The sequence below is a fragment of the Caretta caretta genome, chromosome 5 (genome assembly GCF_965140235.1).
Source record: "Caretta caretta isolate rCarCar2 chromosome 5, rCarCar1.hap1, whole genome shotgun sequence".
Classification (NCBI taxonomy): domain Eukaryota; kingdom Metazoa; phylum Chordata; order Testudines; family Cheloniidae; genus Caretta; species Caretta caretta.
The window spans coordinates 64,084,568-64,156,656 of NC_134210.1; the positions used below are offsets into that span (position 1 = coordinate 64,084,568).

The 72,089-nt window shown below is 42.3% G+C and overlaps 1 long non-coding RNA gene across 1 annotated transcript; it reads left to right on the forward strand.

The window, feature by feature from the left end:
- The first annotated feature begins 35,082 nt into the window (after positions 1-35,082).
- Positions 35,083-58,659, forward strand: LOC142072012 (uncharacterized). Its single transcript, XR_012668296.1, has 2 exons — positions 35,083-35,286; positions 57,536-58,659. It is a non-coding gene; the product is annotated as an uncharacterized LOC142072012 (long non-coding RNA).
- The last annotated feature ends 13,430 nt before the right edge of the window (positions 58,660-72,089 follow it).

Here is a 72,089-nt window from a genome sequence, read left to right on the forward strand (position 1 = left end):
TCCCACTGCTGTAAACCTAATGAGTAGTCTTGGAACTGTTCTTCAACAAATGCGGGATAGTTTTGATGAACATGAAATTCAGGGAGCTTCAAGGACTGCTAACCATGACTATAAGTCAGCCAAACACTGCAGAAGAAATGCGACGATGAAACTGCCCACTTATTCAGTGACAAGAAGGCTTTCAGAGTTAATACCATCATCACAATCATTGACAAACTGAAGCGTTCATTAGAACATTGGATCGAGGCTTACGAAAATATTGACAAAACCTTTAGTGTACTGCCAAATTTTTCGCCTAACATTTCAAGTTCCAAAGTCAGTGAAGGTATCAAACGTTTGTGTCAGATGTATCCAGATGATCTCCCAGTACATTTTACTAAAGAATTTCTTCAATTTGTTGAATTCACATCACTCTCAGATATATAGAGAAAAGATGACAAAAGCAAATCTATTTGGATGTACCGCGTTATCACTGAATCCAGTGTAATAGAATGTTTCCCAAATGTTGAAACTGCCTTATGGCTGTATTTGTCACTAATGATCACTAATTGTAGTGAAGAATGTTCCTTATCTCTTCTAACAAGGGTCAAAAATATCCTCCTATCCACTATGACTCAAGAGTATCTCAGTGCTTTGTCCATCTTGAGCATTGAGAATGCAATTGTCTTTGAATTACAATGACATCATTCATGACTTAGCCACAGCTAAAACGAGGGAAAAAAATTGTTTGAATAATTGAGTGTAGTGAGAGTCTAATAAAGTTGTTAATTTTACATAAATAATATGTAAATATGTAGATAAATGTTTGATGACTTAATAATTTTTTAAAAAATATGTAATTCATACTTAGGCCCTTCCATCCTATTAGCCTTCGGCCCCTCATAACTTAATCCGGCCCTGCGGGCAAGGGGGGCCGGGCTCCTTGGCCCCGCTCTGGCTTCTGGCTTGGCTGGGGGCAGAGCCTCCAGGGAAGAGATGGGGCCTTGGGGAAGAGGCGGGGCCTCAGGGGAGGATGGTAGGGCTTCGGGGTTGGGAGGGTGGGACCCCTGCCTCTCCTACTTTTGGGAAGGCTCTGATGCCCTTGCCCTTGAGTCTCAAATCTATCCCCCAATTTTTTTCACTGACTTTCACAGCAGCTCTTCTGAAACACTGCTTCAGCTGGTGCAAAGAATTTTGGAGTGCATTTGGGAACTGAAGCTGCCTGCTGCAGAAACAGGGAATGGGAGGGCTGGTGGGTAGAATGTGTGGGAATGGAGCAGACCAGAGAGCAATACGAGTGATAAGGAGTCAAACTGTCTTTACCTAAGAAGTTATCAGTCCATCTACAGCTTATGCTTCTCTGAATTTGAGTGTAACAGATCTCTTTTCAATTTAAGCAATAGAGGTTCTCTTGGTATACAGAGTGTACAACAGCCTACAGAGTAGGTAATGAGTACAGCTACCATTACTATGACAGCCAGATTTTCAAGTGCTCAACACTCTCAAGTGGGCTAGATTTGCATAAGAGCTTAGCCCCCATTCAGGCACCTAAATAACGGCCAAATTTTCAGAGTTGCTCAGCACCTGTAAACATAAGGCAAAATTTTTCCAAAGATCTCACTATATAGGGTGCTAACTCTTTTGAAAAGCTGGTCAAAGTGTCCCATCACTAATTAGTTTTTTTATAATAAATCAATACTTCTAGATGAATTCCATTTTAATTTAGCATAACTAATTCATTATAGCGTGCTGTGCTACCAGCTTTTCATTAACGAGGCATTGTTTAAATATGAAAATATTGTAAAAATTTAGTTGTGTTATATTTAATTTGAAGATTATTTCAATGCTTTTAATTTAAGTATCCATTTTAAAGATGGATTTCTTTGAGGGTGCTCAGATCTTTGGTTTTGGTTTGGGTCTGTCTTCACCTTTCAAAGGCAGCACTGTTTCTTGAAACATATGATTCAGAAACTTAGAGGATGTAGAAGAAAATGTGATTTTCTCATTAAATAAATATGTTTAGGGCGAAAGCAGTGTAATGGCCACCTTAGAAATTATTTTACAGTGTTTGGAAGGAGTGAAGCAAGGAACAAGATGGGAAGGGAGATGAGGAAGGGAATTGTGGAGGAGCAATAATGTGCTGGAAGGGGCTTTCAGGACCTCTGCGTTAAAATCTGCCATTGTATTGGGCAGGAAAAAAGACTTGTTTGTCTTTCCTGATTTTGATGGCATTAATGTGGGATAATGCTAAATCAACTGTACCAGAAACTATTTATTATTAGGGCTCACAAATATACTATTAAATATACACTTTTGTCTTTGAAATGCACAAAATAGTATCAACGGCAGTTCTCAAAGTTCAAGGGCCAGGATAACTCATCAACCATCCTCTGATCCACCAAAAGTATGTTCTTCATCCACACTCCTTGCCACAGCATAGCTCCTGTAAACAAATAGGACACATAGTGTTCCACATTTTCAATTTTTACTGATTTTTTTTCACTGATAACTCACCAGTTTTTTTTTAATAAAGGAGTTGAGTTTTTAATGATTTACATGTATTTATCAATCCACTCAATATTTTTTTCGGGTACCTTTTTTTGTTATACACTAATGCTTTATGGTTTGTGTCCTGTAGCTCTGAGATTGAAGCAATTCTGCAGTGTAAAAGACAGAACCCACGCATGGTGCAGGTTGGAAAATCAACCAATGTTAATATCATGCTATGATTGGGTCACAAGGAGATGCTGCCCACCTATTTCTTTGTGGCCATTTAGCATGGCGCTGAATTTAAACAATCTGTCCTCCACAGATAAAGATAAGGTAAACATGAGCAAAACCGCAAATCTGTGCCTGAATACCAACAAGAAAATCAGTCCTTAGAAATTTTCAAGAAAATTAAATACAAGAGTGAAGAGGATGTATTTCGCTGCCAGTACTGCAGCCAGGGCCAGCCTTAGGGAAAATGGCACCGTGGGTGAACTTGCATTTTGGTGTCCCTGATTGCCCCTGGCCACCATGGGCTCCCTTCTACCCATCACTACCATCTGGCATCCTTAAAATAAATGAATCTTGGGAGGAAAAGAAAATCTAACAACTGCTTTAACTTCCTTTCCTTTTTTTGTACCTTTAATAAAAGGTTAAAATGATTGTTTTTATGCTGTGCCTGCTATGGGATTAAGCAGGCTGAGGTCTCTATACCAAACTCTGAACTTGTTTAACACTGTTTAATATTGGTCAAAGACAGGATCATGTTAACATCTTTGACTCTTGGGGCACATTTTTATTCCATCAAAATTAATACAACACACCTTGGCAGCATTTTCAAATCAAAGTATTTTGGTTTTCAGGCATTCTGTTTTTCAAACCCCTACCCCACCAAAAAATATATTTTTTTTCCACAGAATGATGGCACTTCTTCCAATAAATATTTCATCTTGTTAAAAATCCAGTTTTCCATAAACAGTTTTTCTACAGCTCTAAAATGTACACAGTACAGTACAACCTGATAAAGGCTGATTAGGGAGGTGGAGAATAGTGATAATACTGACCGGCTAAGAATTATGCATATCCTATTTGTTACACTATTGCTTGTTTGTCTCATTTACCTGTTAAGTCTTCTAGGTCACAAGTTCTTTGGCACAGCACCTGATACATGGCTGTGGTCTTGAGATGCTCCTGAAGTATATATGTTAGAAAAGGCAAAGTATTGTAGTCAGTATTTTGATATATCCATTGTAGGAGGATGGAATCTGTAAAGTGTAATGTAAAAATGAGTTACCAAATCATGCTCACCGTAGCTGGAGGCTCTTGGTAATACACATGTAACCCCCAATGCTGCCAGAGGCATGGGCCTGTCTTCAGACCTGTGACCCTTGGAGCTGCTGCCAGTATGCAGTGCCTTCTTCTGTTCCTACCCACACACAGATCAGGCAGTAGCTTAAAGTTTGATATTATTTGCTACTTGGAGAGGTAGTAATAACTATGAAGTACTTTATACATCCATGTGTAATCTACATCTGTAAAAGTGATGAGGTGGTTCCGCCCCACGCACCCACCCATTGTTCTTCCTAACCAGGGAGTAAGTGCTTTGAGCAGGGGGTTGGACTCGATGACCTCCTGAGGTCCCTTCCAAAGCTGATATTCTATTCTGTGATTCTAAGTGGCACTAGTAGGGCTGAGTAGCATCCTGCAGTATGCAAATGAATTACTTCAATATAGGGAAGTGAGCTCCATGAGAAGTATAGGACAGCACACCTGAAGGCTGTGCCTGGAGAGACGATTGATTTATACATACTGTTGAACAGATGGGATGCATCTTCTTCTATGAACTATAGTAATGAATGAGAGAAGTGGAGATCAGAATCATGTTTGGTTTATTTATAGTAGTCAGTGACCAGAAGGAGATGTCATACCATGGTGAAGTGACAACATCACCCAGGTCAAAATAAGTTTTTCACAACCAATAGAAATCAGATCAAATGAGAAAAAAAATCTGTGTCTGTTGTAATGGAATTAGACTATTATTCATTCCATAGATAGTTATACATTTGAAACTAATGAAGTGTATTTACATGCACTAGCATGTTTTAAGTTATGTAATGAATTGTTATAGTATTTCAATTATCCACCATTCATGCCATCCCAAGTGATCAAAAATCATAAGTGAGCCCCCACAAAACTCTGAAGACTCTTTGGCTTAAAAATTATCAGATGTTCCTAAAATAATGTACTTTTCATTTGGCTTCTGGTTCTTGAGTTTTCTAGACGGACTTGGGTCACTGTGATGTGTGTTGGATTTGAACCCAACACTGGAAAGCAAGCAATTAAAAGAGTTGCTCTGGGCCCAGGAGGCTCTGCCCCATTGGACCTACACACACTGGAGGATGGGAACAGAGGAGCTCAGTGGCAGGCAGACAGTGAAGGTGCGTTGTCCCACATTCAGAGTTTGTGGGAAGCAGTGCTTGCTGCTTGAGGTCTGGCTACAAGCGTCTGACTAAGTCTACAGAGAAGGGACCTGTGACTCTCTCTGGTTAGAAACTGATTTAGTCTTTGCTTTACCCTGTGGGAAGGGAAGGGGACTGGTAGGAAATGATCCAGGTTGGTAGCTGCATAATACCACAGGGTGCAGGACTTAGCTGCCTACCATTAGGCCTGGGCTCCCCTACCAACTCCGATACAGGGACAGCTACAGAGGCCTATCGCTGACATGGGGAACCTAGTTTGGGTGGGGGGAGATGACTGTAAAGATAAAAGGGGTGGAGCTGTTAATCTAAACCCATGGCGGGGGGGAACCTGAGGTATGTCTACACTGCAATTAAAAACCCACAGCTGGTCTATGCCAGCTGACTTGGGCTTGCAAGGCTCAGGTTAATGGGTGTTTAATTGCAGTATAGTCACTCGGGCTGCAGACCTTGCTCTGTGATGCTCTCACCTCTCAGGGTCCTAGATCCCAGGCTCTAGCCCAAGCCCGAACATCTACACTGCAATTAAACAGTTCCTTAGCCTGAGCACGGTAAACCTGAGTCAGCTGGCATGGGCCAGCATTGGGTTTTTAATTGCAGTGAAGACATATCCCCTGAGGCCTCCTGCTTAATCCTGAAGGCTCCCTCATTGTTGGACTCTCTCTATACATACCTGGAAAGGGACAGACTTGAATATGTCACCTGTCCAGAGGGCAGAGTCACAAGAAAGACAGAGCAATAGAAAGGGGGATGTGCAGGAGGAAAACAACCTACCAGTGGTGAGTGTCCCCCTTAGTCACATTTTGAAACTTTTCTCCACAACCAAGGGGGCTAGAAGTGTGTGTGTATGTATTGGGGGGGGGGGGGGAAGGGGAGTTATTTTTTTAAGCCAAAATTCTCACCATGTCACATACCTTTAAGAAACATGAAATAAGGCAGACTCCCAATTAAAATCACAACTGTTGGTAACTGTGTTCCTGAAAATAGAAAGTTTGTCCCAATTTGGTGCCAAGTTTAAAAAAAGACCTACACTTTTCTAGATCTGCCTGAGGCTTAAACAATAACCATTAATGAGCTATGCACATAGGTCCTCCACTCATGCAGAAGATGAACCCCTATGTGTGTTAATTAAGAGTTGCCAGTGTAAGAGTTGCAGGATCAAATTGCAGAAGTTACTGATTTTTATAAAAGCTACAATTAAGCAGTAATTGGGCAAGTATCTAAGCAGCAATTAACTTCTGACTCACTAGAGTAACTTCATTCTTATAATTAAGAATAATAAAAGTAAATAGTCATCGTGATCAGGTGGCTCCCCCTCACTGGCAGAAAAGGGGTTAAAAGCAACCCTAGGGAGGCAGCCAATTAGAGAAGGGCTGAAGGGAACAGTCAGTCAGGGCCAAGCAGGCCCATATGAAAAGGGAGCTGCAAGGTAAAGGAGGGCAATTCTCTGCTGGGAGCCCAGGGAGGAAGGACTTTGTCTCTGGAGGGCTGAGAGAACTGCCAGCACCCTAGATAGAGCAATGCTGCTAGCAGGAGCCAGGAGAGTGAGAGACCGCTCCTGGCTGGCTGCTGGGGTTTGCAGGTGGAGGCCCTGACGCAAGGGCAAAGAGGATGCTAGGGACATGAGGAAGTGGCCGGACAATTCACTGCAGTAGCCACTAGGGGAAGTGGCTGAACAGTGGACTGCAGGTCCCCTGGAAGGGGGGAGCACAGAGTGCGGTACGGCTGGAGGGCTGTGTCGCTGAAGTGTACGCTGTGGTCCTTGAAGAGACGTGTGTCCTAGAGCAGCAGTGATGGTGGTGAGGCACCACCCAAAGAGGGCGCACAAACACGCAGAGCTAATTTCCAAGACAGCCAGCAGGAGGAACCACAGTGGTGAAGCGCATCCCTATGACAGATACTCTAACTATAAGCTTTACAGGTATAAGGATCTGATCTCATATCTCTTTTCATATGTGAACAGATGTACCCCTGATTATTTGCTCAGGATTTTAAAGTTTCATAAGAAACAATCATTTTTTTGCAAGTGGAATTGACAGAGGGCACTTGCTGCATCAGGGCTTGCTGCATTAAGATTATTTTTAAAGGTATTTGAGTGAGAAAACAGAATCTGAAAGCAGAGAGAGGAAGCTTACACACTTAAGTGCAAAGGGGGACTGAAAAACCTGGAAACTAAGTTGTGCTCCTTAGTTTTAATCTTTTTCTAATTCCCATTAAACAGAAGCTGAGTAAGATGAATGGAAAGGGTGGTCTTTGCTTGACCCATAGTAGTTGAAATGAACATGTTTGTAAATACTCTTTGTGTGTATAATTTACTCATGTAGGGAAGTAAATCAAATTTTTATTCTGAGCGATTTAGGAAATTGACCATTTATCCAGTGAATAAACAATATGGGTTGTAAAAAGAAAAGGAGTACTTGTGGCACCTTAGAGACTAACCAATTTATTTGAGCATAAGCTTTCGTGAGCTACAGCTCACTTCATCAGATGCATACTGTGGAAAGTGTAGAAGATCTTTTTATACACACAAAGCATGAAAAAATATCACAAAAGCTTATGCTCAAATAAATTGGTTAGTCTCTAAGGTGCCAAAAGTACTCCTTTTCTTTTTGCGAATACAGACTAATACGGCTGTTACTCTGAAACCTGTCATTATGCAAGGCACTGCATTTAGCCATATGGAGTGGAAATCTATCAACTGCATGAAAAAACTTGTACAGATACAGACAGAGGTATTTTTTCATGCTTTGTGTGTATAAAAAGATCTTCTACACTTTCCACAGTATGCATCTGATGAAGTGAGCTGTAGCTCATGAAAGCTTATGCTCAAATAAATTGGTTAGTCTCTAAGGTGCCACAAGTACTCCTTTTCTTTTTGCGAATACAGACTAACACGGCTGTTATTCCGAAACCTGTCAATATGGATTGTGGCATTTCAATGGCTTGTTGCCATATTTAGTTCTCAGATATTTAGTGACGAGTGTCAGGTTACGGGGATAGCAGCACCTCTGACCCATTCTGGTTTCTTAGAGGATACACCTAGTATCACCTCTCTCTTGGGGTGGAATCCATGTGATTCCAGTCCCACACTCTCAGATTGGCCCTTGGGCTACATTTCCTTGTGGTCAACTAATTACATCTGCAGACCTGACTGTCTTCAACACCTGCAGTTCTGTTCCCTCTGGGAATAATGACAGTAGTATCCAGTGACCAGACTGCATACTTAAAGGGAAGTATTATTTATGGAACAAAAGCATTTAAGAGGAAGCAGATCTTAAAACAATGAACAGCTCTATATGAATGCCTGCTTTTCCCTAAGGCTTACTGCTCCCTGGATCTGGAAAGGTCCAGCTCCTTTAGACTACTTCTGCAGAGCCTGTCTTTACCAGCTTGTTCCTCTGGACAGTCCCTGGCAATTGACCACTTCCCACTACTCTTTCCCTCCCGAACAAGATTTTTTAACTACCTGTAGCCCTCTGATCTGTTAATTCCCAGCACTGAGAAAACAGCCGTGCCACTTTGGCCTGGGCCTGGAAATAGACCATTGTCCTGTAACTGTCTCCACGCCAATGTTTGCTAGGAAATTGTTTATCTACAATTATTGTGGTGTTTCCCTGTTTATTTTTCCCCACAGCCCCCTATTAAGCCAGATCAATGGATTCCTACAGACATAACCAATATATGATAACTTTACTTCACTGACCGGGTAACATACAGAGCTTTATACAATTACTTCTCAGAATTCTTACATTATTACATATCAGCTCCATGACTATCACAATAGGTGCTGTAGAGATCACAGGGGTGACATTATTGTGCACTCCACCCCCAATTTTGTGGAAATAAGCAAGATTACTTTAATGGTGTAATAACAGAAAAAGACGACGTGATGTGAAATTTCTTCAATTGCTACATTTTAACTTCCATAAGATAGCTCTAGAAGCTTTATTAGCTATGTACTTGTCACAGCATGATGAGAAAATATCATCCCCCACAGAAGCTATTTTGATAGCGACTTTTGTGGTTATGGGCTCTGCTACAGCATGTGACCATTTCTGATGCTGAGAAATAAATGACTTATTTGGAATATAGGAAGAATACTTGGTGCTGAATGGGAAGGCATTTGTCTTCAAGGGCTGTTTTTAACCCTTAATGTAGCAAACTTTTCTGGTGAAAATTCAGATATTCCACTAGTTGATCAACAATTTGTCTGCTGGGCGGGTGGTTTTCTCCTTCTGCATCTTCTGGAAGTTTTCTGAGAACAACTGTTTCTAGGGACAAACTAGCATGGCTTTTTCAGCGAAAAAGCAAGGAATTGATGAATTCCTTTCACCTCCTAGTGAGAATGTGGCTGTGACAATGATAGTAGGTGGACAGGAAGGTAAGGAGGCTTGGTGAGGAACAGGCCAGAGAAGGCAGCCCCCAATCTAGGAAGAACTAGTGAGAAGCCCAAAACGAAGACAAAGTTATTAGTTCTCTATTTTTATATCACTGTAATATGACAAGATGGGGCAGTTTATGCTTATTAAGCAGGTCCTGTAATGATTACATATTCAAGGTGTTTTTTGTTTTTTGTCAGCTGCCAATCAAAGAACTGCAAGCAGCAATGTAAGTGTTGCCTGGAATTTCCTGCCTCTTCATGTATTGTGCAATATCTTATTTAATCAAGTACTATTTGAAATCAAAGTGATGAATTGCCTTTTACACTTACAGCATATCTTATTAGAGTTGCATCCAAGAAAAATCTTTATTCATTTTCTGTGAACAACCAATGTGAAATAGCTGTGTTTATATTAACTGATAATATAGAGTAGGCTGGCACTTACAAAGAAGCCAGAGATCATTGTAGTATAATATTACAAACTAATGGAATTACAAAAAAGAGTTGAACTAGTTGTTGAGTAATACTTGGTTTCCCTTCAATCCTACAGTAATAAACATTCATACTGTCTCTCCCTAGTCCACTGAGCACTACTTATATAGATTTAAAATATTAATAAATTTGTACCAGGTTTAAGTGAATTTTAGTGCAAAATCCACAGAGCAGCTTTATTATTTCACAGGAATATTTTGGTTCCTGGATTAATATTTAAAAATATGGCTGGATTACATTTGAAAAGTTAAGATGCTTGTTGAGAATTTTAGTAATAGGGTCTGGCCTTATGTTCATCTAATTCTAGGCTCTAGTCCCCCATCTGACAGCCATAACCTCTATAGCAGGACTAAGCTATCACACATAGAAAGGCCAATACAAAACTTTGTTGGTGTTGTGCATGGAGTTAAAAGATGAAAGGGAATGTTCAGGGGGACACTACTCCTTCACTGTTAACAGTAGAGGGAGAGTTCCTTTTTCTCCCTGGCTTGGGAAACTAGAACTCTCCCTGCTCTTTGGCTAGTGCTGTAGGGACTCTGTTCACCAGAAGAAGGATTCTAAAAAGAGAGTAGCAGGAACTCATGCTGAACGAAAAGTTTCTGTGGCTCTTGTTCTTTCCACAAGAAGATGAAACAGCAAAAACACTTGACAGAGGAATGAGCTGGGAATCTCCCATCCTCATCTTCTCTAATGGTATGTCTACACTACAAAATTAGGTTGATTTTGTAGAAGTCGATTTTTAGAAATCAATTTTATACAGTCGACTGTGTATGTTCCCACTAAACACATTAAGTTGGTAGAGTGTGTCCTCAATATCATGGCTAGAATTGACTTACGGAGCAGTGCACTGTGGGTAGCTATCCCACAGTTCCCGCAGTCTCTGCTGCCCATTGGAATTTTGGGTTAAGCTCCCAATGCCTGATGGGCAAAAACATTGTCGAGGGTGGTTTGGGGTACATGTCATCAGTCGCACCTCCGTCCCTCCCTCCGTGAAAGCAATGGCAGACAATTGTTTTGCGCCTTTTTTCTGGGGTTACCCATGCAGATGCCATAGCATAGCAAGCATGGAGCCTCCTCAGCTCACTGCTGCTGTTGTGAGCATTGTAAACACCTCGCGCATTATCCTGGAGTATGTGCAGAACTGGGCTAAGAGACATCAGCACGAGGACGATTGTGATGAGGACATGGACACAGACATTCCTGAAAGCACAGTGTTGCAGGTATGGGATGATTCACAGTGGCTGCGAAACTTTTGCATCCATAAGGCCACTTTCCTTGAACTTTGTGGGTTGCTTTCCCCCATCCTGAAGCACAGGAATGCCAAGATGAGAGCTGCCCTGACAGTTGAGAAGCGAGTGGCGATAGCCCTGTGGAAGCTTGCTACGCCTGACTGTTACTGGTCAGTTGGGAATCAATTTGAAGTAGGCAAGTCTACTGTGGGGACTGGTGTGATCTAAGTAGCCAATGCAGTCACTGATGTTCTGCTATCAAGGGTAGTGACTCTGGGAAATGTGCAGGTCATACTGGATGCCTTTGCTGCAATGGGGATCCCTAATTGTGGTGGGGCAATAGACGGAACACATATCCCTATCTTGGCACAAGACCACCTTGCCAACCAGTACATAAACTGCAAGGGGTACTTCTCAATGGTGCTGCAAGCACTGCTGGGTCACAAGGGACATTTCACCGACATCAGCATGGGATGGCCGGGAAAGGTGCATGACGCTTGCATCTTTAGGAACTCCGAGCTGTTCAACCAGTTGCAAGAAGGGACTTACTTCCCAGACCAGAAAATTTCCATTGCGGATGTTGAAATGCCAGTAGTTATCCTTGGGGACCCAGCCTACCCCTTTCTCCCATGGCTCATGAAGCGTTACACAGGCAGCCTGGACAGTAGTAAGGAGCAGTTCAACTATAGGCTGAGCAAGTGCAGAATGGTGGTAGAATGTGCGTTTGGACGTTTAAAAGCTCACTGGCACTTTGCTGACTAGGTTTGCTGACTAGGTTAGACCTCAGCGCAACCAACATTCCCATTATTATTCCGGCTTGCTGTGTGCTCCATATCTGTGAGAGTAAGGGGGAGACGTTTATGGCAGGGTGGAGGTTGAGGCAAATCTCCTGGCCGTCGATTTTGAGGAGCCAGACACTAGGGTGATTTTGAAGAGCACAGGTAGGTGCGCTGCATATCAGAGAAGCTTTGGAAACCAGTTTTATGACTGGCCAGGCTACGGTGTGACAGTTGTGTGTGTTTCTCCTTGGCAAACCCGCTCCCTTTGTTGATTTTAATTCCCTGTTAGCCAACCACTCTCCCCCCTTTGATCACAGCGGGCAAAGGAAATAAAGTAACTATTGTTTTGAAACCATGCATTCTTTCTTTATTCATTAAAAAAAAAAGTGAGATAACTGACAAGGTAGCCCGGAGGGGCGGGGTGGAGTGGGGTGCAGGAGGAGGGAAGGACAAGGCCACATTTGCTTATTGTAGCCACACTACAAATCAAAACTGTTTGAATGACAGCCTTCTGTTGCTTGGGCCATTCTCTGGAGTGGAGTGGCTGGGTGCGCGGAGCCTCCCCACCCGGCGTTCTTGGGTGTCTGGGTGAGGAGGATATGGAACTTGGGGAGGAGGGCAGGCGGTTATACAATGGATGCAGCGGGGGTCTGTGCACTTGTTGGCTTTCCTGCAGCTCCAACACATGCTTAATCATGTCCGTTTGCTCCCCCATTAGCCTCAGCATCGCCTCCTGCCTCTGCTCTTCGCGCTCACTTAATGCTTCTGCCACTGAATGCCTCCATGAACTAAACTGTGCCCTATTAGTGCGGGAGGACTGCATGAGCTCAGAAAACATGTCAGCAAGAGCATGTTTTTTTTGCCTTCTAATCTGCGATAACCTCAGGGACGTAGATGATAGGGGGAGCATAGAAACATTTGCACCTGGGGGGAGATAAAAAGGGAGAGTAAAATTTAAGATGATACATTTCTGAGAACACTTCTGAGAACAATGAATCAAGTGAATCAAACAATTCACAGCAGACAGCACATGTGGTTTAGGTACAAGGTCGCATTTTGTCTTTTATATTGAGTGCCTGCTGGTATGATGACACATCACACACAGCTGGGCAACAGAATTCGGTTTCCAGGGAGGCCATGGTAAGCCTTTTGGTATGCAGGGTTGGCTTCTTACGCCTTCATGACATGTGGGAATGGTTTCAAATTGCAGCACCGTCCTTTCCCATAGCAAGCAATGCCAGTTGGGTTTCACATTTAAAAGGAAGGGCTGTGGTTTTCGGGTGGATGTGCAGCACATACCTCCCTCCACCCCACTGCGTGGCTATTCTCTGGGATGATCCCTTCACCCCTACCTGCACTGCATGGTTATTCTCTGGGATGAGCCCTTTTAGCCAAGCACAAACAACCCAGCATGAATCATAGAATCATAGAATCATAGAATATAAGGGTTGGAAGGGACCCCAGAAGGTCATCTAGTCCAACCCCCTGCTCGAAGCAGGACCAATTCCCAGTTAAATCATCCCAGCCAGGGCTTTGTCAAGCCTGACCTTAAAAACCTCTAAGGAAGGAGATTCTACCACCTCCCTAGGTAACGCATTCCAGTGTTTCACCACCCTCTTAGTGAAAAAGTTTTTCCTAATATCCAATCTAAACCTCCCCCACTGCAGCTTGAGACCATTACTCCTCGTTCTGTCATCTGCTACCATTGAGAACAGTCTAGAGCCATCCTCTTTGGAACCCCCTTTCAGGTAGTTGAAAGCAGCTATCAAATCCCCCCTCATTCTTCTCTTCTGCAGGCTAAACAATCCCAGCTCCCTCAGCCTCTCGTCATAACTCATGTGTTCCAGACCCCTAATCATTTTTGTTGCCCTTCGCTGGACTCTCTCCAATTTATCCACATCCTTCTTGAAGTGTGGGGCCCAAAACTGGACACAGTACTCCAGATGAGGCCTCACCAATGTCGAATAGAGGGGAACGATCACGTCCCTCGATCTGCTCGCTATGCCCCTACTTATACATCCCAAAATGCCATTGGCCTTCTTGGCAACAAGGGCACACTGCTGACTCATATCCAGCTTCTCGTCCACTGTCACCCCTAGGTCCTTTTCCGCAGAACTGCTGCCTAGCCATTCGGTCCCTAGTCTGTAGCTGTGCATTGGGTTCTTCCGTCCTAAGTGCAGGACCCTGCACTTATCCTTATTGAACCTCATCAGATTTCTTTTGGCCCAATCCTCCAATTTGTCTAGGTCCTTCTGTATTCTATCCCTCCCCTCCAGCGTATCTACCACTCCTCCCAGTTTAGTATCATCCGCAAATTTGCTGAGAGTGCAATCCACACCATCCTCCAGATCATTTATGAAGATATTGAACAAAACCGGCCCCAGGACCGACCCTTGGGGCACTCCACTTGATACCGGCTGCCAACTAGACATGGAGCCATTGATCACTACCCGTTGAGCCCGACAATCTAGCCAGCTTTCTACCCACCTTGTAGTGCATTCATCCAGCCCATACTTCCTTAACTTGCTGACAAGAATACTGTGGGAGACCGTGTCAAAAGCTTTGCTAAAGTCAAGAAACAATACATCCACTGCTTTCCCTTCATCCACAGAACCAGTAATCTCATCATAGAAGGCGATTAGATTAGTCAGGCATGACCTTCCCTTGGTGAATCCATGCTGGCTGTTCCTGATCACTTTCCTCTCATGCAAGTGCTTCAGGATTGATTCTTTGAGGACCTGCTCCATGATTTTTCCAGGGACTGAAGTGAGGCTGACTGGCCTGTAGTTCCCAGGATCCTCCTTCTTCCCTTTTTTAAAGATTGGCACTACATTAGCCTTTTTCCAGTCATCCGGGACTTCCCCGGTTCGCCACGAGTTTTCAAAGATAATGGCCAATGGCTCTGCAATCACAGCCGCCAGTTCCTTCAGCACTCTCGGATGCAACTCGTCCGGCCCCATGGACTTGTGCACGTCCAGCTTTTCTAAATAGTCCCTAACCACCTCTATCTCCACAGAGGGCTGGCCATCTCTTCCCCATTTTGTGATGCCCAGCGTAGCAGTCTGGGAGCTGACCTTGTTAGTGAAAACAGAAGCAAAAAAAGCATTGAGTACATTAGCTTTTTCCACATCCTCTGTCACTAGGTTGCCTCCCTCATTCAGTAAGGGGCCCACACTTTCCTTGGCTTTCTTCTTGTTGCCAACATACCTGAAGAAACCCTTCTTGTTACTCTTGACATCTCTGGCTAGCTGCAGCTCCAGGTGCGATTTGGCCCTCATGATAACATTCCTACATGCCCGAGCAATATTTTTATACTCTTCCCTGGTCATATGTCCAACCTTCCACTTCTTGTAAGCTTCTTTTTTATGTTTAAGATCCGCTAAGATTTCACCATTAAGCCAAGCTGGTCGCCTGCCATATTTACTATTCTTTCGACTCATCGGGATGGTTTGTCCCTGTAACCTCAACAGGGATTCCTTGAAATACAGCCAGCTCTCCTGGACTCCTTTCCCCTTCAAGTTAGTCCCCCAGGGGATCCTGGCCATCCGTTCCCTGAGGGAGTCGAAGTCTGCTTTCCTGAAGTCCAGGGTCCGTATTGTGCTGCTTACCTTTCTTCCCTGTGTCAGGATCCTGAACTCAACCAACTCATGGTCACTGCCTCCCAGATTCCCATCCACTTTTGCTTCCCCCACTAATTCTACCCGGTTTGTGAGCAGCAGGTCAAGAAAAGCGCCCCCCCTAGTTGGCTCCTCTAGCACTTGCGCCAGGAAATTGTCCCCTACGCTTTCCAAAAACTTCCTGGATTGTCTATGCACCGCTGTATTGCTCTCCCAGCAGATATCAGGAAAATTAAAGTCACCCATGAGAATCAGGGCATGCGATCCAGTAGCTTCCGTGAGCTGCTGGAAGAAAGCCTCATCTACCTCATCCCCCTGTTCCGGTGGTCTATAGCAGACTCCCACCACTACATCACTCTTGTTGCACACACTTCTAAACTTAATCCAGAGACACTCAGGTTTTTCTGCAGTTTTGTACCGGAGCTCTGAGCAGTCATACTGCTCCCTTACATACAGTGCTACTCCCCCACCTTTTCTGCCCTGCCTGTCCTTCCTGAACAGTTTATAACCATCCATAACAGTACTCCAGTCATGTGAGTTATCCCACCAAGTCTCTGTTATTCCGATCACGTCATAGTTCTTTGACATCACCAGGACCTCCAGTTCTCCCTGCTTGTTTCCAAGGCTTTTTGCATTTGTATATAAGCACTTGAGATAACCTGTTGATCGCCCCTCATTCCCAGTATGAGGCAGGAGCCCTCCCCTCACAGACATTCCTGCCTGTGCTTCCTCCCGGTATCCCGCTTTCCCACTTACCTCAGGGCTTTGGTCTCCTTCCCCCGGTGAACCTAGTTTAAAGCCCTCCTCACTAGGTTAGCCAGCCTGCTCGCGAAGATGCTCTTCCCTCTCTTCGTTAAGTGGAGCCCGTCTCTGCCTAGCACTCCTTCTTGGAACACCATCCCATGGTCGAAGAATCCAAAGCCTTCTCTCCGACACCACCTGTGTAGCCATTCGTTGACTTCCACGATTCGACGCTCCCTACCTAGGCCTTTTCCTTCCACGGGGAGGATGGATGAGAACACCACTTGCGCCTCCAACTCCTTTATCCTTCTTCCTAGAGCCACATAGTCCGCAGTGATCTGCTCAAGGTCATTCTTGGCAGTATCATTGGTGCCCACGTGGAGAAGCAGGAAGGGGTAGCGATCCGAGGGCTTGATGAGTCTCGGCAGTCTCTCCGTCACATTGCGAATCTTAGCCCCCGGCAAGCAGCAGACTTCTCGGTTTTCCCGGTCAGGGCGGCAGATAGATGACTCAGTCCCCCGGAGGAGAGAGTCCCCGACTACCACCACCCGCCTTCTCCTCTTGGGAGTGGTGGTCGTGGAACTCCCAACCTCAGGACAGCGCATCTCATGCCTTCCAACCAGCGGAGTCTCCTTCTGCTTTCTCGCCCCAGACATATCATCTGGTCCACTCTCCGCAACGATACCTGTGGAGAGAACATGAAAGCGGTTAGTTACCTGTGTCTGTGTTACTGGAACCCGGACATTCCGCTTACCTCTTCTGGAGGTCACATGTTGCCAAGCTTCTTCACTGGCCTCTTGGCTCCTCTGTGCAATGAACGGGGTCCTTTTACTGTTCCCTTACAAAAATTCCCCTATTTCAACCAGGCGACTATGAATGATATCACTCTCCTGAGCCTAACACAGAAAGATAAAGACTGAATGTTGCTTGAATGCGACCAAAACCCAGTACCATTCGCTGCCATACTTTGTGCTGCAATGATTCCAGACTACTTGCTACTGGCTTTTCCAGTAGCTGTACTGGCTGCGAATGCATCCCAATTCTTCAGGGCAAATCAAACATTAAACACGATTGCTTTTAAACCCTGTGCCACGTGAAAGTCAAGGAGCTCAGACAAGCCTACCAAAAGACAAAAGAGGCAAATGGTCACTCCGGGTCAGAGCCCCATACATGCCGCTTCTGTGATCAGCTGCATGGAATTCTAGGGGGGGATCCTACCACTACCCCACCACTGTCTGTGGACACCTGCAAGGGGGGAGTCTCTCGCAACAGGGAGGAGGATTTTGTGGATGAGGAAGAGGAGGAGGAGGAGAATGTGCAGCAGGCAAGCAGTGAATCCGTTCTCCCTGGCAGCCAGGACCTTTTCATCACCCTGGAGCCAATACCCTCCCAAGGCAGGATCCCCAACCCTGAAGCCAGAGAAGGCAGCTCTGGTGTAGTTACAAATGTGCACTCACCACATTGATTTGGTAGACGCATTCATTTTAAAATTGACCTAATGCGGCTAAATTCAACCTAACCCCATTGTGTAGACGAGGGCTCAGAAGATCTGTTCCCTCCTCCCTGCCATACACTATCTCCCTCTCCTTTACAATGGAGAAAAAGAAGACAACTCCTAACTCCTGCTCATGGGTCCCTCTCTCATATGGGAGGAAAGGCAGAATAATAATTTTGCAGAAAATCAGGTTTCAAAAACTCTCCGGGACAGCCCATCCTCTTTATAAATCTTCTCTTAAATCAGTTCAGACTCTCTGTATACACACTGGGATTTATCAGAATAGGGTGAGGACACCAAGAAGCTGTCACATACATGTGTTCTTACACTAACTCCTGTTTGGCACACTATGGGCTTCCTTCTGGATGTGACCTCTCTTACAGTACATTTATTTTCTTGGTCCCACTTTTTTCCACTATGTGTATCCTGTCAACACATGACATAAAACCCATCAGGACCTCCAAGACTGAGTTCCCCTCATACTTTCTCTACTTTAACTAAAGTAAACTCAGAATATTGGTGCAGCTTTGCCGCCCACAATGCTGTTCATTAATTTACCTATACTTGCTGTGTAGTATATAGTGAAGAGTGCAAATTTATTCTGTATTTTTAGTACACAAATCTGTGCCACTCAACTGAAAATTTGGAGGCAACATAATATTTTATATTAATATAAACTATCAAACAAATACAATAGATAATAAGCTGATTATTTGCATCTTAATCCATTACACTTTTTATTTTTAAAAAGTTACCTCAAGATGTAGTGAAATTTCCAATATGCCACACCCAAATGCTGCAGAAAGTAGGAGGCCTTCTGACAAGTTATAGTTTTCTTAAGTACTCCCTACCCTGTGCAGGAGTGGTGTTATTTTTATATTGCAGTAGAACCCAGAGTCTCCAGTCAAGACTCAGGCTCCATTCTACTAGGTGCTATTCAAACCCGTTTAAATGAACAGCTCCAGGTAATTAGCCCTCAAGCATTGGTTGAGGAGATCTTCGGACCATTATCCAATTTTTTTTTAAATGTAACTGTGCTCCTCTTGGGGTTATCAGCAAGGACAACCTGGGGTTTATGGCTCTAAAAGCATAAGCTCTTGCCTGCATGCTCAAACTTTAATCTTTAGTCTCTAGCCTCTACAGGGGTAGGGTTGGGGGTCAGCAGGAAGAGAAGACAGTCAGTGTATGTTACACTTGTAAGGCTGGAGAAGTTCTAGAGGAAATGGAAGAAATTTAATATGATGCCAATATTGTAAAAGGTAAGCAAAATACCCCTTGCAAAATAATGCAATGGCTATTACAAAACTCTTAACTAAAGATGAAAATGTAGTTAATTCCAGTGAAGGTGGTCATATGGAAAAACAAGTGTTCTTAAACTAGCACAGCTTTTGATGAGATTACAAGTTTGGCTGACAAATGTAACAGATTTAATATTTTGATTTTTGTTAGATTATTGAGTTAGTACTGTATGACACCTTATTTAAAAAAATATAGTCTAGACAAAATCAATATCACATCTTGCAAGGATTGAAGCCTGGTTAACTGATAGCTCTCAAAACAATTTAATATGGCATCAGTGAGTGGGAGAAACTTTTTTCCCTCCCTCTGGGATCTGTTCTCAGCCCAACACAATTCAGTGTGTTGAAAATAGGCTCTACTTCAGCCACAAGTTATTGGAATTAAGGCAGGAACTACTGGGTGAAATTCTATGGCCTATGTTATCTAGGGAGTCAGAGTAGATTATCCTAGTTATCCCTCATGGCCCTAAAGTCTCTGAGGCAGATGGCCCTGTCACAAACTGTTTACAAAGTGATCTAAGACAAACCCACTTTTTCTGTCTTAAAAAAATACTCAGAAGGAATAGGGGAGGAAGGAAAGGGTAACAGTGTTTTGAGAGACCTGGGTTCAAGTCCCTGCTTGGTCACAGACTTTATGTATGACCATAGCAAGTCACTGAATCGCACTCTACCTCAATTCCCCATCTGTAAAATGGGGATAACAGTGGTTTCTACCTTCCAGAATGTTGTGATGAGAAATATGCTAAGCTAATAAAGACTGAAGTGCTCAGATACTACAGTGATGTGTGTGTGCGGGGGGAGCATATAAATACCTAAGATTGCCAGGGGCCGGGAGAAGGCTTCACTTTGCAAATATTTCCTTTGCCAATCTGCCTATAGTAGTTTAAAGACATTCACAGAATGACTGTCAGATCATGTTCATTCTACCAAATAATTAGCAAACATAAGAAGTGAGGTTTTATTCAATAAGAGTTTGTAAATAACTGCAGCTGGTTTACATAGATTATGCAAATGAAGGAAATGATTTTTACACTTGTTGCCAACACTTTGCAAATGTGGTAAAAAGAGCCAGAAAGAAATATTAGATGTACTCCATTTTAAGTATTTAACAAGAATTATTACAATATAGTGTGCCAGCTATAAATACTGGAGGGCTCCTTGTACTAAAATACCTGCAAGTGTATTAACATTATCTGCTTCTCAGGCGGAAATCCACCTGCCTATCACCCACTAGTTGGTAAGATTGTTTTACTCTTCTCCATGTCTTATTATTATTGAGCACTCAGTGCTTCTCTTCAAAATGCTTTACAAACATTGATCCTCACCACATCTACATGAAGTAGGTATTATCCTAGTTTCACATAGAGAGCAACAGAATCAGATGTCAAGTGACTTCCTCAAGCATAGGAGTCGTCAGACAGGATTAAGTCTAGCTGGCTGATCTAATGGAAATAATTAGGTAATGGGGAAACAGGGGTTTGGGTTTTTTTTAGATATCTACATATTGCGGCATCACAGTTACAATGTTCCAGCTCTGTGATCCAGCGTAGAAATGAATAGAATGAGTATGTCAACACTGGAAGTTGAGCAACAGCAATAAAGAGATACCAAGGCTGGGACACAACCAAATTGTGGTGCAATGGTTTATCAATACACACAACTTTGTGGTGAAGCAGTTTGGGTTGTGTAACATGCATCTCTCTCTCTTTCTCACACACACACACACATACACAAATAGGAAACCTAAGCCAACTAACAGCATATACTTTCTACTCCTGCACAAACACACAGATAACCATTACCACAACTTCTGTGGTGTATAATCTTAACTCAGCCCATTAGGAGTGCCAAACTTCCATCAATTCCTTGAAGCACACATTTTCATAACTCTTCACCAGACTATCCTCTCCCAACACAATCAACCACTACACCAAATATCCACAGCTATTAGTGCTTGGGAGTGTTATGCTATACAAAGCACATGGGATCTTTTATAAGAGAGAAGGCAAATACACCATATTCACTGAATAGTTAGCATATGCTTTTCAGCCACACAACATACACACAAACACACACACACACAAGTCCTGCAGATGGTCTTTATAGTTACCAGTCTGTTGTAGCTCAAGTCAATCTAATGGCTAGTTAGATTGAGCACGAGTGAGGAGCTAGGCTCTGTCGGTCGCGATCCGATGCTCCGAGGCTTTGCAGGACTGAACCCAGAGTTCCATGGCAAAACACCCCATCTTCATAGTTGTAAATTCTCATTTGAGTCCATGCATTTTGCAATGTCATCCTGTAATCATTAGTCCTTAAGTGGTGTTAATCTTGGGGTTTTCTGCTGTTATCATTTGATGGTTATTGTCGGGCTTCCCATCTTTATCTCCTATTTGTTGTCTTGCCTTCGGGGGTGCCTGCCTCACCTCTGAGGTCGTCAATGCTGCTAACATGTTTAGTCTGGATACAATGGATATTTTCTGATATTTCCAAGTCTCTCACTTTTTCTTTCAGAGTAGCAGCCATGTTAGTCTGTATCCGCAAAAAGAAAAGGAGGACTTGTGGGACCTTAGAGACTAACAAATTTATTTGAGCATAAGCTTTTGTGAGCTACAGCTCACTTCATTGGATGTATCCGATGAAGTGAGCTGTAGCTCAATCCGATGAAGTGAGCTGTAGCCTACGAAAGCTTATGCTCAAATAAATTTGTTAGTCTCTAAGGTGCCACAGGTCCTTCTTTTCACTTTTTCTTGACCATCTGGACATTTGAGATGGCTTTCACACCTTATCTTTTCCTGATGCATGCATTCCTCATTCACACAAACAGTCTCTCACAGAAACCTTCAAAGGTATACAGAATACATTGTAAATTAAGTCTTGCTAAATCTTATAACTAAAACAATTCACATTGGGGTTTCAGGCCCTCAACATTTCTCTAATCTATTTATCATAGACACAATACAAAATCCTGTCTTTTACTAACTAAACTTTATAACAGGTCCTAATTGTAATGCATACGGGAAACAGGATCCCAGTCTCAGACAGTCATTCCTTTCTGTTATTCAGAAAGGGTGGCTGGCAGAATGAAATCAAAGTTTACATCAATTCTTATAGTACAATTATAAAATCCTCTCCTACATATAGGGACAGGAAATAAGCTGGTAAAGGAATGTATGGGAAAAATGGGCCAAGGTTAAGGTTTTGGAGCACAGTCTGTGATAACTGTAAGTTGTGTTTCAGAGTAGCAGCCGTGTTAGTATGTATCCACAAAAAGAAAAGGAGGACTTGTGGCATCTTAGAGACTAACAAATTTATTTGAGCATAAGCTTTCGTGAGCTACAGCATTCCACTGAATGCATCCAATGAAGTGAGCTGTAGCTCACAAAAGCTTATGCTCAAATAAATTTGTTAGTCTCTAAGGTGCCACAAGTACTCCTTTTCTTTTTGTAAGTTGTGTGGAACTGTAAATGGCTCTTACATGTGGCTAGCTCATCATGGCAATTATACACTGAAGTGAAATCCTATCTTCACTGAAGTCATAGGAGTTTTGCTATCAATTTCAATGTGGCCCAGATTTCATCCCAAGATTGTAATGTGATCAAGGAACTCTAATTTTCCCCTGAATAATAACAGTCCTAATTGCCCCTTCAGCTTTATCTAGGTTTCTGCATCTCCAGCTATCTGTAAAGATCAGGGACTAGAAATCAGGTCTGCAGAGCCTGGGGTGGCTGACAGTGCCACCAAGAGACCATGCAGAGGCTTGGGCAGAGAGCATTGTGGAGAGTACGCACTGCAGGAAATACTGCCGACGAGACCCAGAGTGACAGGATCCTGCTGCCCTCTGTTTGGCCAAGTGCCCCTACTCAACCCCAGGGGTTGCCCCAGAAAGTTGTCTGGGCAATGACACAGACTTTGGCCTGTGGCAATGCCAGACTTTGCCTTGTCTCTGGTCTCTGACTCCAGCCTGATTTTGACCCCACCTCTTGTTTATGGGACCTAGCCTTGTGATTCTTCCTCCTCTAGCCTGGTGACTCCCATCCCTGGTGGGCAGATCTCAGCCCATGCCCTGGTCCCTTATAACATCTGTTCTTGTGGTCAGCATGCTGTAGGGCTTATCAAAAATAATCATATGCATTCCATTAATTTTCAAAAACACACAAGTGTGTTTAATTTTTTTCAAATAATTATTTGTCAAATCTCAACGAAAACCCTCTTCCATTCCTGCACTATGTAAACGAACCCACTCTCCCGCACCCAACCTCCACAGAAGCAACCCCCAATATTGACTAGATGACAAATTGAATACAAACATTTTCCACAGGAAGGAGTTCAACTAGCATTCTGGTCCCAGTGTCATCTCCTGGTGCTGGATCTCTGCAACCAGACTGCTCCTTCGATAATCTCTTAACTCAGTCTTCTTGTGTTTGCTCTTCTCGCTGTGCTCCTGTTGTAGCCCAGGTTGTATGGATTCCAGTCAATCACCTCCCCCATTGCTGATAAGGTATCAATTGCCAGTCCCTACTTGAGCTACCCCTTGGAAGCAACATTTCCCTCATTCAGTGGGAGGTGAGCTGGCAGCTGGAAGTCAAAGGTGGGATTTCTTGCCAGTTATCTAGCAAGCCAGGACTTTGAATGTGGACATATTGGCTCCTCTTTTCTGTCTTCTCCTTAATCTATTAGAGATGGGGAGCAGCACTGCTGCTGGCATGAGGAGTAGGGGCTCAACAACAGCATGTACAATTAGTCAAAGGCATTAAAGAATGGGTACAGGTGACCCTGAAAGGATCAAAAGTCCAACTTCTACAGTTAACATCTGTGTCACCAATGTAGCAGGAACTAGGTTTTTATTTTAGTCTTAATATTTCTCAATTTACAGCCAAGAAGTTTCTAGGAGGAGGAAGACAGTATTCTTCCGCATGTGGCTTGGGAAGTGCTTGCTATAGCAAATGTCCACTCTACCTGCATTATTGTGGCTATATTGACAATCTTTCTCCAAAAGAAGTAAGTGGCATCTTCAAAAAAGGATATCAGACTTGCTTTTTGGTAAGCAATTGAAACTTAATGCTCTCACTACTCTTCCTAATGGCCATGTTCATCTCTCTTTACTCTGGCAAAACTGGTTGCTTCAATGAAATAAGTAGGTTCAAGTGATCCAGTTAATTACTCTGTATATGTGTGGTCAAAATATACGTGCTTACCATGTATGTGATTCTCCTCCCTCCCCTTTTGAATGTCAAGCTCCAGTCAGCTGTAATTCTGGCAACTTATTAATAGCGAATGGAGTTATTTAAGTTGCAGTGATACTGGCTGAAAGTCCTAAGTACACTCTCGAGTGATGACCGTGGTGTTTATATTTGTTGGCCCAAAGAGAATTGACAGACAATCCATGTGATTGTGCATCTGCAAATATGGGATTTTGGCTGTCGTACTGAACCTCTATCTGTGACAGAGGATTGTGTATTTATAATTTACATATGACAGGAGTATTGGTGAATGGAATTAATGTCTATTAAAGGAATCAAGGTATTTTGTTTTTTTAAAGTACAGTCTGAAGACTTGTCTAGAAAAAAATTGGAGCCAAAATAACTTGTCAATTATAATTCAGACCTTTATACTTTTTATGTCAGTCTGATTTAAGTTTTATATAGAAATAAATGTGTCCACACTCAGACTTGCACTGAAATTATTAAAGATGTGAATTACAACTGACTTAATTACTAGTTTGAGTTTCCATGTAGACAAGTCTTGAGATAATGAGACCTCTATCCAGGAACAATGGCAAAACAAACCAGAATTCTATCTTCTTGATATATTTTTTAAAATATGGCTAAAGTGTAGGATTAGGGTTAGGGTTTTAGAAGCAGGAAGGTGGGGGTGGGGAGAAAAAAGGTGCCATCTGGAGCTAAATAGTGTGTTGTGGGTGTTTTGGGAGGGGAGTGGAGAGGAGGAGGAGGATTTAGCAGAAATCAAGAACAGAATATTTTCTCCAGATGATGCACCAGAAAAATGGTGCTCTGAAGTGTGGATGTAATCTTGCCCTGCTAGAACAAACAAACTCTTGAGCTGAAATGGATCAGAGGAAAGATCTGATGAAGAACTTGAAAGACCTGGAAATCCTGGGACCAAAAAAAAGGTATGTCCATGTAGTATATTAGCCAAAAAGATAAGAGGAAAACTAGATGTATAGAATCAGAAGAGTGAAACAAGAGGGAAATATATATTAACTAAAGATAGGGTGGGCCTAGCAAATGGAGCTTTGCATAGTTTGAAACTTGCTATGACTTGTACACTGTCTAACTTTAATATACTTTTTTTTCCTCACTGATGCCTGAATCCCGTAGAGGAAACTACCTTCAGAAAGGAGGGTGTCTGGAGACTTACCCTGGATTATCTCTGTCAAATGGATATAGACCAAGGAGTCCTCTTCATAGCCAGTGTTGTGTATAGGACTGCGGTCAGATGGACACATGTAAAACACCTAATTACCAGATGTGACACTGGTTCGTGCAGACGATACGAACTCAGTCACATGGTGAATAATTATATGTACAGAATACCATTTTATAGAAAAGGCAGGGACAGACTTGAGTTCATAGCTCTCTGCTGCTCAAAGCCCTCTTGCTTATTAACATGCCTTCCTCTTTCGTTTGCTTTCACTGGTACTACATAAACAACCACTAACAATTTCTGTTCACTCAAACAAGCTACAGGCGTTGCAACTAAAATGAACATTAAACTTGTCTTTCTGCTATCTTTCACTGAAAATGAGATCAAAATATGTACTCTTTTTCCTCCAACTCTACTTCTTTTAACACGGGGACTTAAATTGTTGTACATTAAATTGAGTAACTCCACTGCCTTCCACAGTAACTGAGTTTACATCAGTGTAACTGAATGCAAAATTTGGCTCATTAATTAGTTTGTCTAACCGAAATCTCTTAAATAATGGACAGAACTAACCTTTCTCTGTGTACATTACAAGCAAAGTAATTTGCCTTTTCTGTATTTTCTTCTCCCAATTCATATATTAAAAATATATGAATGAATGTTGAACTTTATACAAGCGTATGTAATAGCCTTTTCATATTTTACGTGGACTGTGAGAACTTTGCATTTCTGGTGCTTCTATTTTAAAATATTTCAAAAATCCGAACAAGCTTGTTAGTGTGTCAGGATGGGAACTAGCCATTTAAGAGAAATGCATGCTCAACTCCCATTACAATTCACTGGGAAATGGGCACCTAACTCACTTAGTCTCCTTTGAAACTCTCAGCGAAGATCTACATAGTGTTCATAGAATGGTGTGACTATTTTCACAGACTCAAGGCACATGGCTAGCATAACCTTGTCTTCTTGCATATACAGCTGTTCACACCTTTTGAGAAGGACAGCAGCACCAATATCCACTTCCTGCACCTCCATAATATATGTCAGTGAGGGGCAGAATTACCACCACTACTGCAGCATACAAAGACTGGAAGTTGGCCAGTTCAATCTCCAGTTTGGGCAATGTGGGATGAATACTAAAGTGGCCTTCTGTCTGTAGCAGTGTTGTTTTTCTGAAAATAAAGTACCGGAAAGTAAATTTCCCTAGTTCCCTAAACTACACTCTGGTGGAGGGGGAAGACTCCCTAAGCATTAAATCCCACTACCACCTGCTGTAGTCCTCCAACATATAACTGTTGCCACAGTAACATATTAACTGCCTGCCCCTCCAAAGGATTGAATAGGGGGAGGCATGATATACTGTGATACTAGCTCTCAGCACTGGGCAACTAAGCCTCAGTGGTGGGCAATTTTCCCTCAGTGGTTCAGCAAGGGTAAATCTCAGGCTTCCAGCTCCAGTTATTACCTTTGTGGGTGGAGACCCAACACCCAAACACCCAAACACACCTGCTTACTTTCTCTGCAGAGACTGGTAACAGAGTGATTGACAACAGTTATAAGTACCATGCTGTTCTTTCTATGCAAACCTATTATGTTCATAAGGGTAATGAAAAGCATTACAGAAAAAAACATATTTTAAAAGAACCTACTAGCATGCTAATAAGCCTACAAGGGTTCACTCCAGCACTGACATGGATTCTGGCAGGAGCAGTCCTCCAAATCCCTATCCTTGTGGTTACAAGTTCAGAACAAGCCTATGGTCTTATGGGGCCTCAGTAGGCCCAGTCCTTTGAACCCTACACAAAAAATTGGGGCTGGCTGTGAACAAGGAATTCTGTCCATCTACTGCATCAGGAATAAGGACCTGACTTAGTTTAAAAGGTTATATATCCAAAAATCCTTGCTTTGTCTGTTGATCCCTGGAAACTCCAGTTTGAACTTGTATATATGTATCTTTCCAGAGGGTGGTCTCAAAGGGTTGGTAATGGAGGAAGTAAATTAGCATTACCCTCCTACTACAGAAGGTACATATAATGCCACACATACACTGCTGTGTGCGTAATACAATGGATCTCCAAATATATTAACCCTAATTCAGTAAGGTTTATCTTAATTCCATAAGGTTTGCCCCAGATGTTGTCAGTCTGTCATACTAGCATTGATGTCCTAGCCTCTTATGAAGAAATGAAGACAAAACTGGGCTACTGTTCGAATTCGATATTATTCAAATATACTTTATAAGTTAACAAAACACTAGATTTTTTTTGTTTACCCTTCAAGAACTCATGCAGGAGAAAAATATTTAATCCAATCAATTAATTATATAGTCTCATTTTCCATGGTCACTTCCCTACTAAATTCATATGAATCAGGATAACCTCTTTGCTCTTCAGTGATACCTTTATTACAGAAGAAAAACTTCAAGAAGTTAAGGACAAAAATGATCAAACCTTTATTCTCAAAGACCCACTGAAATCTCTTAAGAAATCAGTATGTGGCCATAGAGCAGTTAAGCAGTTACAATTAATGCTACTTCTTGACTGCTCTGTCAGAATGGCTGTCTGTGAGCAGTACTGAAATAGTGATTAGAAGCCCAAATCAGAGCCTCATCGTATCAGGCACTGACCTCACAAAAGAAAAGATAATCCCTGCCCGAAAGAGTTTATAACTGAAGCAGAGGCTGTTACTTCAGATATAGGTGTTGGATTATTATGAAAAGACATAAAACTTAAATTAATGAGTCCCTTTGTCATGAGTAGTAGTGTCAGTTCTCATTGACAGGCTTGTCAGTGCTTTGGCTGCGGTCGTCTTGATGCTTAAAATTGCAGTGAGCTCTCTGCTCCTGATATCTTTAAAACCTTGTGTCCAGAGATCAATGAATGACTTCCAAAGCCCCCTCAATGTTCACTTGAGAATCCTCGTAAATGGTGATGGTTTGTGTGCAAACCAGTGGAGTCTTCGCTTATTGCCTTTCTCTCACTGAATTCAATGAAAACTGGAACTTTACTCCTTCTGGGTAGGGTTTCCTGACAAATGGGTGAATTCAGTGGCTTCACGCTTTCAGGAATGTCCAATATACAATTACAGTTTGATAAAAGACTAGCTATTTTTTTAAAAAAAATCTCCATAGACTTGGTCCATGGATGGCAGTTAGGTTCACAAGTAGCGCTGGCAATTTCAGGAAACTTTTCTTCTTAAGCTGCTTTTGAGTATCCTAGATCTACTTATTACATTTTAAAATTTTCATGTTGCATACAAATGCTTCAGTATAACTGTAGTGGGAGAAATACAGGAGCACATGACACTTTGTCTTGGATCTTTCAAATGTTTGCTTCCATATTTCTTTGAAATTTGTATATCATGTGTCAATTCAAGAATAATACTCATCTGTAGTCATGTCTTGTTTGAACAAATATCAATTTTTATAACTTATATTAAATTTCCCTAGAACTAAAATAATGCATAAAACAAGTGTACAAAATATAACATTTACTCTGTACAATTCATTAAATAATTTGTATAGGAGATGTGTATTCTTCTATTTAGTATTTAAAATGAAAATGTGTAATCATTTTAATAATCACTTTTAAAATCTTAAATCAGTCCATCTAAATATGACAAGTCTATGAATGTTACTAAATTATAATTCCTTAAATAAGATGTTACAAATTATTCCAATGTGCATCCCACTTTGAAAATTGTGGCCCAAAAAACTAAAATGATGCTAATATATAAATCACAATAAGCAACATGCAAGAATACATAACTATAGTCATTCACCTGACTGTGTACCTATTTGTTAAGCATCCAAGAGTGTTCTGGGTATATTACACATACTTCAGAGACAGTCTATTATTACTCAGAGTTTATAGTCTCATGTAGGCTTTCACTTGTTTGAATTGATGGTCAAGCTCCCATGTCCATCCACTTAATTCTGTTCTCTCATTTTAAACCCAAAATAGTTTCTGTTGGGTGAGGCAAACTGAATAATACCTTTGCTGAACAGCTAGAATATTGCCACAGTTGGAGAATGGAACATAATTCTGTGTATTTCTATAACACCTTTTGTCAGAGGCTCTTAAAGTGGATTTGAATGCTAGTTAAGCCTCTCAATCGTCCAGTTAAGTACCATAGCTAGGGTATGTCTTCACTACCCGCCGGATTGGCAGGCAGCGATTGATCCAGTGGGGATCGATTTATCGCGTCTAGTCTAGACGCAATAAATCAACTCCGAGCGCTCTCCCGTCGACTCCTATACTCCAGCACCACAAGAGGCTCAGGCAGAGTCGACGGGGGAGTGGCAGCAGTCGACTCACTGTGGGGAAGACACCACGGTAAGTCGATCTAAGTAGGTCAACTTCAGCTACATTATTCACGTAGCTGAAGTTGAGTAACTTAGATCAATCCCCCTAGTGTAGACCAGGGCTAAGCAATTAGTGCCCTGAATTTTGATAGGAAAACGGATACACAGATTAAATGACTTTTTGAAGGTCAGGAGCCTGTAATGGAAACAAGGCCCAGATCCACGAAAGGACATAGATGTTGCAAAACTAATTATTGCAACACCTAACTTTTAGGCATCTAGCTATGAATGGCATCCACAAACCCTGGGTTAGGCCCTGGGACTCCCTATGCAACACATGGGGAGAAAGGTGCCTGGGAATGGGATCCACAAAAGCCAGTGTTCCACCTAAGCTAGCCAATGATGCCAAGGAAAAGTTGTATCCTAACCCCGGTCCCTCTCAGATTTAGGGGCCTAAATGTAAGCTGGAGGGAGGTGCCTTTCTTTTGTTTCAGATTCAAAGCTGGCAACCATCTCCTATAGTCAGGCACCTAAGCCACTTTTTGCAAAAATGGCAGTATAGCTACACAGTAGGTGGCATATGACTTTTCTTACAACCTTTAGACCAATGATCAGGGAACTCACCTGGGCTATGGGAGACCCTGGTTCAATTCTCCCCCAACCACCCCTGCCCTCAGCCTGGTGAGAATAGATTTGAACAGTGGTTCCTTATCTCCAAGGTGAGTGCCTGAACCATTTGGCTATCATTATGTTCTTTCTCCCAATGCATGTTTAATGCAAAGTGGAATGATATCAACAGAGGTGAGTAAGAGATCCACTGAAGGCTATTCTATAGCTCACTGGTTTGGGCACTAACCTGTTCAAATCCATTCTCCTCAGCAGGTGGAAAAGGTTAGTAATTGCTTTATAGTCTTCAGAGCCTACTACTGAAAATAGTGTGTAAGTGCAGCAGGATGCTTAGTTAGGCGCATAACTGCAATTTTTCTGTGAACAAAAGAGGCCCTTCTTTTGAAAATGTAGTGCTATTTTATGTTGACAATCCTGTAATACTGTTCAATCTGCACACACAGCAACTTTTTCATGTCATTTTCAATATACAAAGCACTTTGTAAAAATTGGACGTGCAGATTGTTGCAACATTAGGATCAAAGAAAGGCTCTGGACTGAGGATCACTCCAAGATTTGGACCTGGGGGCATTTCTCTTGTAAGGTAAGAAGATATCCACTTAGGTGAAATTAAATTGAAGAAAAGTAAGAGGAACTCAGATGTGCAGGAATGGAACCATTGTGGTTTTGTGAGATTCTGTTTGATTGGCATGTTACAAAATAAAACTGTAAAGCAGGGCTGTACAGTGGTGACTGATACAGTGCAAAAACATCTACCATTGCAAAAGAAATTCAAAATGGTTACAAAGCATTTTTGGTTCTAGAAACTATTTATCTACATTTGTCATTTCCTTCCTCTCCCCAAGTTACATCTCATACCTTTTTCAAAGAAAAAACAAATCACTGAGGAAAAAGAAAATTTCATGTTCAGAATCAAAATGCTGTTCTAGAAAAGGCAAACATAAGAATGGTGGCGTAGCTCCTAATAAGGGCCCTATAAGAGCTTTAAACAAAGAGAAATAGTAACAAGCAGACAAAAAGAATCACCCCTTTGCTCCCTTCTTTGATCAGAATCCTTATTGAAGAAATAATTCTGTCCAGCTGTCAGCAGAGGTCCTCAGCTCCATACTTTATCCAGCACATTTAAATGCCAACAAAACCTTTGTCCTCAATTTACAATAAGCCTAATTCCTGTGTTTATATTCTATTCCTTCAGCCAACTTATTGCAATTAATAGAAGTAGTTTCAAATTCTGGCTCCAAGAGGGTACTTTCAGGTTTCTCAAAGAGATGTGATGGAGCTAAATGATGCACAAAATATACAATTGAGTAACATTTTAAAAAAGGATTGACAGACGCAAACCAGCAAGGGCCATGAAAAACGAAGTGAAAACACAGAGTTTGAGGTGGAGGAAGAGCAAACCATTTTGTTTCTATGGTGGTATTTGTGTTTCTATACTTGTGAACAATCAGTTTATTAAATTACAACTTGTACTCTAGAGGGCACTCTGGGAATGGATAAAGACAATACCAAGATGATGGTGGGGAGATGTTTTGAAAAGAGTGGTTCTAAATGGAAATTTGAAAGAAGTGGGGAGGGCATAGGAGTGTAATAGGGGGCAGATTAAAACATTTTGGCAAATTCGTACCTGGAATAATTTGCCCAGTTGCAGTATGACTGATCCAAAATGTACAAAAAGCATGGGATTGGCTTAAATCATGATTTTTACAATTGTTTTTATTTGCCTTGATGATGCAGGCTTTATAAAAATGCTTTCTAAACTCATGCTTTTTAAAATGAAATTTTACCTAAAAATGGCCCAACTTGATTATCATACACATTGTAAGGAGAGTGATCACTTTAGATAAACTATTACCAGCAGGAGAGTGGGGTGGGAGGAGGTATTTTTTCATGCTTTGTGTGTATATAATAAGATCTTCTAAACTTTCCACAGTATGCATCCGATGAAGTGAGCTGTAGCTCACGAAAGCTTATGCTCAAATAAATTGGTTAGTCTCTAAGGTGCCACAAGTACTCCTTTTCTTTTTATGATTACAAGAGGTGCAGCTTAAAAAAATGCACCAAATATCACAAGACCTGGGTTAAAATCGTAGTAGCTGGCAACACTTGGTACTCTTAACTACCCCTTCCTTAGCATTGTTGCTGCCCTTGCACCTGAAAATTAAGGGTCTGCTTCTGCTCACTGATGTAAATTGGGATTAACTTCATTGGAGTAAAACTGTTTATAAGTGGGGAAGGGGGGGAAGGGCGGGAATCTAGACCAAAAAAAAAAGTCATACTATGAAATAAAAGTCTCCCATCTCCAGGCTCCTCTGAGTATTGGTGCTTTCCTATTTCTGTCTCTATGGCTCTTGACTCTGTTTCTTTTCCACAGCTGATATACTTCAGGAGGTTCATTGCAATTCTGGAGATAACTGACAAAAGCAAACAATTCTGGGGTAGAACTGCAGATGGGAAGACAGTGGGTGGAAACTCTGAGTGCATTAGCAATACTACTGGGGGGAAGGGCACAAACAGCTGAAAAGACCCAGCTGGCGAGAACACTTGTTGAGGAGAACACTTAATTTTTTTCTCATTTATTTATTGTACTGGGGGAATGAAGAGGTCAATCAAATTGTCCCTCTGAGTGACACCACTGTAGAATATATATTGTAGAATGTGCAATGTAACACAGTGTTTAGAGGTGTTGGTAGTGCCAAGACATAAGAGCATCCTCCTTCATTTCCTTATGGAGAAGAAACCTGGTGGGAGTGTATATTTTTTAAAGAACATAAGTAGAACAGAAAATCCCAGGGTCTTATTAATATGCAAGTTAGTCTCTTTACTGTCTATCCTGTCAAGGCCCGCTGTAGTGTATGGTTTAGTTTGTTTAAGCACACAGATGTTTTTAAACAAAGGTCCAAGGACTGCAGGTTTTGTGTATTACTTTATTCTACATATGCATTTAAAGTGTCTATCAGAAGAGCTTCATTAGCTAACCTTTTTGTAGCAGTAGGTTTAAAAATAGCTAGCATGCCTGTGAAAGAGCTGTTTTCAGCTGTCACTACTTAAGTATGAAAAGGGAACCATTAGATACTGTACAATGTTTAATCCAATTTGAAAGTGTTTTGGTTCTTAAAAACTGAGTAAAATAGTGTCCAAGATAACCCATCTGTTTTTCTTCGTGTTATCTTATTGACTTTGCATATTGTGAAAATCCAATGAATAAGAGTGGGAATAAGAGTGTAATATATATAATTACACACCAGATTATGATGCATAGCATAGATTAGTAGTTATTTTCTTGAAGATATCAAAAATTTGAGTGTTATTCCTGAGAAATATCCCAATATATTTGAAAAGTAAATTCAGTATCTCAACATCCAATTTCTGTTCTCACTAAATTCTCTATAAAAGTTTAACTTGATTTTTTTTTTAAAATGACGCAAGGTGACATTTCTTTCTAATCTCAAAAAATAATTTTTTTCAAAACTTCGATGAAATCCCTGAAAGATGGGGATTACAATTCCGGCACTGACTCTTAAGTAGCACTTGCAACATACCCCATAACCAAACCCTATAAGCTTGTGTCTCCCCACAATCATCTTTTTTATTCATGTGCCAGCTGCGATTCACTTTACCACCTTTAACTTGTCTGATAAGCTAAGAGATAAAAGAGAATCAATGGAATTCTAGTAATGTTGTACTACTACTTATGTTTTTCCACATGGGGTTTTCCTCACTTCATACAATACTCATCTGAACAGTTTTTAAGATGGGGAAATTGTATCTTAAAGAAGATAGTCAGCCACAAAGTTCAAAACGTTGTGGCTTGGATTAAGGTTCACACATCCTAGAACCATCATGCTGAACATCTTCAGTTACAGGACAATATATGAAACCACAGTGCTACTTTAACAATATACAATTATTTATCAAGTCTCATACAAGTAAAATTTCCACTTCTCCTCAGGCAAAACTGTTCCATTTGCCTGCAGGAAGCTATTCCCTTTTCCTCAATTATATCAATATGGGGATAATTGCTCTTAGCAGGAAAGAATTCTATAGAGTTAAGATGGAATTTTCAACAGCTCTGTGTTGGCCTAACTTTGCTTCTGTTAGTATGGCCAATGCTGAATGCTTTTGAAAATCTCACCCTTAAGATAATTGCAGTACTAGATTACTGCCTCTTTAAGAGACAATAGAAGGAAATAAGGAAAGTATTGTTCGGGAACTGAGACACAAGCTTCAAGATGAATTCATACTGAATCAATTGTTCATGCATTCATTCAAAAAGATTAATGATGGTCCCACTGTCTGGTCTCCCTTGGACCATTGTATAAGTGGCTGATTAATACAAATATAGATAGATAGTGTAATAAACCGGTGACCACCAAGGACTTAATGGATGTCACTGTGCTGCATGCCATGGCCATTTGGAACTTTGCAAGAGTCACAGAATCCAGATCCTCCTCATCCAGAAGCAATGGCCTTTGTCATTTGAGCTAAAGAAGAATCTCAAACTGTTAGCAGTACAGGGCTTATAACATAGTTGAAGATTTCTGATGTCATCCAATAGATGGCAGTGGTACACATCTAATAAGCGCATCCATTACAATATGATTTATGATCCACTTTCCTGGTAGTGAAAAATCATCTCCAGAACTGCTGTCTTCTACAGAATGCCATCTAAGTGATACAAGGAAGAAGGGATGCTGAGCTATTTTTCCCCCCTGTCTGTAAAAGGTGGTACAGCTGAAAAAGAATAATAAATCACTCTCTCACCTGAGAGGTTGCCTCTGTCCCTATGACATTCTGCCACAATTGCAGTCAGCAGAGGGGCTTGAGCTGTACCTCCCTCATCATAAAAGAGGGGGGACTGCTGGCAGGGTGTCTTTTGTAGGGCCCCAGGATTCTGGAATTTGCTATACCTTGGTCTGATATAGAGCACACTGGATGACTTTATAGGGATGCTGCAAAAGCTGTTTGTTTCACAGAGTTTATGGGATAAGATGCAGGTATGTTCCGGGCCATGATTTATGGGTGAGAGGCTTTTCTGTTGTCTGGCTGAGGTAAACTGTTACCGGAATTTGATTATTTAAGGCTGCTGGCTAGCAGAGTTAATTTATCTGTGGATTAGTATTAATGCTGTTGAGTGGTTATTAATTACAATTAATATGATTTTAGTAATTATCATGACCAGGATGTTCAGAGCTTTTATACAGGTGTTTTTCTTTAATGTCAAATTTAAAGAAGCAAATATCCAAGGGTTTTAAAGATGCTCACATCTTCCTATGGGGAAATCACTACAGTTTTAAAACTAAATTATAGCTTTAAATTCAGTGGGAATGTTTGAATGCCAATTCAGTTTGCATAATGGAGTGTAATCTTATGAAGAGGTCCTGGTGAACCTGAAACGTAATCCATTTCAAAGCATGAATTAAAAGTTGTTTCATGTACAACACCTATCCAGAGTGTCCTAGCAAATTAGTGTGGCTTTTCAATTACATTTATATTTTTAGTGTTTTCTTACCCTTGTTGCTGCTACAGGCCCACACAAATGGGGAGATCTAACTATTGTAAAACAGTAATACTGGCTATACACAAAGTGCTGTCAAACTCAAAGTAAGCAAACTAAAAGAGAATATGTTTCTCTAATCTCTTCAATTGTAGTAATCTGAGGCAATAGTAATTGACAACAGTAGGTTTTTAAAAAATCACAAGTGTCACTTCAAAAAAAATTGATGCCCCTTTAAACACAGTGCCATTCACTGGAAATATCTGAATTGAATTTCTTTCTCAGTGATGCTTTCAATGTCTTTATAATAAAGGGAAGCATCTTGTCCTGAGACATGTTTGTATAGAGACCATACTAATTTCTATTCATTTCCATTAGTCCCAAACAGTGTTTTTTCCCCACAGTTCTTGCTTGGGAAAGCACTTTATTTTTCATCTAGGAACTGGTTTCCCTTTGGAAATGGCATTAGGGTTTGGTTGCCACAGCAACAGATTTCAGTACTTCTGTTTCTCACACCATATACTTATGTGGGTTGCTTCAGTGCTAGTGCTTATCAGTGTTTTATCCATTGAGTGAGTGTGGTGGTGGCTGACATCTAGAATAAACTTCAGAACAGTGACCTATGATATTTCTCAGAGTAACAGGACAACTTGCCACTGTATACATACAGCTTTACAGTTTGTCTTCAGTCATTTACCTATGGTACTATTAATTTATCAGCTGTGTGGCATTTTTAATAGCATGACTGTCTTAATTCAGAAATAAGAATAAAAGGGTTGTTTAAAAAAATGTATATACTTCTGGAACAGTAACCGGATGAGCAGTGCCCCTTTCCCTCCTCCCCGAAGTTAAATAAAATAACTAATTATGTGTAGTTTGAGTAAGGGACATGAAAGAGAGGAGTGAGGGATATATTATATACAAATGATTGAAGAGTTCAAACGCCAAGGCCCTGATTCAGGATAGCATCCCCCTTCATGGGAGCATTTAAGCATTGACTTCAAAGGGACATAAACGGGGCTTAAGTTTTGACCTGAATAAGAGCCCAAGGGAGGAAAAGAATGAACAAACATAGTGCAAGTGGTTAAAATTAGGAGTAGAGGGATGACGTCAAAAGAGAGTTAAAGTTGAATATAAATGAGGGAAAAAACTTGCAGACAGCAAGATAGCCTTTTGAAAACTGTTCCATAACCTTTGTCTTCATTAGTATTTTTCTTAGAATTTACCACTATTGCAGCTCCAAAAGCAAGATCTCTTGAGTAGATAAACTTCTGTCACTTTAACCACAATATAGTTTCAGAGAAGCAGCCGTGTTAGTCTGTTTTCGCAAAAAGAAAAGGAGTACTTGTGACACCTTAGAGACGAACAAATTTATTTGAGCATAAAGCTTTCGTAAGCTACAGCTCACTTCATAGGATGCATTCAGTGGAAAAATGTTGTATAACCCTGTTCTTACAGATCTAATGCAGTAATAAAAAGTGGCAAAGGGTAACCTGTCTGTGCTGTGGAACTGCATGCTACGTAGGGACATCTCTGGAAAAACAGACATTCTGTGAGAAATTCTGGCCCCACTGAAATCAATGAGATATTTACCTTTCACTTCAATAGACCCAGGATGTCACCTTTCATGTAGTCTTGTCTCACTTGGTCACTATTTAAGAAGTTAGTCCAATAAAAATTATTGCCTCACTCACCAATAATATCCTCTGACTAACACGGTTACAACTATACTGCATGGAGATTATTTGTTTTTCTTTGTTCTAAATAATCTGAAATAAAAGTAATTTACATTGAAACACACCTTTCATTCTGTATATATGGGAAAATGCCCTTTGATTTTACCTTACCAAGGTGGTTGAAGGTAGCCGGGGAGGGACTTCTGCCCCTTTATCCCAATCTTTCAACCTTAAGGACTCCATTTGTTATGACTTACTCACACAGACCAGAATGCAGCAGTTCTTTATTATTTCATACTGTGTTACGATGTTTCTTGTTTGCTCATGTATAAAAGTTCACTTTTAATTACATGATATGGTAACTTAAGAATTAATTTGATTCTTATGTTTCCTTCCTATTGCCTTTTCTTCACTTGCTATTCAATGTTGTTTCAGCTTTCAAATCCTCTCTACAATATTGGGTTTACTATGCCTTATCAAGCTTTTATTTGTGACATATCTTTTATTAATGTACTTGCACCTTAAAGTGCTGTAAATGCCGTAATTCTTGTGAATGATGCTATATAAATGAATACATAAAATATTACTTGGATTCAATGGGGCCTTGACAGCTTGCAATTCAAGCGAATATCAAAACCCTTCGTTTTCTTTGAATACCCTTCCCCTATCTGTAGCTCTGTTTGCACTGAGATAATTATACTATTCCATATGTATGAAAAAGAACCTGCTCTCTCCTATCTCTTCTAGAAATCTTCCTGATAAAGCATCTAGTTCTATCGACGGGCTCACATTGAACTTCCAGAATGGACCAAAATTCCAATTAGCTGTATTACTACAGTACATATATATATTATGTACTTTCTTATAGAACCACAGAATAGTAGGAGTGGAAGGAACCCTAAGAGGTCTTCTTGTCCAGTTCCCCTGCACTCAAGGCAGCACTAAGTATTATCTAGATCATCCCTGATAGGTGTTTGTCTAACCTGCTCTTAAAAATCTGCAGTGATGAAGATTCCACATCCTCCCTAGGAAATTTATTCCAGTTCTTAACTACCCTGACAGTTAAGAAGTTTACCTAACATCCACTGTAAACTGCCCTTGCTGCAATTTAAGCCGCTGCTTCTTGTCCTATCCTCAGAGGTTAAAGAGAACAATTTTTATCTCTCTTCTTTGTAACAACCTTTTATATACCTGAAAACTATTACCATGTCACCTCTCAGTCCTCTCTTCTCCAAACTAAACAAACCCATTTTTTCCCAGTCTTCCCTCATAGGTCATGTTTTCTAGACCTATAAACATTTTTGTTGCTCTTTGGACTTTCTCCAATTTATCCACATCTTTCCTGAAATTGTGATGCCCAGAACTGGCAATAATACTCCAGTTGAGGCCTAATCAGCATGGAGTAGAGCAGAAGAATTACTTCTCATATCTTGCTTCCAACACTCCTGCTAATACATCTCAGAATGAGGTTTGCTTTTTTTGCAACAGTGTCACACTTTTGACTCATATTGAGTTTGTGATCCTCTGTGACCTCCAGATTCCTTTCTGAAGTACTCCTTCCTAGGCAGTCATTTCCCATTTTGTATGTGATCAACTGATTGTTCCTTCATAAGTGAAGTAGTTCACATTTGTTCTTATTGAATTTCATCCTATTTACTTCAGACAATTAATCCAGTTTGTTTAGATCATTTTAATGTTAATCTTATCCTCCAAAGCACTCACAACCCTGCCCATCTTGGTGTCATCCACAAACCTTATATGTGTACTCTCTATGACATTATTTAAATCATTGATGAAGATATTGAACAGAACAGGACCCAGAACTGATCCATGTAAGACCCCACTTCATATGCCTTTCCAGCTTGACTGTGGACCACTGATGATTACTCTCTGGGAATAATTTTCCAACCAGTTATGCACCCATTTTATAGTAGCTCCATCTAGGTTATATTTCCCTAGTTTGTTTATGAGATGGTCATGCGAGACAGTATCAAATGCCTTACTAATGTCAAGGTATACCACAATTACAACTTCCTCCCTATCTACATGGCTTGTTATCCTGTCAAAGAAAGCTATTAGGTTGGTTTGACACAATGTGTTCTTGATAAATCCATGCTGACTGTTACTTATCACCTTGTTATCTTCTAGCTTACTGCAAACTGATTGCTTAATTATTTGCTCCATTATCTTTCTAGGTATTGAAGTTAAGATGACTGGTTTGTAATTTCCCGGGTTGTCCTTATTCCTCTTTTTATAGATTGGTACTATATTTGGCTTCTTCCAGTCCTCTTGAATCTCACCCATCTTCCATGACTTTTTGAAGATAATCGCTAATGGTGCAGATATCTCCTCAGCCAGCCCCTTGACTATTTTAGGATGTATTTCATCAAGCCCATGAGACTTGAAAACATCTAACTTGTCTAAGTAATTTTTAAATTGTTCCCTCCCTATTTTAGCCTCTGATCCTACCTCATTTTCACTGACATTCATTAAGTTAAATGTACAATTGCTACTAAACTTTTTGGTGAAAACTGAAACAAAAAAGTCATTTAGCACTTCTGCCATTTCCATATTTTCTGATATTGTTTTTTCACCCTCATTGAGTAACGGGCCTACTCTGTCCTTGGTCTTCTTCTTGCTTTTAATGTATTTTAGAATGTTTTCTTGTTACCCTTTATGTCTCTAACTAGTTTCATCTCATTTTATGCCTTGGCCTTTCTAATTGTCCCTACATACTCATGCTGTTTTTTTAAATATTCATCCTTTGTAATTTGACCTAATTTCCACTTTTTGTAGGACTATTTTTTCCTTTCTTTCTTTCTTTCTTTTTTTTGAGTTTCTGATCATTGAATCGCTCCTGGTTAAGTGAAGGTAATCTTTTGCCATACTTTCCTCTTGTGTCCTTAATAATGTCTCTTTGAAAAACTGCCAACTCTCTCAAACTGTTTTCCCCCTTGGGCTTGCTTCCTATGGGATCTTACTTACCAATTCCCTGAGTTTGTTAAAGTCTGCCTTCATGAAATCCATTGTCTTTATTGTGCTGTTCTCCCTCCTACCGTTCCTTAGAATCATGAACTCTGTCATTTCATGATCACTTTCAAATTTTCAACCAGTTCTTCCCAATTTGTCGAAATCAAATCTAGAACAGCCTCTCCCCTATTGGCTTTCTCAACATTCTGAAATAAAATATTGTCTTTACATTTGAAGAACTTGTTGGACAATCTGTGCCCTACTTTTGTTGTCTTCCCAACAGATGTCTGGGTAGTTGAATTCTCCCTCCCTCCACCACCCCCCACATCACCACCAAGTCCGGTGCTTTGGATGATTTTGTTATCATCTCTTCTTCCTATTAGGTGGTCTGTAGTAGACCCCTACAATGACATCACTCTTGTTGTTTTACCTCTTTTTTTCCTTACCCAGAGACTTTCAACAAGTCTGTCTCCTATTTCCATTTCAACCTCAGTCCAAAGGTATACATTTTTGATATATAAGGCAACACCTCCTCCCTTCATATTGATTGAATGAGACTCTAAATAAAATAAAATGGGCAGATATCACTGTTAAACATCATACACATGTAACCTACCCTGCCATTCTTTCCCTGCTTCCCCCCAATGTTTTTTTTTTTAATCCAACCTTATTTCAGTAGGGAATGTTTTATCCTATTCAATCTCTTTCAAGAGGATGAATTCATTTTTCACAATGTTACTAAGTGTATTTGTGGATTTGCAAGATTTTACAACCAAACAAACATATTGTGTGTGTTTGGCAGTTACTCACTTGGATGATCACATCTGTAATAAATCTATATCATGGCTTTTATCACACTGTATTGATGTTCTAAGACTATATTGATAGCTCTTCACTAACTCTGATGTACCAGAATCAGAAATAGTTTTCTTAAAGATGCCCAAACTGTTCAATATGAAATCTTTGAGTGGATTACCACTGAGTGGAGGTGTCTAAAAATGCCAATAGTTTTTTGAGATAAAACAGACTTAAAAATTCCCTGTGAGATTGTTTTGATCTTTTCTCCCCTTTCAGTTGCAAACTAGAAACAAGGCAAAAAGGAGGAGGAAAAACCCTTGTCCCATCATGTGTTTGCAGTAAAGTTTTTGACTAGCTCTATTTCTGAGCTATTATAGGAAGCATGTCAAAGATATACTGTAGATTTACTTCCTTTTTTGTGTTGATAAACTAGGTTAATACTAAGTTTTCTTGTTTAAGTTGTAGGGGCTAAGATAGTTACCTTGATGAAGGTGAGTAAATTCTAGTTTGGATCTAAACAAATCTGATTGGTGTGATAGATAAAGCATTATCATGAGACTCAAGCAATAGAATCAAGCTGGTAGAGAAGTGGGAATAGAACACTTAAGGAAGATATCCCTTGGAGATTAGTTGGGTGGAGATGTGTGTCAGAACTTAAAATATTTATTTTAATTCCTGTAGTAGCTAGGTTTCAGAGTAGCAGCCATGTTAGTCTGTATTCGCAAAAAGAAAAGGAGTACTTGTGGCACCTTAGAGACTAATGCTCAAATAAACTGGTTAGTCTCTAAGGTGCCACAAGTGCTCCTTTTCTTTTTGTAGTAGCTAGGGTGGCTACTGATATCACCAGTCTTTATTGCCCTATGCTAAACTTCCAGTCCAGAATCTGTATGGACTCCGTCGTAATTCTCCCTCTGCTTTCATGGCCACTTCCTTCCCAAGTGGTTTTCCTTGATGGCTTTGTCCGACTCTTCTAATTCTTGTTGCTCTGTTGCTCCTTTATGGGGTCCTGGATAGAAGAGATGGTAACAAGCATAGCTCCCCTCTATTATTCAACTATTAATGTCACTGTTCGATATGTAAACTGTCTGGCTCTCAGAAGCGCTAAAGTTCTATTATATTGCTGATTGGCAGAGCTAAAATGGAATGAGTAATGTAACATATATAAGTAGGTAGAAATGTAGTGTTGGCTTTCTTTCTGAACTGACCTTTACTGTATCTTTGTTCAACTCTAGCTGCATTTGAAATTAGGTGTTTGTTCTAAGTTTAGAACATGTTTGCCATTTTCCAGCTAGGTTTGACTCATTAATTGTGCTTGGAGTACTTCTTGCTGTTCTATCCATGCATGGAGCTTGTTTGCCTTCATGGCTGTGGTCAGAGAAATCTTGGTCTTGTCAGACTTTGAAGTGCATTTTATTTGCTGAGAAGGGTTGGCTTATATTTGTTTTTAATGCGGTGTGAGTTTACTTTTGGTATGTGTTTTGCCTGTAAATTGGACGGGGGGTGGAGGTGAGGGGAAAGGAAGGGAAGAGGACGGGGGCTGTTGAAAGAACAGAGAAATGATTCCTTTGCTGCTCTTTTTTTAACCTATATTTATATATTCTTTAGCCTTTTAGGATGAGATGACTCAAATCAGGGCCTAAGGCCTGGCCTACACTTAAAGTTGTATCTACATAACTGTCAGAAAGTGTTGTGATGTATTTATTTACTTACTGACATACTTGTGCTGGTAAGAGTCCTCATGTAGATGTAGTTATACTGGTATAAGGTGCTTTATACTGGAATGGCTTAAGCCTGCAAAGTTTTGTTAGTGTGAAAAAAATCCTACCCTCTAGCCAACAAAGCCCCAGGTGGAGATGCAACTATGCTGACTGAAGAGTGCTTCTGTGGGTATAGCAAATGTCATTCAGGGAGTTGGCATATCTATGACAGCAAACCCCTTTTTCTTTTGGCTTATGCTGCTTTTCCACTGGGGGCTCTGCTGGCATAACTAAGGAAAAATCTCTGTAATGTAGAGAAGCCGTTATTTTGCATCCTTGAACCAGCATAAGCTATACAGGTATGACTGCATCCACACTAGGTGGTTTTCTGTTTTGTTTTTGCTGCTTTCACTATATCAGCATTGTTAATACAAGAAAACTGCTACACATAAACAAAGCCTAATTCTCCAATGTCTTACACCTTTTGTTGTCACATGCACTTTTTAAAACCCTACCAGATCAGACTTATTTTGCCCTCACTTTGCACAGCTGTGAGTGACCACACAAGGTGCTCAGGCCCTGGAGAATTAGGTTACATATGCTAAGGGTCTCTCTCTTGTCTAGGCTTATGAATTGTATCAAACTTCAATTGGTGGTAGCCTCAGAGTAGCTAGGACTCTGGTGGTTTCTGTTTTTTTTGTTTTTTTCGTTTTTGTTTTTTTTTCGCTTGAAGCTGCTGGTGTAGTGTGGCCATCCCCAGGCCTTCATACATCACAAGTCAGATTTGAAGTCATGAGAGTGGCTTAAAAACCATGAGATTTAAACATAATAAATCATGGTGCTTTTTGTCTGCCTCTGATTTCTATTTTTTGGGAGAAGACACCCATCCAAAAAAGACTGTTTTCTTTTCATACACACTGAATAACACAGAGATAATTATGGGTCGGGAAAGATAATCAAACATGAAGTTTTTTAGAATCCCTAGCACTGGAAAGTGTCTAGTTGCCAGTGAATCAAAGATGTTTTAATTATTATTTCTTCATTTGTACAGAGTCATTCACAGGTAGCAGGTATAAAACTAGACCAAAAGTTCAAGAAGCAGTAAGTTAAATGTATGTGACAAATGCATAGAGAGTCTACCATGTACCTCCTTTGTTACTTCTTCTGTAAATTAATTCAGTGTGCTCTGTATGAGGCTACAGCTAAACACTGTTGCAAAAAACTTTATCTATTGTAGAATACATCTTTTCCTCATTTATTCTTCATATACCATATCAATTTTAAGTTCATTTACAAATACAACTTGAAAGTTTTTTTTCTAGTCTACAAATGTTGGCCCATGGTTTGGAACTGTTCTCAAAATTAGCTTCCAGTAATGTTCCTTTTAAAATCTATATGTAAAGCTGTTTAAGTACTAATGTAAACAAGACCAAGTAATTTTCAATACTGTTTCAGAAAGAAGAGACCTGGAAGATAAGACTTATTCAACTGATACCAGTGTCTAATTGAGAATGGGCATCATCCTACTGTCCAAAAGTGGATTGAATGTAACCCCCTTTCCTCCACCTGTCATGATAGGTAGACCCTTTTCAGAGTCATTACAATCTCTAGAATTTGCCTTAGCCCCAAGGACTTGAAGATTTTTACTCTTAGCTTTATTCTCCATACTGTTACTCAGTGAAACATTTTCTTTTGCCAAAGTTAATGAAAGAGCTGTAATTTACACAACGAACAGTGCTTCTCCATTCAGTTGGCAGTTAATCTCATTGCTTTAACTGGATTTTGATATAACCATTTAAAAAGTCAATCCTTTTCCAACACCACATCTTTACATGGCAATGCTATTTTTCTTTGACTTCTTTTTTTTACATATGAAAAAGACTGGATCAGATTATACTTGTAAAACATACAGTGGAAAAGTAAGAATGGCCTTAGAAGTTGTCTATAGACTTCCCACAGGAGGTAAAGAAAGCGGAGTAAGAGAGAATCTATAAAAATAGGAAGCTTTGAATATGAAAGGTTTCAATTTCCTAAATACTAATTAAGATATCAACTGTGAAATCACAAAAGAAACATTGATATTCCTGAAGACAATACAATATTTCTTCACAGTTCACTGAGCAGCCAGAAAGACTGGAGGCTATTCAAGGCTTATAAAAAAGTTGAAAGATAGTGAATATGTAAGGTTGAGTGTTTTAAGCCTAAGGGCATATCCAAAAAAGTTGCAATTCAAAAAGAATGAAATTTGAAGTGGGCTTTGAGACTTTTGTGGAGTCTGTCTTTTTTTTTTTTTTAAATTGATTTGGAGTCAATTTCTACTTAGAAAGTCTATTTCAGAAACACAAGAGGTATTTTAGGAAAGTTCTAAGTCTATTAATGTACCACTTTGTGAAACATTTAAGGTTGGGGTATATTTTACCTGACACAAAACCACAAAAGCAAGTAAATGAAAAATTAAGCCAGATAACAATACATATTCTCCACCTACCTCCTCACAATCCTACACCACAGCTCAAACCACAACCTTAACTCTGCCCACCATAGGGGTGCCAGCTGTTCACCATCTTACTTTACAAAAATGGGGATTGCAATGGGAGGCGTGAGGGAGAGTGACAGAAACAGTATTATCAGACACATGCATTCAAAAAGAATCACCCCTTCATTTCTTTTCTCCCCCAGAATCAAGAGACTGACCTAAATCAGGAGATTTTTAAAAAGCTATCAACCAAACCAAACCAAACCCCCTTTTCTGGCCGCTTTCTGACTTCCAGGGGCAGCTGCCCAACCTCAATTTGCCAGTTTGTGTGAACTTTTCAGATTGAAAATCCAATCCTAAATGAACAAATCTGAGTTTTCTTGGAGGAGCACTCTGCACTCAACCCTTGTGTGGAGAAGCTGCCATTCTGTCCCTCCTCCCTTATTACCATCCTTCATCTTACCTGTTCCATCCCCCACTCACATTCTTCCTTCATACTTCTCCAAATTTCTGGTGTTCCAAATGCCCCCAGATTTCTTCTGTCTTTCCCAGGCATGTGCCCCTCACATTCACCAGTCTGGTTCTCCTTTATTCCCAAATATTCACCTGCTTCTCACAGTGCCACACTGATAACATAGGAGGGCATCAACTTTCCTGAAGGTCTGGGTTGCCCCAACTGGGAAAACTGGAAGAAGGTGTTAAGGGCAGCTTAAACTTCCTCCTGCACAGGATGTAGGGAACTTGTTATCTTTCCTGAGTGTGCCTGTAGCTTCAGTCCCACTGAGAACAGTGGAGAATGGTGACCTATTTGAAAAAGGGCAATTCTTTGAAGTTTATGTGAAAGGGATTTCATTCACAGGCTCTGAGAGGTAAACTTTCATTTATGAAGAATAGCAAAAAGAATTACCTTTAATCTTAAATGTTTCTTTTCCAAAAGTGACCATAAAGATGAACTTCCCTTCCAATTAGTGTGTAGATACAATGTTCTTTTAAAATATAGCTGTTGACAAATGTCAGCCAAAGACTGATTTAGAACTCTTCACATTTGAGAATTTTCAAAAATAAACCAAACAAAAAACACAGAAAATCCAAAGGCCATGAACACTAACGTTGTGAAACTTCACACACAAAGACTATGTATGTGTAGGGGGGGGAAAAACACCATTAATTTAATCCTATTTCAGAATGGAACCCTAACTAGTTGCACCCAGTCTTTGTAATATTTATGCCTAACCTAAAAGCACAGAAACTCAGTACTTATTGGACACAGGTAGAGGGGTGAGTGCATGTGAGTGTGTGTGTCCCCTAGCATAGATTATGGCAGTCTCAGGATGGCTTTAAACTATGATAGCTGTCAGGGCTGATTTTGATATTTGCAGATGTCTGAAGAAGAGAGGAACCCCATTCACAACCCTTTCTCTTTGCCACCTGCTACATGATGGGGACTGGGAGATATGGTGGCACAGAAGCTGCTACAATAGTTCTATGTCACTTAGAGATTCTCCCACATTGTCAGAGTTACAGTAGCTATGCACAAGGTGCAGAGTTAAGGCCACACACCAACCTTAATTTTGGAATTTCCTCACTTTTGAGCACTTAACTTTGAAACTTTTAATATCTGTTTTTATGTTGTTGGGGAAAAATTCTGGGCAAAAGCTGACCTTTTAAATTGTGACCATTGCATACATCTGAATGCTAATAAGGCTGTACATATCCTAAGGAAAGTGGGGAAGATTTCTCTGTGTTAGAGACAAACTGAGGAACTTTATGAACATGAATGGAATAAAGGGATAATAGCAGGATTTAAAGGATTCAAATCAGTCTGAATTCTGTAATTTTGTTCCTTTATTTTTAGCAGTTCTTGGGCGAATAAGAGTTCTTTACCTTGCCATTTTCTCTTCACTGGCTTGCTCTGTTCCTTTGGTTATCTGGAGTCCTAAAGCTCTCTAAATCTTTGGGCAGAGCACCACTTTGTCCTTTGGCCATATGAAGTGCCAAGCTACATGCCTTACAAAGAAAGGCAGGGTATGGCACTGAGTACTAAAATGGCAGCAACGAATAAAAAGCTGAGGGATGTTAAATACAGGATTAAAAAGTATGAAGTCTAATAGAGCAGCTTAAATAGAGACTAGAGAAAAGCAAGAGCAGAAACAGGCGACAAAAATAGAGTGAAAAAATGATCAAAGGGCACCAATCATTTCAGTTGAAATAAAATATATATTTAAATGCATTCACTGTAGAAAAACCTGAAAGAGGGGAAACAGTCTTAGGAATTACAAGAGAGAATTGGAGACAGGCAATAAGGAAACAGTGCCTATATCGGGCAGTTATGCTGCGTGAATCTTTACTCCCATACAAATATATCCCAACATGTGAAGCAGCAGGAACTGGGAACCTTACCCCTTCTTGACTTCCTGGATTTCTAACATATGGAGGGAGGGACGGGGGCGTTGTCAAAGGCCCTGTTAGGCAGCAGCCTTAACTCCAGGTTACTGACATTTTTTTAAGGGATACATTGACAGGCAGCAAAGATACAACTCACATAGCTTTCCCACCCCCAGTCCTGATATTGCTGTCAAACAAAAGGATATAAAACCTTCATTTTAATGAAAGTTTTCCTTTCATATTGAAATTTTAGATATTTCATAGAAACAACCTGAAAACACATATGGTTTGCTTTCATTCATTTTACATGGTATACAGAATAATAAAAAATACTAAAGACGTATATTTTAGTAATATCAAGCTGGGGCTTATTTCTAAATGAAAGACTTTCATCCTGGGGGCTTGTATAGTGAAACTATTATGGTTTACAGGTAAAAATGATACTTTACATTTAAATAATGTGACAAAATGGAAATTTCAGGAAAATCTAAAAAGGTTAAACAGCAGGAGTTTAAGGATTTGGTATTAGCTTTTACTTGCTTGACATTTGTTAGTTTGTGTCACAGCCTTTAATGGTTTTGAAATCCATTATTTACTCTGACTTTTCTTTTTTTAAAAAATAGTAATATTTTAAAACTTTTATGAAATATCTTAAAATATTTGTTGCCTAGAGGAAAGATAGGTCAGCCCATATTTAGCATTGTGTGAATTTAGATTTAGCTGGTGTGACAAAGCTCTGTCCTTGCCTCCATGGGTCCCGCTTTTCCCGGTGGATTTCACTAGCCTCAGAGGCTCACTGTGACCCTCCACGTAACCTTTCTTTCTCTAGAGACAAGGGTCAGTCTACCGAGCCATTTTCATCATAAGCCAGCAAGGGAGGTGAGGAGAAGTTATCCTCCCTCGCACAGTCTCTGTTGTCTCCCAGTCTCAGTGACTAATCAGGGGCAAAGGTGGGGGGGAGCCCGGGCCACCGTCTACTCAGGGCCTCCTTCCTTCTGCCTGATATGGTGTGTACTACTCAGCCTCTCCGACAGCGCAACTTCCTTCCAAAGCTCCTGACGTGCACACCCACCTGACTGACTGGGAGGCTTTTAACTAGTTTCAGCCAGCCCCTGATTGGCTTCAGGTGTCCCAATCACCCTAGCATTCTCCCTGCCTTCTGGAAAGTTCTTAATTGGCCCTAGGTGTCTTAATTGACCTGGAGCAGCTTCCATTTCACTTAACCTGGTACTAGGGATTTGTTTAGGCTGGAGCTAATATATTTATGTCCCAGTACTTTTCTATAGCCATCTGACCTTGCCCCGTCACATATCCCCCCCTCTGCTCAACACCATAGAGTTGGGCAACTTGGGACGCCAGGCAGTATGCTCGTGACAGACCATCAGCGTTGCCATGGTGGCATCCAGCCCTGTGCCATATGCGGAACTGGAATGGTTGGAGGGATAAGAACCACCAGGTGACCCTTGCATTCTTTTCCTTATTCCGCTGCATCCACTGGAGGGGTGCATGGTCCGTCACAAGAGTAAATCGCCGGCCTAAGAGGTAATAACGCAGTGTCTCCATAGCCCATTTGACAGCAAGGCATTCTCTCTCGACTACTGCGTATTTCTGTTCTCTTGGGAGAAGCTTTCTGCTTAGGTAGAGGATCGGGTGTTTCTCTTCTCCCACCATTTGTGACAGAACTGCTCCCAACCCCACCTTGGAAGCATCTGTTTGTAAAATAAATTCCCTGTTAAAGTCTGGGGCTATGAGTATGGGGTCATTACAGAGGGCTGTCTGAAGGTCTGTAAATGTCCCTTCTGCTGCGTCGGTCCACTTTACCATGTCTGGACCTCGGGCCTTCACCAGGTCCATTAGGGGACTTGCCCTAGTGCTGAAGTGGGGAATAAACCGTCGGTAGTAGTCTACCATGTTTAGGAACGCACGGACCTGCTTCATTCGGGTCAGCCGGGGCCAGTTTTGAATTGCCTCTAGCTTATTCATTTGGGCCTTCACTATACCCCTTCCCACAATATATCCCAAATACCTAGCCTCTGTTAGCCCTATGGTGCATTTAGCGGGATTAGCAGTGAGGCCAGCCCGCCTTAAGGTGCGCAGTACTGCCTCAACTTTCTCCAAGTGGGTTCCCCAGTCCAGCATATAGATGATGACATCATCTAGTTATGCAGCTGCATAACTAGTATGGGGGCGCAGCAGCTTATCCATGAGGCGCTGGAATGTGGCTGGGGCCCCATGTAGCCCAAAAGGGAGGACAGTGTACAGGAATAGCCCATCTGGGGTGGAGAATGCTGTCTTTTCTTTAGCTTCTTTGGTCAGAGGAATCTGCCAGTACCCTTTTGTCAGATCCAGTGTAGTCAAGAATCGGGCACTACCCAGTCGGTCAACCAGTTCATCGATGCGTGGTATGGGGTATGCATCAAACTGTGATATTTCATTCAGTCTGCGAAAGTCATTACAGAATCTCATGGTACCATCATGTTTAGGCACTAAAACAATTGGACTGGACCACTGACTGTAGGATTCTTCAATAACCCCTAATTCCAACATTTTCTTTATTTCGGCCTTGATTTCTTCTCTTTTGGCTGCTGGGATTCGGTACGGTCTCAATGTTACCTTGGCTCCGGGGATCGTGTGGATATGGTGATAGGTCTCAGTCATCCGCCCTGGTTTTGTAGAGAACACATCTCTGTTGCGATTAATCATGTCCGCTGCCTCTATCTTTTGGATTGGCGTCAAGTCAGATGATATCCTCACTTGCTCATGTAAGTTATCCTCCTGGGGAAGGGTCTTCTGCATGACTAAGCATGCCTCTCGATCGTGCCAAGGTTTTAGAAGATTGATGTAAATTTGCTCCGATTTCTGGCGGCCTGGCTGCCGCACCTTATAGTTCACCTCTCCCATGGTTTTGATTATTTCGTAGCGTCCCTGCCACTGGGCCAACAGTTTACTTTCTGCTGTGGGCACCAGTACCATCACCCGATCCCCTGGTTGGAACCGTCGAAGCTTCGCTTGGTGGTTATAATGGGTTCGTTGGGTCTCCTGTGCTCTCTCCAAGTGCTCCCGTACAATGGGCGTAACTCGGGCTATCCGATCTCTCATCTGCAGTATATGCTCAACTATGTTCCTTCTGAGATTTGGCTCCTCTTCCCAGGCTTCTCTGGCTATATCCAATATGCCCCGAGGGTGGCGCCCATATAGTAGTTCGAATGGAGAGAAACCCATTGAGGCTTGCAGAATCTCCGGGATGGAGAACATGAGGTAAGGCAATAGGGTATCCCAGTCTTTCCCATCCCGGCTCACCACTTTCCTGATCATAGCCTTGAGGGTCCTATTGAACCTTTCCACAAGGCCATCTATTTGCGAGTGGTATACAGAGGTCCGTAGGGCTTGTACATGGAGCAATGAACAGAGATCTTTCATCAGCTTGGACATGAAAGGTGTCCCTTGATCAGTCAATATCTCCTTGGGTAGCCCAACGCGAGCAAAGATCAGTACTAGCTCCTTAGCTATTGGCTTGGAAGCTGTGTTGCGCAGGGGAACAGCTTCTGGGTACCGGCTTGCATAGTCCAGTACAACAAGCACATGTTGGTGGCCCCGAGCTGTCTTCTCTAGGGGCCCTACCAGATCCATGGCTATCCATTCGAAAGGAACCTCTATTATTGGAAGAGGTATCAAAGGAGCCCGCAAGTGCGGGCGAGGGCTATGTAACTGACACTCTGGACAAAAGGTGCAGTATCGCCGGACATCTCCATGTACTCCTGGCCAGAAGAACCTCCGCAGGATCCGTGCCTGGGTTTTCTCTACCCCTAGGTGTCCTCCAAACAGGTGACTGTGGGCAAGACTCAATATGGCTTTTTGATGTTTTCGTGGCACCAGAAGTTGTTGTATCTCTTGCTCCTGCATTTGCACCATGCAGTACAGGAGATCTTTCTTCACTATAAAGTAAGGTCCGGGACCCCAGACCTTCCCATCCACGAGTATCCCATCGATCTCGGCCACCTCTTTCCTGCATTATCATATCTGGGGTCCTCCGCCTGGTCCTGGCCAAAAGTCTCTCTTCCGGGACTAACCTGCCCAAGCTCCCAGGGGCCGGCTTCTGCTTCTTCCAACGGCTTGCCGCCATCACGGCTGGGGGCAGCTTCTGGCTCACTTTCTGTGGTGGAAGTTTCTCTGTTGGCTGCTCGCATCCATCAGCCTACTAGGGAGGTCTTCTGGCCCTGGGTCAGGATCCGGGTTCCTCTCTTTTTTTGTCTTCCGGGTCTTTCAGGGGGCTGAGAACAGATCCTGAGAAATCTCAGTGAACATCGGGGGTTGACATTCCCCCAGTGACGAGTCGCTGTCCTCAGGGTCCCCACCTCCCTTCAGCCTTTCCGGGGGGAGTAAATTATCAGACCCTGGATAGTCCCTCCTGTAGCATTCATGCAGGGTTCATGCACTTGGCAACATTCAGGGCACACCCGGAGTGTTGTGTAGGAGCAGTGCACACACGGCTCCTCTCAAGGGCATGAACCTTGGAATCTTGCCCAGATGACATGAACCGTGGGAAGCCTCCCAGGACTGGGCTCAAGGCCCGAGAGCAAGGAATGCGGTAGATAGATATTGGTAAATAAGAATATTAAACAAAGCCAGTGTATTCCTTTTATCTGTTGGAGTATGTAATGCACGGGGGGAGAGAAAGAATAAAAGAGAGGGTGGAAAGCTGACAGGAGACCAGCCCATCGGCAGACCAGCCTGCTTGTTTGCTTAAAGCTTTTCTGTCTGGTATTTGAACCGCAACAACTGGCGCCCAAACGTGGGGCCCTCAGCACTCACCTCACCCGGCAAGGGTTTCAGACGCGTCACTCATCCGCTTTGCGGATCCCGGTGAGTATTTTTCGTCGTGGTAAGTATGGGAAGCTCCCTCTCTGCTTTGCAAGTGCAACACCGCAATGAGCTACAGTATTTGCTGCGTAAGGCTCAGCATGATTGCCCCACTCGAGAACTCACTCTCCTGCTACAGGAGGTGAGTGCCCAATGCCCGTGGTACCCTGAAGCCGGAACCCTTAAGCTAGTGGACTGGGAGCGGTTGGGCCAGACATTGCACAAAGAGCCTCGGGCGCCCATGCAGGCTTTACATACCTGGCACCTCTGCCGCGACGCGATACAGCGTGTTGCCTCGGAAAGGCCCTCCCTCACGCCAATAGAGAGGCTGGTGATCTCGCCACTCCCATCCGCTCCTGCAGCCATCCCCCCTCCTGGCGATGCGACACAGCGTGTCGTCTCGGAAAGATCCTCTCCCGTGCCAATAGAGGGGCTGCCGATCTCGCCACCCACATCGGCTCCTGCAGCCATCCCTCCCCCTGCTTCGCCCCCAGTGCCTCAATTACTGCCGCCTCCTTTGTCTTCCCCACCGGAGCCGGTGTGTGATCACCATCCCCCCGTGGGGCCCCATGCTCCGGGGCCCCCCTGGGGGATCATCCGCGTCTGCTCAGGGGCTTTCGCTGGTGCAACAAATGGTTCACGCAGTGAAGACTCGCCCAGATCTTACAGCAGAGGAATTAGCTGATCTGGTCTCAGTTTGCCCAGTGACCTGGCAGGATGATGGCCAGGGCAACCAGCTTGCAAACTGGGTCAGTTTGCCTTACTCGGTGATCAGAGAGGTAAAGAAAGCGATTCGCGAGTTTGGCCTCACTAGCACGTATGTATGTGGTCTCCTTGAAGGGCTAGGTACTGGGTACACCCTGGTCCCTGAAGATTGGAAGGCGCTGTTGCGCATGATGCTGACGCCCAGTCAGTATGTTATTTGGCTTAGTGAGTATCGGCAGATGGTGGAACGCCAAGCCCAGGTATAGAGAGAGCAAGGTGTCACTTATGAGCAGTTAGCAGGGGAGGGCCCGTTTGCTACCGTTCAGATGCAGTCTCAACTCCAGCAGGCTGTCTTCCCCATTATTTCTGCCTGCGCCCAGCATGCTTTCCGGAAGGTCCCGGATTCAGGCAAGCCTACCAAAAGCTTTGCCAGTATCCGTCAGGGTGCATCAGAGTCCTTTATGGATTTTACCAACAGATTGCAGGAGGCTATCCTCCGACAGGTGGATAACCCTGCGGCAGCTCAGGAGATTCTGTTAAAAATGGCGGTTGAAAATGCGAACGAGGATTGCCGCCGTGCTCTCCAGGCAGCACAAGCCGCTGGCGTTCTAGAGCTGTCGGACATGCTGCGGGCATGCCAAAACATCGGTACACAAGCACATAAAGCTGGGGTTCTGGCTGCCACCCTACGGAAAAGCGGGAAGGAGGGGAAGCGTTGTTATCGCTGTGGTAAGGAGGGTCACTTTCAGCGGGAGTGCCGCTCATCGACGGCGCCCGCCCGCCCCTCAAAGAAGTGCTCCAAGTGTCAGAAAGGCTATCACTGGGCTAATCAGTGTCGTAGCGGGTATGGAAACCGCACGACGGGTCCCCCCCAAACCCAGGACCAAACGGGGGTGTTCCCCACTCAGATAACTGTTCCTCTGCCTTACAATCCATGGACTCCATGAGGGCGGCGACTGTCGGAAGTGCAGGGCTTGATTTGATTATGCAGGAGGACGCTGATTTTCAGTTGCCGGGGGAGGTTTGCGCCATACCTACACAGGTGACGGGACCTCTCCCTGCCGGATTTGTGGGTCTGGTTCTTCCTCGCTCACACTCTGGGAAACAGGGTTTTTTTGTTATCCCAGGGGTCATTGACGCCGATTACACCGGCGTTATTAAGGTTCAGGTGTGGACCCATCTTCCGCAGTCGCTCCCACGTGGACGGTCAATTGCGCAATTGATTTTAGTCCCCTATCAGGTGCCAGCCGCAGAGTATCGAGCCCGGGGCGGAGGCGGCTTTGGATCGACGCTGTCTCAGTCACCGCCTCACGACACATCCTCTCAATTTGTTGCTCTAACAATGTCGCTCCGCCCCTCGAAACCTCAGTTAACACTTCTTTTAAATAATTTTCCCTTTACAGGGCTGGTGGACACTGGAGCTGATGTTACGGTGATTCCTGATCAGGACTGGCCAACAGTTCTTTCTAAAGAGTTGTGGGGGATCGGGAATAGCAAACCCAGGCGCCAAAGTTTGTCTTGGGTCACGGTCTCTAAACCAGGAGGCCGTGCCCTTGCTACGATCCGCCCTTTTGTGCTCCCTGTACACCTCAATATTTGGGGCCGTGACTTACTTGTAAAGCTGGACACCACCCTCGATATTAATATATAATGTCCCAAAACCCTCCCCCACCCACCTTGCCCTCCGCATTACCATTGGTATGGCAATCCTTAGAGCCCGTATGGATTGACCAGTGGCCCCTCCCCCTAGAAAAGCTGAAAGCGCTTCATTCACTTGTGCAACAACATTTGCATGCACAGCGCTTGGAGAGCTCCACTAGTCCTTGGAACACCCCGGAAAAAAAGAAAAGAAAAAAATCTGGTGCATGGAGGCTGTTACACGATTTAAGGGAAATAAATAAACGCATCCAACCAATGGGCCCCTTGCAGTTTGGGTTGCCAAACCCGAATTTAATTCCTCAAACCAATCAGCTTTGTGTGTTAGATTTAAAAGATTGTTTTTTCACAATCCCCCTTTGCCCACAAGATCGCGAAAAATTTGCGTTTACAGTGCCAGAATATAATAATCAGTGACCCGCTCAAAGGTATCAGTAGAAGGTCTTGCCCCAGGGAATGCAAAATAGTCCAACCTTGTGTCAATATTTGTGGATCGGGCCCTCACCCCTTTTCGTGCCTGATACCCCACACTAAAGGTCTACCATTATATGGATGATATTTTGCTTAGCGGTCCCCAGGTCATGGCACAACAGCTTGAATATTTGTCCTAGATTCTCGGCCAAAATAGCCTGTTAGTGGCACCAGAAAAAATCCAACGCTCTTATCCCTACCAATATCTCGGGCATAAGGTTTTACAAACCTATGCTGCCCCTGTTCGCCCGGAAGTGGTTCTACCCCAACCCCTAACCCTTGTTAAATTACAACAAATTTTGGGTCATTTAAATTGGATTCTACCCTACTTCCGTCTCCCCACATCAATGCTGCAGCCATTGTTCAAGCTCCTACGTGGAGCTCGGGCACCGGGCGCAGTTATTGCCATCACTGAGGAGCACATTGCCTGCATTCGACAGATCAATGCAGTGTTGAGTCAGCAGTTTGTGGATAGACTCACTGAGGTTCGTACCCTGCGGTTAGTTCTCCTTGCCACCCCTCATACGCCTACTGCGGCTCTGTTTGTACCTCGTACAGACACAGCCGTCTCTATCATAGAGTGGATATATTTGTCTTCCACTCCTCCTCGGAATATTTATCCTTATTTAGACGCCCTGTCCGACCTTGTTTGTAAAGCCCGCCACCGTGCAGTGCAACTTACAGGCACTGATTTAGTTGCCATTGTTTTCCCCTTATCACGTAGTGAATTTGATTCCTTGTATCACACCTCCTTGGCCTGGCAGGTTGCTCTTTGTGATTGTGTGGGAGAGATCTTTTATAATCCCCCAAAAGATCCTCGGTTGGTGATTACACAAAAGGTGCCAGTAATCGTGCATCGTCTTAGCCGCTCTCGACCTATTGTTTCAGCTATCACTCTTTTTACTGATGGCTCTTCACATCGCGGTGTTGTCACCTATCAATTAGGTGACCCCCCTCATTGGCATTCTCGTTTTACGCTGCCTCAGCATTCCGTGCAGTGCTCAGAACTGGCTGCTGTTATCTTGGCCTTTCAACTTTTTGCTGATTGTCCCTTTAATTTAATTATGGACACTTATTATGTTTATCAGGTAATTGATCATTTACCCCTTGCCCTCATTACCCCTCAGGTCGATGCGGACCTTCTTCGCCTGTTTTTGTCCTTACAGTATCTCATCACCACTCGTAATTTCCCTTATTTTGTTGCTCATATTTGCAGTCATACCCCTCTGCCTGGGATACTCACTGAGGGCAATGCGCGCGCTGATCGCGCGTTACGTGGTCAGATAAATTCCCTTTTTTCTGACCCCATCGAAAGCCATTCCTTTTTTCATCAGTCTGCCTCTGTTTTGGCTGGACAATTTCATATTCCTGCTGATCATGCACGTTCTATTGTTCGTTCCTGCCCCCACTGTGCCGCTGCTGCCCCTACCTTTTCTTATGCCGTTAACCCCAGAGGTACCGCAGCGAATCAGCTGTGGCAAATGGATGTCACTCACGTGCCACAATTCCACCCCTATTTGTTTTTACATGTTTCCATTGATACCTATTCGGGATTCCTCTGGGCGACCCCACAGCGTGGGGAAGCCACTCCCAAAGTTATTCACCATTTGCTAGCCTGTTTTGCTATTATGGGTCGCCCGAGCCAGATAAAAACGGATAATGCCCCAGCCTATTGCTCCACAGCCCTCTCCACCTTTTGTGCCCAATGGGACGTCTGTCTCAAACACGGGATCCCTTATAATTCCACAGGCCAAGCTATTGTTGAACGTGCAAATCGCACGCTAAAAACCTTGCTTGACAAACAATTAAAACAAGGGGAGCTGCGTCTCCGAACCTTAGGAGACATTCAGCAACAATTGCATGTCCTTTTGTTTACTTCAAATAATTTAACACTGAATACAGATCAGCAGACCCCCGCGGATTGGCATTTTCATAAGTCCGACGTACTGGAAAGACCGCGTGTCTATTACCGTCAGCTGCCCGATCCACAATGGTTGGGCCCAGTACCTTTAATTACTTGGGGTCGGGGATATGCTGCTGTGTCTCTCCCTGCAGGACCGTTGTGGGTTCCGGCCCGGTGTGTGCGACCGGCACTGAAACAGCATGGCGTGGCACCAGGGGCTGTCGAACCCTGAACTGGAGTTTCAGCTGACCTTGGAGGAGAACGCGGTGCCTCCCGGGTTGACAATGGCGGGACGGAGACGGAGGAGACGTAGCGTCCCAAGCCAGCCCGTGACATGAGGAGCAGTGAAAGCATTGGTCGTCGTGGCTCAACGAAGACTGGCAGCAAACCAACAGCCAGAGACTCCTGAGACTCTGTTTGTGGCCATTCTCACCCAAATCACTGCTAATTCTGTATTGATTGTATGCCTTTTGTGCCTGCTATTTCCTGTAGGGGTTGACTCGGGAGCGCCTCCTCCGTTACGGGCCCGAATGACATATAACCTATGGGAAAGATTGGCTTCAATGGCAAATGTTACCCACTTTTGTTTATCCGATTTTGTAGCAGCTGAAGAATTGTTAGGTACGTGCCTTATTCCAGTATGTCATCACCCTGAGGAAATAGGGAATGAGATGATGCTCGCTGCTTATGTGAACCTCTCTTCCCAGTACTCTAGCATGGCTAATTGCGGCCCGGCCAACTACATTTTACCTTCTTGGGCTTACTTCTTGCTGTTGCTGTGGGCAATGTATTTCCTTTTTGTTAAGGCTTTGTCGAGACCCGCCCTGGCAGGCTCCACAAGTTATGACCTTGTTTGTCCAGGAGTTAATTGGCTTGCAAAAGCAAATTGATGGCTACCATGAGATGGCCGAGCACAAATAAACAAAAAAGGAGGGGATGTAGCATTCGTGCAGGGTTCATGCACTTGGCAACATTCAGGGCACACGCGGAGTGTTGTGTAGGAGCAGTGCACACACGGCTCCTCTCAAGGGCATGAACCTTGGAATCTCGCCCAGATGACATGAACCGTGGGAAGCCTCCCAGGACTGGGCTCAAGGCCCGAGAGCAAGGAATGCGGTAGATAGATATTGGTAAATAAGAATATTAAACAAAGCCAGTGTATTCCTTTTATCTGTTGGAGTATGTAATGCACGGGGGGAGAGAAAGAATAAAAGAGAGGGTGGAAAGCTGACAGGAGACCAGCCTGTCGGCAGACCAGCCTGCTTGCTTGCTTAAAGCTTGTTCTGTCTGGTATTTGAACTGCAACCCCCTCCTAATGACTACAGGATATGGAAGTTTAGGAACTATGCCCACGGTCACCTCAATGGGGTTTCCTGAACCTCTATCTCCACTGGGATGGTGGGGTAATGGCTCACAGCCCCATGCACGCATGTCACTGCTACGCGTTTGGCTTGTAGCAGCTGACTATTTTTTACCAGCTTACCCGATATGAGGGTGATAGCACTTCCAGAGTCCACAAGCACTGTAGTCTCTGCTCCATTTATCCTCACTGGCCTGGTGTAATTATGCGGGGCTAATGCGACCCCCACGAGGTGGATAAGGGAGCATAGGACCTCCCAATCTCCCAAGTTACATTGCATAGGCTCCTCGGTGCTGGGACACTGTGCTGCTATGTGTCCCCACTCCCCACATGCATAACATCTATAATTGCTTTTAATCACTCCCCTATCCCGGGGGCTAGGGGGTTTAGTCCCGGGGTTCTCCCCCCTCAGGCCAATCCCTTCGTTCTGGGATCCCCGCTGGTTTTTGGCCCCCCCTTCTTCCACCTAGGACTCCCCAGGGGTTTGGCTGCCCAACCTTCCAGGGTTGGAGTCGGGTGCTTGCTTCGAAAGAGGCCTTCCTTGGGTAGTCGGATCAGTTCCCTGGCTGTCATCCGTCTTTCTACCAGTGTGATCATCTGATCGTACGTGGACGGATCTCCTGGCCTACTCATTTGCGGAGATCTGGCGGCAGTCCCCACATGTAATGGTCTATGACCAGGGTCTCCAAAATCTACTCCGGCCTGCACATCTTGGGCTGTAACCACTTTTGCACGAGGTGTATGAGGTCAAATAGCTGGGACCTCGGGGGTTTGTTCTCCTGGTATTTCCACTCATGGAACCTCTAGGCCCTTACCGCTGCCGTTACCCCTGATCGTGCTAGGATCTCTGCCTTCAGACGGGTATAGTCAGTGGCATCCGTGACAGGCAAGTCAAATTAGGCCTTCTGGGCCTCTCCACATAAAAAAGGGGTGAGAATGCTGGCCCACTGCTCCTGGGGCCACGCCTCAGGCTGAGCAGTCCTTTCAAATGAGAGGAGATATGCCTCAACGTCATCTCCTGACGTCATCTTTGGCAGACAACCAGTGGCCCTCAGGGTTCGCGTCCCGTCGGACCCCCAGGCCTGGGTGGTGAGGATCTTCAGCTGGTCCACCACCTCTCTCAAGAGGGCACGATCTTGGATCACCTGGCTCATCAATAATTGATTGGTTTCCTGCTGTAGCTGCATTGACTTCTGTTGTGCCATTGCCTGAACCCAGGTGGCCTCCTGCTGGGCTGCTGTGGCTTGTACCAGGGCTCTTACCACCTCCTTCATTGTGGTACAAAGCAAACAAACCAAAACCAAAAAAAAAAAAAATCCAAAACCCCAGTGCACTTTTTTTTAAACCTCTTTCTTCTGCCACGCTGTGAACGAAGTCCCACTCTTGACACCAGTTGTGACAAAGCTCTGTCCTTGCCTCCATGGGTCCTGCGTTTCCTGGCGGATTTCTCTAGCCTCAGAGGCTCACTGTGACCCTCCACGTAACCCTTCTCTCTCTAGAGACAAGGGTCACAGTCTACTGAGCCATTTTCATCATAAGCCAGCGAGGGAGGTGAGGAGAAGTTATCCTTCCTTGTACAGTCTCTGTTGTCTCCCAGTCTCAGTGATTAATTAGGGGGCAAAGGTGGGGGGGAGCCCGGGCCCACCCTCTACTCCGGGCTCCAGCCTAGGGACCCTAATAGTATCTGCTATGGTAGCTGACCTTTTAGAAACATGACATGCACAATTCCCTGGGCTACTTTCCCCACAGCAGCCATCACTTCCTCAAGCTCCACTTCACCCTTACCTCAGGGCATCCTTCCTTATGCCTGATATCGTATGTACCACTCAGCCTCTCCGACAGCGCAACTTCCTTCCACAGCTCCTGACATGCACACCCACCTGACTGACTGGGAGGCCTTAACTAGTTTCAGCCAGCCCCTGATTGGCTTCAGGTGTCCCAATCAACCTAGCATTCTCCCTGCCTTCTGGAAAGTTCTTAATTGGCCCCAGGTGTCTTAATTGACCTGGAGCAGCTTCCATTTCACTTAACCTGGTACCAGGGATTTGTTTAGCCTGGAGCTAATATATCTATCTCCCAGTACTTTTCTATAGCCATCTGGCCTTGCCCCGTCACACTGGTTACCATTCTGTAGTCTTCAGTCATTTCTGTGAAAACCTAAGTGTATTTCAGCTAGTCGTACAGTATTTCAATCAATTGAAAGTTCCTGCTGGATCCATACATTGTCCCTGCACACACAAGTCCTATTGACATCAGTAGGGGATGCTTTTTCTTTTGAAAAAAGAAAAGGAGTACTTGTGGCACCTTAGAGACTAACACATTTATTTGAGCATAAGCTTTCATGAGCTACAGTTCACTTCATCGGATGCATGCAGTGGAAAATACTGGCTGGTGAATCTTGCCCATATGCTCAGGGTTTAGCTGATTGCCATATTTGGGGTCGGGAAGGAATTTTCCTCCAGGGCAGATTAGAAGAGGCCCTGGAGGTTTTTCGCCTTCCTCTGTAGCATGGGGCACGAGTCACTTACTGGAGGATTCTTCTCTGGACGAGAAGTTGGATATGAGTCAACAGTGTGCCCTTGTTGCCAAGAAGGCCAATGGCATTTTGGGATGTATAAGTAGGGGCACTGTCAGCAGATTGAGGGACGTGATCATTCCCCTCTATTCGACATTGGTGAGGCCTCATCTGGAGTGCTGTGTCCAGTTTTGGGCCCCACACTACAAGAAGGATGTGGAAAAATTGGAAAGGGTCCAGCAGAGGGCAACAAAAATGATTAGGGGACTGGAACACATGACTTATTAGGAGAGGCTGAGGGGACTGGGGATGTTTAGTCTTCAGAAGAGAAGAATGAGGGGGGATTTGATAGCTGCTTTCAACTACCTGAAAGGGGGTTCCAAAGAGGATGGCTCTAGACTGTTCTCAGTGGTAGCAGATGACAGAACAAGGAGTAATGGTCTCAAGTTGCAGTGGGGGAGATTTAGGTTGGATATTAGGAAAAACTTTTTCACTATGAGGGTGGTGAAACACTTGAATGTGTTACCTAGGGAGGTGGTAGAATCTCCTTCCCTAGAAGTTTTTAATGTCAGGCTTGACAAAGCTCTGGCTGGGATGATTTAGTCGGGGTTCGGTCCTGCTTTGAGCAGGGGGTTGGACTAGATGACCTCCTGAGGTCCCTTCCAACCCTGATATTCTATGATTCCTTGAAGTCTTTAAACCATGATTTGAGGACTTCAATAGCTCAGACATAGGTGAGAGGTTTTTCACAGGAGTGGGTGGGTGAGATTCTGTGGCCTGCGTTGTGCAGGAGGTCGGACTAGATGATCATAATGGTCCCTTCTGACCTTAGTATCTACGAATCTATGAAAATACAGTGGGGAGATTTTATAGACACGGAGAACATGAAAAAATGGGTGTTACCATACACACTGTAACAAGAGTGATCAGGTAAGGTGAGCTATTACCAGCAGGAGAGCGGGGGCCGGGGGGGGGGGAGGGGTACGGGCGGGGTGGGGAGAGAACTTTTGTAGTGATAATCAAGGTGGGCCATTTCCAGCAGTTGACAAGAACATGTGAGGAACAATAGGGGGGAAAATAAACATGGGGAAATAGTTTTACTTCGTGTAATGACGCATCCACTCCGTCTTTATTCAAGCCTAATATAATGGTGTCCAGTTTGAAAATTAATTCCAATTCAGCTGTCTCTCATTGGAGTCTGTTTTTGAAGTTTTTTTGTTGTAATATTGTGACTTTTAGGTCTGTAATCGAGTGACCAGAGAGATTGAAGTGTTCTCCGACTGGTTTTTGAATGTTAGAATTCTTGACGTCTGATTTATGTCCATTTATTCTTTTACGTAAAACTGGACAATCTCTACCTTGATTATCACTACAAAGGGTCCATCCTCCCTGCTCTTCTGCTGGTAATAGCTCACCTTACCTGATCACTCTTGTTACAGTGTGTATGGTAACACCCATTGTTTCATGTTCTCTCTGTATATAAATCTCCCCACTGTATTTTTCACTATATGCATCCGATTAAGTGAGCTGTAGCTCATGAAAGCTTATGCTCAAATAAATTTGTTAGTCTCTAAGGTTCCACAAGTACTCCTTTTCTTTTTGTGGATAGAGACTAACACGGCTGCTACTCTGAAATCTGTCATTTTTCTTTTGAGTTACACTGCAGGTTCACTAATCAAAAGGCAGGACACATTCTGAGAGTAGTATTATTCAATAAGAAGCACAAAGTGTCAATGACATTTCAATGACAGGTAGTGGGTTTTGACAAGATCACTTACCATTTGCTGTCTCTTGTGAATTGTGATAGATCTCTCTCTCATGCTTGCTTGGATTTACTTAGTTATACAAATTTCATGAAGTGGGAAAGCTTGGCTTAAAATCTACCATAGGTACTTATATAATCTCCTTATCTGAGTGCCTCTTTATCTTTAATGTACATGTTATTGGTTACTATTTGTATTGCATTAGTGCCTAAGAGCCCATTTTATAGTCCAGGACACCCCTCTATTCATCACCATACAAACACAGAACAAACCCCACAGTCTAAACTCACTTGCCATTCTCACAGTGCCCTGTGAGGTTGGTGTGATGGTGCTCAGGGCATCCAGGACTGAGTCACTGTGTTATCTCTGTCTCCAGAATGAGGGAGTCTTGACTGTGCCTGGTTGGGTGTCAGCTCCCTAACACCACTAGGCACTCAAGCACTCTCCTCTGGGCTATGCCAGCCCTGTCTTCACCTTGCAGGTTAGCAATAGGTGTACCCCCCAGGCCTCAAATCCCTTTGAATTTTTCCCCTGTGGTAGCCAGCCCCTGACACTAGCTACTCACAGAAATCCCAGCTCCTCTGTCCCCAAAGGAGTGGTGTGCACCAGGTTACCAGTTTTACTTTAAACTACAGCATATGTAAATCACACAGCACCTCTGAGCCCTTATAATATAACAAAAGTAGGTTTATTTAAGAAAGGATAGAGATTCTACTAGAAACAAGAGAGAATGATGGCTGCCATACAAAACAAAAATAATAAAACACAAACCTGGGTCTACACTTATCAGTAGTTACCTTTTCTAGCGAATAAAGTAGGTTTTCCTCCCAAAGTTCAGTCTGTTGCAGAGCTGGCTGGTTTCATATGAACCAGTGTTACCCTGAAAACTGGATTTTAGGCCACCCTTAGAATAACCTGCCTGTCACCCTCTTCCTGGGTTATAGGTCACCATATAGTTAAGGAAACACTTGAAGGACACAGATATAACCTTCCGACAAAGTGATTGACACAGGCAGTATGCTTTCCAAAACAAAATATCTTTTTACTGATGTAACTAATCATCCCTACTACATTGTAATCTAAAAATAGAAATCAGACACCAATCCCTTATTGTAAGTCAAGGAGCATTTAAAGTACAATAGCATACAGTTTAAATGATTCTAAGCAATTCAATTAACACACAGACACCTTAAGCATGTACTAATACTACATTATACTATATTTGTGCTAACCTATAGTTAAAATTAACAATCTGTTGATTCTGCTACATTGTTTACTGTTGCTGTTGCTACTGCAGTCTCTGCCTGCTGTTGATACTGTTGTAGCTCACTCTCAGTCAGCTCTGTTTCTCTGTTCCTAGTTGCTACTGTTGCCCCTTGATCACCTCCCTCTCCCCTGCTTCTTTTGCTCTGCTACTATTGCAGCTTTTCTTCAAAAGCCACTCTTCTAGCTCATTTGCAGGACCTCTTCTGTCCTACTCCAGACTTCTGCCTGCTGATAGTCTGCCTTTTATACTGTCAGATCTTTTGTGCACATGCTCACTGGTGTTGTTTACCTCACAGTTATGATTCTGCTGACCCTTTCACCTATTTGGCTATCTGCCAGGGTGCCATTTTAGATAGTTGTTTACCTCAACTGAACTTTCCACCCCGTTGGCTTTTTGCTAAGTTGTCATCTTAACAATCCTTGGCTTCCTGCCAATTTTATACGACCTCCTTTTGTACTGAGCATGCTCAGGATCTGTAGCTTCCATCTTAAGGTGGAGTGACTCTCGCTTATTCAGAATGGAGGTCAGGTATACAAAATGGTGATTGGAGGCTTTCTTCAGTATCACCAGGATCCAATTTTTCATGAGAACACCTCACTCCTTAAGATATCTCCTCTGTGAAAGGATACAGAGAACCTCTCCCTCCTCTGTTATAGTGAAACAGTCTTTTGTTTCTCTTTGTAGACAGGGAGAACCCTGGTTTCATTATAATGTTCCTTTTCTTCACCTTCAAGTGGTTTCAATTGTTTGCAGTTGCCACTGATGGTTTTCCATTAAAATTCTTTATATTGAGCAAGGCTAACCAATTGAACCTTCCATTGCATCACCAGCTAAACAGTGCAGGGTGATAATTCTCTCTTGCCTGAATGGATCATAACTGAAACACATTATCCCTTGGTGAGAAATTTGTACTCCAAGTCCATAAAGCATACTTTCCATATAAATACATTTTTCCTTAAATATTATCTGTACATACATCTAGCAATAATTAAGAATTTTGACAAGTTCTGATCTTTCTTCAGATGCCTTACATGTTACTCTTAATGGATAAATATACTGTAAGACATGTGTTCGGTGTAATTAGTTTGTCATATCTGAGGTGAGAGTTGTCTGCAAAGAATAGGGGACTTTTTGTTAAGAGGTCTGTGTGTCATATTTGGGAAGTACTGTGTTTCTCATTTTACAGACAGGGAATTGACAGACAGACTAAATAACATTCCCAAGATCACACTGGAAGTCTGGCAGAACAGAGAATTGAACCTGGGTCTCCCAAGTCCCCTGCTATCACTCTAACCTCCTTCTTTGCAATGCACATTAATTTTAACCAAAATCTAGTACAACTGGTTTAAAGTGAAACCTGTACTCCCACAATTACCTGGTGTGTTGTATCAAATCTTACATTTAGACTGTAAGTTCTTTGGGGGCAGGAACTCTATTTTTATTGGTAAAGCCTCTTCACAATGGGGGTTGGGCCTCAATGCACCAAGACAATACAAATAATAGACAATATATATTAAGTGATCAGCAAACTAGATTGAATAGAATGAGGAAAGGACCTGAATCTTGTTTGAAGACTTTAATAAATAATAATAATATAATTATTAATTAATAATAATAATAATAAAAATATAAGTTAATAAGTCAGAAAAAAGGAAAACTTGTGAACCTCAGTATTTCTTATTTTGGTTGGGACTGGAAAGGAAAAATCAAAAATATCACTACAAAGGGTGTTCTTAAAATTTCTGATCCAGCTGAAACTGAAAGTCTGCATTAATCTTGTGAAAGCTTGTTCTGAGATCTCCAGTCTGATTTCCACATCAAAGACGTTCAGTATTTCAGTTATATTTTGGATAGTCATCCAAACCAAACTTTCAAATCTTCTGGGGGTTGCCCATTGCTAATATATGCCCAGTCATCAATATACGTATGTTTGATTATACTGTGTATTTCTTCAAGAAATTCTAGGAGACTTACTTTCTACTACTCATTCACTTTTGAGTTGAAAAACATACTTTGAGACATAACCATCAGCTGTACACTTTCAGAAAACTAGCAAGAACAAGATTTATAATTGGTATCCTCAGTGATGTGAAACTTTCCACATAGCTGTTAGAATCTTAATATTTTAATCTTTTATGCAATCTGAGTCTTTTGTGTGTGTGTGTGTGTGTGTGTGTGTGAATATTTCACTAAATTGATTCAGCAAAGCAATTTAAGCACATGCTGAATCAGGGCCTAAAATACAGCCAATCTTGAGCCTACGGCTACCATCCTTATTCTCACAAAATACATACTGAGGTAATGGGGTTTCCTAAAGGTAAGGTCTACATGATTGGGTCCAGTGAAGAGTAAGAGAGTACCAGTGAGAATTCTTTTTGTTGCTAACAAAAAATGTAATGAAAGCGATGGATCAAAGTATTACTTGATACTCTTTTTGACTTCTTCTCAAACACTTTCAATTTATGATCATTATGATTTCCCTGAAAACCAGAAACACACTAAATCATGAGTCAATTTGCCAATATAACTGGAGAGCAGCCAAAATTATTTTTCCCCTTTAAAGTTATAACATTTTCAAAAATATAGGCCATCAGCTGACCAAAATAGCACAGATCCACAGAGGGCCTGATCCAACAGTCACTTTACATGAGTAAATTTACTCAAATGACTAATCCCCTTGAGCTCATGTGAAATTATTTCATAATACATCAAATTTGCGCACTTTTCACTCTTTAGCAGTCTTCTCAATGCTTTTTTTACATCTATTTTATACCAGAAAATGAAAAAATATTAGACCCTTATCCTACAAATGATCATGTGAGTAGATTGTGCCCCTGCAGAGTACTACTGAAGTCAATTGAAGGACTGGGGTCCAAATATTGAAAGCCAGGTGGCTGTGCAACTCAAAATCCTTGATCTCCACTTATGACATTTAAGAGAGTTTTGATACCTTTTAATGGAAAATGTTATGTAAGTACAAAGTATTATACTGAAAAATCAACCAGATTTACTTACACACACATACACACTTAAGGTTAGGAAAACAACCTATTTTATGCACAAATGCTACTGCATTTTTGAAAACTGTAAGATTTCAAAATGTTCTTTGTAGACATCTGCAATAAATAAAGGGGAGTGGGCAGCTCCCTTTTATGGACACCCAGCCAGCCAGTAGCTATAAAATCCCCCTTAGTAGCTTTTCTCTAATTGCTCTACCTGTAAAGGGTTAAAAGTCTCACTGCTATGCATAGGTAAAAGGAAGTGAGTGGGCACTTGGCCAAAAGAGCCAATGAGAAGGCTAGGACTTTTTAAAATTGAAAAAAGACTCCCTTTTTGTCTGTCTGTTGTTCTCCCAGGGAGAGGTGGGCAGGGCAGCAGCTATGCTGTAAGAAGCTTGGGCCAGGTATGAAAAAATCATCAGTATCATACTTAGAAACTACTTATTTAAAATCCCAGATATGTAATTAGATCAGGAAATGTCTAGGAAGATGCTATTAGGTTTATCCTTTTTATTTTGTTATGGCTTGTGGATTCCTCTGTGCTAACCCCATGTGCTTTTGTTTTGCTTGTAACCTTTAAGCTGGACCTCAAGAAAGCTATTCTTGGTGCTTAATCCTTGTAGTTGCTTTTTAAAAATCTAGCAATAGCCTGAGTTCCCAGATGTATTCTCTTTTTTTTTATTAATAAAATTTATCTTTTCTTAAGAACAGAATTGGATTTTTGTGTTTTAAGAGGTTTGTGCACATGTTGTTTAATTAGCTGGTGGCAACAGCTGATTTCCTTTCCTCCCCCACCCCCTTTCTCAGCTCTTCCCCAGAGGTTAGAGGTGAAAGGCCTTGAGGGTGCCACATAGGAAGGAATTCCCAAGTGTGTCTTTCTGGGCTCTCAAAGGGGTTCTGCACTTGGGTGGTGGCAGCATCTACCAATCCAAGATCAGAGAAAAGCTGTAATCTTGGGAGTTTAATACAAGCCTGGAGTGGCCAGTATTAATTTTCAGAATCCTTGCGGACCTCACCTTCGGCACTTGAGGTGCCATAGTGGGGAATTAGCCTTGACAACATCTTAAGGTAAATCAAATTTATTTATTTATTTATTTATTTATTTATTTATTTATTTCTATTCATATTTTGCCTTTTTGTTTGCATAACAACATTTCAGCTCTCCAGATGTTGTGCTAGAATCTCTTAGTATATAATGAAAAAAAGATAGAAATCAATAGCTCAGTGTCTGGTCTGTGTGCTGTGTAGCAAGATAATAAAATAGTTCACCAAGTCTGAGACTGTAAGGTAGCTGAAGCTAAAAACATTTCACAGATACTATGCTTGCTGCCCTTAGCTTTTTTGGGGCAGCAGAGAATTTAGGTCAGAGTCCTTTAAAGGTTATGTTTTCACTTTTTGGTAAGACAACAGTAGAAATAACGGGCATGGAGATTTTTGTCATTTTAACCCTGGAAAGTAGTAGATCTATTTACATCCAGCAGTTCTTGTTGTTTGATGTGGATGTTGACTAAATTATAATTACATACATAAACTAAGTAAAAATAACGTTACTAAGGCTGCATAGTCAAACACTCAAAAGTTAGAAAATGCCAGAATTAAGTTTACCTTAATTTGGTTCTCTTGAATCTATAAATTAGGATACAGGACAGACTGAGAGCCTGAGAATAGCCTAAAGCGTGGTGGTTATTAGAGCACTTGTCTGAGAATATGGAGTTCTGAATTCAAATTCCTGTTCCAGATTGAAGATTCAAACTTGGGTCTCCTCCATCCCAGGTAAGTGCCCGAAACACTGGGCTAAAGGTTATAGAGGGAGAAGCTCCCTCTCTTGCTCTTTTTATGGCCCTGAAAAACTTTTCCTTGGCCAAAACTAACAAGTCAAACTTATGAATAATTTGAGGTTATCTGAAAGTCCCCCTTTTTTTTTTGGCAAATAAAGTATTTGACCAAAAATAATTCACCCAGATCTAGTTCTGAGTAGGAAAAGTGGTGAAGTCTAGAATCCAAAAGATAGCTCATTGGCAGTGAACTCAAATCATGGGTTGCCTGCACTGTCATTGTTAGCTATGACTTCTGGAGAAAAATTGCCTTTGGCTCTGACATAAGGGATTGCCTCAGGAATATTAAGCCTGATCTTTCCTGCTTTTGCTGGCAGGCTGCGTAGATGTCTCAGACCATATGTATTATGTGGTCTCACACATAAATTCACATTTGGAGCACGCTTTATAAAGGAAATGTATATAACTAGTTCACAAAGGATTAATAAATGATGGCTAGATAATTTAATAAATGGTTAATCAATTATTGTAGAACCCATAGGGTCAACAAGTTGCTCATAACTTCTATAACTCCTACTGCTAATGTTCTATAGCCATCTATATAACACATGCTACTCATGTCTTTAAAATGCTAACAAACATATATTAATCATTTATGGTGGTGTTAAGTCTTTAACAAAAGCATCCCTTTGTTAAAATCTCAAGAGTTATTGATGTTAGATAGGTGTCAACAACAAATAAACGCGGTCCCCAGTCCTACGATTGTTTTTACCCAGACACACCACTGAAACTGCAGGGAGCTCCACTGTGGAGTGAATTTCAAGACTGGGCTCAAAATTTTAAATTTCTTTTTAAAATTCCTTCCAATCTCAGCAGCTTCATTTTTTGTTCTGTTGAGCCTTGTGATGCCACTAGCTCCGCATCATAGTCTTCCATTGCAGACAGTAATGTAACCCAGCAGAATGTGCTCCTGTCGTAGGTATGCAGCAAGCAAAGAAAAATAAAATCCCCTCCAAACCTTTCATACCATCTTTTATACAGCACAAAAAAGCCAGAAAGAGCAGAAGTGTATTTAAAAAAAATCCTTTGCAGGTCACCGTTAAGGGAAGCTAATTTTAGGAAGATTTCTTTAGGGTCAGGCCTGGGCTTGTGTAACTTTTGTGACAGATGAAAAGGGGATGTGGATGGAGGTATACACAGTCCAGAAAAGTGCTTTTTCTTAGTCTAAAAATTTGGGAAGTCATGCCAGAAATGTTACATCCAGTTCAGCAGTGGTGGATCTCTCCATTTACCTCTGGGGGCCCTGCTGTGAACTCAGTCTTGGCACCTCTCACAATTTTATTGAAATTCTTGTGATTTTTTTTTTAATGTTAGTTCATTTTTGTAAAGTCCCAGCTGTTGGATACATTTGAGTAGGTGAGCATTCATTTAAATTAAATAAATAAATAAAAATTTCTAACCCTATGGTTCTGGGGAAAAGCTTGAAAACACGAGGTGCACCCAAAAGATTAAAAACAAAAAACAAAACAGAAGACAAATATAAAGATCCCAGAATGTTTTTTTTTTTCTCATCATGAGATTTTAAGCCAATGTCATGATTTCTTGTTCTGTGACTCATGCTGTTTAAATGCATGGGGTTGGCAATACCATGAATGACCTCTGCAGTTTGAAAAGAGGGGTCTATTAATTGCTGTGCTTTCCTGCTGTTTGTCTCTTTTTACTATAATACTATGAAAACCCAGTTGCCCATGCCTGCCCACTGATGGAACACTATTAGGTTCCGTGTGTTGTTTCGCAATATTTTTAGCTTTTACTTTAGGCTAAGGGAGAGAACAATGAATGAACAACAAAAATGTCTAAAGTTTCTACAAGTGAGTGAGAACAGAGTGACTCAGTCACATTCTGTGTCTGTACTGAACACAAAATGGCAGCTGCCTCACTGCTTCCCCTGAAAGCAAGCAGGTAGCTTCCACATTTTAAGGCACAGTATGCACACAGTCAGCATCTGCTTTCAGTTACACAGTCAGTAGACACCAGACTCTTCTTCTTTTTCAGCCAGCAGCAGACAGGCTCCCTCTAATCCCAGTTCAGTGGCGACTGGGTACACAGGCAGGGGAAGGGAGGAACACCCCAACATCAGCGCCTCTGCCCGTGCTGTATGTGGCAGACAGAAAGCAGGCTCCTGGTCCACAGAGGCTTGGCCAGGGGTGGCTTCATGGGGGTGGAGGGTAGGCAGGAGCAGCAGTGGGAGGAGGGGAACTCCTGCCCCAGAGGCATGCAGCACCTCCCCCCATCACGCACCCTTAAGACTGTCCCTGCCCAGTGGGGAGGAGATGGTGCAGGCAATGGGGGACCAGTTCCTCTCTCCCTTAGGAGGCGTTTAACCAGCTTTCCCAAATCACCACAGCCAGTGCCTCCCTCCGCACCCAGAGGCCGCCAAGTCACATCCCTGCTCATAAAAAAAAAAGTGTTAATTTGTTTTGAATTAACCACATGCATTAATTGTAATTAATTGACAGCCCTAAATTTTATCTCAATTAAAAAAGATTAAACCTCAAAGTGTCTTGTTTGACCAGAATTTTTCCCCCAATATTTCAACCAGCAAACTGAAAAATCAGTTATTACCACACCTTAACTGGTAATTAAACTTATCTCTAGATAATTGGTTCAAATGCAGCCCAAGATAGTTGTAACCAAATGTAACTAACTGTTTAGTGACCCATATGAAATGAATTGGTGTTCTGTTTCCTTTAGGAAACAAATGGTCTAGCGTAACCCTAAAGAACAATACCTGTCACTAATGGGCATTCTTTATGACAGACTTTGTACTGAGGCAAAGGATCAAATAGGCATGGAACATGAACTGCTATTTCATCCCTGGTGGCGATTCCTCTATATCAGAGTTGAGGCTTGCCCTGCCACTGGGCTGTGTTTTAGGTGTCTGTATTAAGGATTAAATCAATAACACACACACACACTACAGTCTCCCTCTTTCATAAAAGGAAAGTTAAATGCGTCAGATCTTTG